The 72,089-nt window shown below is 40.2% G+C and overlaps 2 protein-coding genes across 3 annotated transcripts in view; both read right to left on the reverse strand.

Moving 5' to 3' along the window:
• Positions 1-678: 678 nt before the first annotated feature.
• Positions 679-40,083, reverse strand: LOC131525448 (tenascin). Its single transcript, XM_058753067.1, has 18 exons — positions 40,023-40,083; positions 37,255-37,797; positions 33,814-34,812; positions 30,677-30,792; positions 21,493-21,646; positions 21,113-21,388; positions 17,529-19,832; positions 12,393-12,515; positions 10,469-10,612; positions 9,896-10,015; positions 9,531-9,686; positions 8,245-8,381; positions 7,939-8,071; positions 5,333-5,484; positions 4,818-4,914; positions 4,277-4,438; positions 4,023-4,186; positions 679-2,099 (listed from the first exon to the last, which is right to left on the reverse strand). Exons 2-18 carry the CDS (start codon positions 37,616-37,618, stop codon positions 2,013-2,015), a joined length of 5,688 nt encoding a protein of 1,895 aa, XP_058609050.1. The 5' UTR covers positions 37,619-37,797; positions 40,023-40,083; the 3' UTR covers positions 679-2,012.
• Positions 40,084-66,770: 26,687 nt separating this feature from the next.
• atf6b (activating transcription factor 6 beta) overlaps positions 66,771-72,089 on the reverse strand; it is an 18,003-nt gene continuing 12,684 nt past the window's right edge. Inside the window, exons 13-17 of one of the 2 annotated variants that reach the window (XM_058753074.1) lie at positions 71,628-71,724; positions 69,473-69,540; positions 69,282-69,381; positions 69,102-69,186; positions 66,771-67,897 (exon numbers count right to left, since the gene is read on the reverse strand). In XM_058753074.1, coding sequence (XP_058609057.1) covers positions 67,656-67,897; positions 69,102-69,186; positions 69,282-69,381; positions 69,473-69,540; positions 71,628-71,724 — 592 coding nt within the window. In that variant the 3' untranslated portion in view covers positions 66,771-67,655. Of the gene's footprint in view, positions 67,898-69,101; positions 69,187-69,281; positions 69,382-69,472; positions 69,544-71,627; positions 71,725-72,089 lie in introns of both variants that reach the window. The other variant, XM_058753073.1, reaches the window with a different exon arrangement.

Below are 72,089 nucleotides of genomic sequence, written 5' to 3' on the forward strand. Positions count from 1 at the left end.
TTTAAATGAAATGTTGATAACTAATCGATATTGAATCGGATCGAAATCAAATTGAATTGAAACCATGTAAATAAGAATGAAATCGATTCGCCAAATTGGTCACAAACCCAGCCCTACTGACTACTGCATTTCCTATTACCCATTGCCCGGTCTCATCATGCCTGATTGTTTCCACCTGAGTCTCATTATGAGTCTCCCCGTGTTTTCTCACACTTTATAGCCTGGTTCATTCAGTCATTCATTGTGACGTCTCGAATGTGTTAAGTAGTGATGGCAAAGTGAAGCGTTCTGAACCAGCGAAGCTTTCAACACAGTTGTATCGAAAAAAGATTCATTACTTGAAGCTTCTCTAAATGGTTTATGCTGTGGCCATCTAGTGGTCATAATAATGAATAACAACTTCCAAAGTGTTATGTTCCATTACAGCTGCTGGTTTCACATCTGGTTCTACAACTGATTCTTTAACAATTATTTATATAAAATATAATAAAACAAAGTCATTCATTTGTGTCGGTGTACTGGCACTAAAATAAGTCAAATAAATAAAACATAAATTCATAAATTGAATATATGATCTGTTTATTTTAACTCTGCCTTAGTCCTTAAACTGTTATTTCATGGCCAAAGTTCATTTTGAGCTCAATATATACATTTCGATAAAAAAATAAATAATGCAAACACATAAAAATGTAACATAATGTAAAGGAAACAGCGCTGAGGTTCGCTTCGTTTGAACCAGATACTGAAGCAGTCACATGGTTTTCAGGCGAATGAAGCTTCTGCTCCACCCTGGTGGTTTCCTGCTCCGCCGACTCTGCCTCAGTCCCCAGATCCTCCTCGAGCACATGGACCTGGCCCTACATCCCTCCCCCTGTTCTGCCTCTGCTCCACCCTCCTGGACTGTTGTTTTGATTTTACAGCGTCTGGAAGCCGCTCCTTCGAGGCGGATTCTGTTACGAATCCGTTCCTTGTTGTTCCTCCCGCTCGCCATCAGGAGGTTCTATCACCATACTGCCCATTGCTTCTCGGAGTCCATTTCCCATTACCTCAAACTCATCATGCCTGATTATTACATGCCTGAGTCACATTAACCGTTTACTCACTCTTTATAGCCTGGTTCTTTCAGTCATTCATTGTGAAGTCTTGCATGTGTTAAGTACTGCACTTCTAAGCTGTTATTTCCTGGTTTCCTGTGTCTTGCTTTTTTCTGCCCATTGTTCTGCATTACTCTTTGTATGTGTTTCTTGTTATTGTTTAGACTGCTTTGCTGGTATATGACGTTTGCCTGTGTATGGACTACGATTGTGGATTACCCTCTGAATAAACTGCATTTGGATTCTCATCCATTGTGTCTCGGAGCAGTTCATGACAGATTGTGTGTCTGAGCACTTTTGCAACACTTTTTGCTTGGCAGTATTATTTTATTTTATTGCCTACAAAGTTAGATTGGTAGGCGAGAAACACTCGGAAAAAAAAACTAAAAATTAAAATAATACTTGCGCAAAATGATCATGTTAGCATGTTTTTTTTTTTATATCAAATATATATTTTTATAGAACCACAGAATGTTAAAACACTAACATATACCAACGTACAGCTTTTTTATTTTATGAAATCTCTCTGTAAGACACTGAAATATGGTACATACAAAGCCATATGAATACAAACATCAAACTCTTGATAGTTCAAGCTGATATATGTGACACCTAGTCCACAGCTTCATCATAGAGAAGAAGGCAGTGCATAATATTTCCTCCAGCTGCTGTGGGGCGTCACAATGCACAGACCACAGAGAATCCAAACACTGCACAATACTACATATAGACTACAGATAAAGCCTTTTTGGCCTTGGCATTTCAATTGGAGTACGTGTGTAGATGTAGTTATGTAGCCTGATTGTGTGGTTATACGTGCAGTAATGATACTTGTTTTTCAATGATGGTGTGTTTATGTTTTTGTCCATAACGGGAGGGCATCCCGGCTCTCCTGCACTAATGCATTTATCCTCGTGTTCAGGGCCTGAATGAGGCTGGGCGGAATTTCATCTCAGTGAAAGGAATGGAAAAATCTTTGCCTTTCCACTTGGTCCAGATCACTCCCTGAGAGAAACCAAACACAGACCTTACAACTGGTGCATACCAATGGACTTGATATGTATATAAAAATGTATGTATATACAAATTGAGAAAATTGAGTGTTTAATCTTATCATTATACATTACTGACACTCTCTCCTCCAATTTGATACTGTTAAGTGCTTTGTCACAATCTGTATTGTTAAAAGCGCAATATAAATAAAGGTGACTTGACTTGACTATATATAAGTATTCAGACCCCCTTCACTTTTTTTTCAATTTTGTTATGTTGCAGCCTGATACTACATTTGTTTAAATGCCTTTTTTTTCTCATTAATCTACACTCCGTACCTCATAATGACAAAGTGAAAACAGAATTTTATGTACATTTTATGTAAAGAAAAAACTGAAATATCACATTTACATAGGTATTAAGACCCAGGGGCGCCATAACTGGGGGGAAGATTAGGACAATTTCAAGGGCCGGTGAGGGAGGGGGAGGGGGGGTGATGTTCAGGGGACCCAGAAATTGTAGCGGTGCCCCTGTTCAGACCCTTTGCAACAACACTTAAAATATAGCTCAGGTGCCTCCCATTCTTCTTGATCACTGCTGAGATGTTTCTACACCTTGATTGGAGTCCACCTGTGGTAAATTAAACTGATTGGACATGATTTGGAAAGGCACATACCTCTCTATAAAAGGCCTCACAGCTGACAATGCATATCAGAGCGAAAACTAAGGGCAAAGGAACTGCCTGCAGAGCCCAGAGACGGGATTGTATCGAGGCACAGATCTGGGGGAGGCTACAAAAAATTTCTGCTGCACTGAAGGTTCCCAAGAGCACAGTGGCTTCCATAATTCTCAAATGAAATAATTTTGGCACAACCAGCCCAGCCAGACTGATTTGCAATTGATGGAGAAGGGCCTTGTCCAGACTGGTGACCAAGAACCTGATGGTCACTCTAGTTGTTCATATATGCAGATGGGAGAAACCTACAGAAGGACAAACATCACTGCAACAATCCACCGATCTGGGCTTTATGGCGGTGTGGCCAGACTCAATCCTCTCCTCAGTGAAGACACATGAAAACACACTTGGAATTTGCAATACAGCACCTAAAGGACCCTCAGACTGTGAGAAACAAGATTATCTGGTCTGATGAACCTCAATTCCATGCATCATGTTTGAAGGAAACCAGCTCTGCTCATCACCTACAGAGTACCATCCCAACAGTAAAGTGTGCTGGTATCAGCCTCATGCTGTGGGGCTGTTTTTCAGCGGCAGGGACTGAAGGACTCGTCAGAGTAGAAGAAAAGCTCAGTGCTCCAAAATATAGAGATCGCCTTAATGAAAGTCCAGTCCGGAAGCATTCAGAACCACAGACTGGGCAGAAGGTTCACCTTCCAACAGGACAATGACCCTAAGCACACAGCCAAGGCAACACAGGAGTGGCTTAGGGATAACTCTGTGAATGTCCTAGAGTGGCCCAGCCAGAGCCCTGACTTGAACCCTATCGAACATCTCTGGAGAGACCTGAAAATGGCTGTCCACCGAAGGTCCCCATCCAACCTGACCGAGCTTGAGAGGATTTGCAAAGAACAATGGCAGTGAATCCCCCAATCCAGGTGTGCAAAGCTTGTTGCGTCATACCCAAAAAGACTCGAGGCTGTAATTGCTGCCTCGGTCTGAATACTTATGTAAATTTGATATTTCAGATTTATCTTTTTAATAAATTTACAGATATTCCAAAAATTCTGTTTTCACTTTGTCATTATGAGGTATGGAGTAATGAGAAAAAACATGAATTTAAACAATTGTAGTATCAGGCTGCAAAACAACAAAATTTTAAAAAAGTGAAGGGGGTCTGAATACTTTCTGAATGCACTGGTATATATATATATATATATATAATGGCTGTATGTATTGGGTGAAGTCAGCTTCTTTACCTGGTGGTTGGTGTTCGTGTTATAGAGACCGTTGAGATTGGCCTCGTGGCAGTTCTTATACCACCAACCACCTCTGTAGGACATGGCACAGCGTGTGATGAACGGCTGAGGGTCTCTGTCCCGCGTGGAGAATGGCCGTCCGTTATGGTACGTCAGTGAGTCACCTGTACATGCAGAGTTTTACAGGTGTTCAGCCTCATCCTGCCTACATGCACATAATGGCTGTCATTGCATGGAGTTCATGATGGACTCACCAGCTGTGCCAGAATATCCAGACACTCTGATGGTGTAGTGTTTTTTCGCATTGTCGATGGAGAACGAGGAATAGTGTGCGTGCACAGACTCGTCTCCGGCTCTGAGGTCGACTCTCAGCATCATTGGACTCATCTTAGTGAGGTTATGAAGCTGCTCATTTCCTAAAGCGGGGAGAAGACAGCATGTCATCCTCTAGAGGGCAGCACAAACCTTCCTGATTGTTGTTTCACACTTGACTGTGTAACACAGGGGTCACCAGACTCGGTCTTGGAGGGCCGTGTCCTGCAGAGTTTAGCTCCAACCCTAATCAAACACACCTGAACCAGCTAATCAAGGTCTTTCTTGGTATACGTGTCTGTTGAGGCAAGTTGGAGCTAAACTCTGCAGGACACCGGCCCTCCAGGATTGTTTGTGAAGTTTGGTGACCCCTGGTGTAACAGACGCTGTTTCAGAGAAAAGATGCGCACAAGTGTGGTCCTGTATGATGACATGGGCACTTCACTGAGGAAACTAATTGAGTGTGATAACTGCATTTCTCACCGAGCCAGAATTCCCCATCCAGCGCTCCAAATCCATTGCTGTATTCACGCCAACTCCTGAAGAAGTTCATCTTCCCATCCTTTCTTCGCTGAAAGACCTGGACACACAAACACAGAGATGATGCCACTTCAGCAGGGAATGCTAAACTAATATCTCTTCATGGAATATTGTGAAGTATTATTTAACGTTTAAGCAACATCAATATTATTGTTACTCATACTGATGTTTAGAAATCTGAACAAACTGCTATCAAGCAACTCGTCCCACACCATCATTTGTGCTACATATGAGTGATGCTTCAAATCAAATGTGGTTATTTTTGACGTTAGTGACTGTGTGTGTGGAAAGAGAAGTCTTTCTACGTTAAGTAGTTTTTGTAGAATATGGTTTATGGTGACTAAGCATGTACCATGAAGTCTTCCACCTTTTTTAATCATCTTCATCACTAATTCATCTCCTCCTGACCTGGTGATTGAACCACTAGTAAAGATGTGATGTGACAGATTGATTCATACCGTCCATCCGCCTCCATCGGTCTCCATGTCACAGTAAACCGTCAGCGGTTTTCCCTCGCGGCCCTGTGGAAACACCTCCACGACACCAGACTCCAGCGCTCCGTTCTGCTTCTCCTGAGAGCAGTCGGTGGGAAACGGGAAACGGAGGTTCCCTGAGAGAGAGAGAGAGAGAGAGCAGAGTGACGCGGTGAACCTCATGAAAACATGGACACGCTTCAACTCAAGATAACAAATGTATACATCTTCAGTGGTGGCCAAAATTGTTAGAACACCTGACAGATCTGGAAAATATTGACCTTTTTTTTGCCTCCAAAAATGATTTCATTTCATAATGTTCATAAAACATGCAGATGGTTGCTCTGAGCACAGCAAATATCAGATGAAGTCAGTCGTACTGTTTTTATACACTTTTAACTGTAATATTTGGTATGTCCACCTTTTGCAGCAATTACAGTAGCACATCTCTCTGGCATAGAGTCAATATATTTCCTGAGAACTTCAACACTAATGTTATCCCATGCCTTCTGCAACTCAAGCCAAAGGCTTTACTTTGAATCTACAATAGATCTGTCCAGTTTATTTTCCAACTCGCCCCAAATTTGCTCGATGGGGTTGAGGTCTGGACTTTGAGGTGGCCAGTCCATCATTTTCAATATTCCAGAAGATTCATTCCATCACTGGTAGTTCCGGCAGTGAAATCTGAAATCTCTTAAATATATGCAAAGTGTTCTAACAATTTTGGCCACTACTATATATATATATATATATATATATATATACAGTGTGTGTGTGTGTGTGTGTGTGTGTGTGTGTGTATATATATATATATATATATAATATTTTTATTTTATTTATTTATTAATTTTCTTGTCATGTCAATTTCATAACGTGACATAAGACAATGTTTTTACATTTAAATCAGCATAGATCAAAAGGCAGTGCTAGATAGGCCACTAAAACATGACAAAAACATTTATTATGACTAATCATGTGGATCTTTTTTTTTTCTTTCTGCAAATAGTTATATGCTAAAGAGACAGCACTACTATATAAATGCTTCTACAAAAAATCTAAAAATTGTTCAAAATATGTCCTGTACTGAGAATTTGGGGAGAATATGCGTGAAATTTGTTTAAATGAGAATTAATATAATGTCAAAGTAAAACATAACGGTTCTAAAATAGTTTGTTTTATTTGCTAAATATAGCTCTCATTGGTAACACTTTAGAATGAATAACTACACAGGAACAAGTGACTAATGCATTATTAACATTGTAGTAAATACTATTAACTAACAAGAAACTCTGATTAATGATTTATTAAGTAATAGCGCTCAGTTGAAACTGGTAGCTCACTATTATCTAACCAATAACTACTATTTTTTCATATATATCCTGAGAACTCCTAAGAACTACTGTATACAGGTTCATAATTAATGTGAATTATGCATAATGTATAATTAATTCTAAAATGAAGATCATGGTAACCCACTAGTAATGACTCAAGTATTACCAAATCCTTCTAAATGAACTACTAATTATCTGGGTCAGTATTCTAAAGTGAAGATCATCATAACTTCCTAATATTGACTGATGTCATTGTGAGCTTTTGAGATATGAGTCATTACTATCCAAAACCTTACATATATGTTACTACATCCTTCTGAAGAAACTACTAATTATTTGGATCAGTATGCTAAAGTGAAGATCACAGTAACCCACTAGTAATGATTTAAGTGTTACCAAATCTAGCTAAATTAATTAACCAGGAGCTTACAAAAACCTCAAAAGTTTACAATGATTTCAGTAATTACTAGGGAGTTATCACGATCTTCACTTTAGAATACTGATCCAAATAATTACTAATTCCTTTAGAAGGATGTAGTAACACCTGAATAATATTAATTCTAAATCTGAATGAATAACTATTCAATACTTTACAAAAACCTCAAAAGCTTACAATGACTTCAGTAATTACCAGGGAGTTATCACGATCTTCACTTTCGAATACTGATCCAAATAATTAGTAATTCCTTCTGAAGAATTTGGTAATACTTGAGTCATTACTAGTGGGCTACCATGACCTTTACTTTAGAATGAATTATACATTATGTATTATTCATATTAATTATGAACCTGTATACAGTAGATCTTAGTAGTTCTTGGGGAGGTATGAAAAAATAATAGTTACTGATTAACTAATAGTTAACTACCACAATCGACTAAGCACTATTACTTACTAATTCATTAATCAGAGTTGCTTGTTAGTTACTACCCAGACAGCAAGCAGTGTCGGCCCAGATCCGGCCCATATCTGTCCCGCATGGATTTCACACGGCCAGATGTGGGCTGGATCTGGGCCAAAAATATGTTGCTGTCTGGGTAGTAGTTACTAGAGTGCTAATATTGTGTTAGGCATGTGTTTGTAGTTATTCATTAATGATGGAACAGTATTCTAAAGCGTTACCCTCTCATTGGTTTTTTGATTTTATGGTGAAATGTGACGTTGTTTTTGACAGGTGTTTTACACTAGGGAAGAGTGTTGAATAGCCACTGAGTGTTTGCACACAGACACAGAGGCAGCAGAGGACAGACGGTCATCAGTACCGGTTGTGAAGTCTGTAGAGACGGCGCTCATGTACAGACCGTCCCGCTCGGCCTGCAGGTGCGCTGTGTATGTCGACGATGGGTACAGTCTGCTTAACTTCAACTCCTTGACCGTGGGGTCAAGAATCACTTCCTGTGTAGAGGAAGCACATATTTATAACTATAACAGACGGTCAGTTCACACGGTTACTGCCTAATGTGATTAAAGCGGTGGGTAACAGAGGCTGTTTCATGGGACACTGTCATAACTCACACTGTGCTGCTGATATACTGTAGACATGCGCTCAGCTGATGTTAAAGTCTAACCTGAATGTCCTGGTCATCCGTGTAATAGCTCAGCTTGTAACTGCTGACGGCTGATACAGGTGCTTTCCAAGACAAAACCGCGGTACGAGGCGTAACCTGACTGGCTTTGAGATCGCGAGCACCATCCCCTTTTTTACCTGAAACATACAAAGGAAAACTTCTGCCTTAAACTTCTTGCTATTAAAATAAAGAAACAAAAGATAGCACAAGCATGCTTTTTAATGTGACGAAAGAGACGTGACATGTGGCCAAGTATGGTAACCCATACTCAGAATTAGTGCTCTGCATTTAACCCATCCTATGTACGTACACACGGAGCAGTGGGCAGCCATTTATGTTATGGCGCCCGGGGAGCAGTTGGGGTTCGGTGCCTGGCTCATGGACACCTCAGTCGTGGTCTTGAGGGTGAAGGGAGCGCTGTACATTCACTCCCCCCACCTACAATCCCTGCCGGACCTGAGACTCGAACCTGTGATCTTTGGGTTACGAGTCCAACTCTCTAACCATTAGGCCACGACTCCCCCACCATGTGGTTTACGTGCGATTTACGTGTTACAAGCTGTTCATGCATATATAAGATCCATAAAGTTGCAAAGACTAAAGTCTCAAACCCAAAGAGATATTCTTTATACAGTTAAAACTCATCCATGCCTTCCTAAAATGCCTCATTCAAACACGCCCCTCAAATCTACATCACTGTGTTGGAAGATTTGCATAACACCGCCCAAATATTTACGCAAAGAAAGAAGGCGTAATTTTTATACTCGCTGTAGTATTGTTGTCGTGGAGACACTCTTGTTTCCAAATATGGTAAGGGGCGTAACATTTCTGTCACTTGAGGTGTTCGGCCAATCACGACACACTGGATAGCTGGCCAGTCAGAGCTTCTCAGAACAATGAGCTTTGTAAAAATCGATGCGTTTCAGAAAGGCTGCAACAATAATGTACAGTATGTGGAAAATAATGTGTTTTTTAACCTTAAACCACATAAACACATTGCATTAAGCCAAATACACAAAATAAGGTTATTTTTAGCATCGTTAAATGACCCTTTTAATCAACATTTCACAATGTTGTGAAGTGAGGTTTTCAATTAAAATAAAATCAAAATTTCCATGTTCACAGTTATTGTGAACAACTATACTTGGCCGGAAATTGAGAACTGGCTTCATGCGTCACTGAACTTGATTAACAGTCATGGCTCAGAAAAGTGAGGTTAGTGTTGTTAACCCCTCGGAGCACCAGAGTGGACGACTGCTGAGCAAACGGGAGACGGTGATGCTCACCGCTGGATGTAGTGAAGGCTGTGGTGGCTCTGGAGCTGCTCAGGTCTCCCAGCTGGCTGTGAACACTCACTCTGTACCGTGTGGAGGACTGCAGCGCCTGCAGCTGCTCTTCTGCAGCGTTGCCAGACACTTTGATGCTGATTCCAGGCCCAGGTGCTTATGAGAGGAAAAACACAGGAGTGTCATTTTTCAGGAATATTGGAAAATGTGTTAGTCCTTTCTTTTCGGACAATGTATAAATCACATTGTAGTATCACTGAGCAAATGTCCCATCTTAAATTGCCTGTATAACAACAACACTCAAGAGTATTTGAGATGGACCATTTAAACTCTATTAGGTAGCAACCACTGCAGACCTCACTCACCTGCCTCAGAACTATACACAATGACATAATGGTCGACGGTAGCCAAGGCGGGTCTCCACAGCAGCAGTGCTTTACCGTCTGTGACGTTTATGGCCCTCAGGTCTGTCGGTGGGTCGGGCACTGAGAGACACATGATCCATCAAAATTACTGCACAGTTACTGCCTTAAATGGAACAGCAGACATTCTTTTTAAAGCCTCTGACACTGGCAAACACGTACAGCAGGCCAACCTGTGCTTCCACGCCATTCAAATAAACGAACCGCAATTCTGTTTGGTTCTACAGACACAACAACTTTAATGTCTTGTAACTTTTAATATTAAAGGGGTCATAAAACGCAGTTTCAGGTTTTTTTCTTTCTTTCTTAATGTTCACTCTCTGTAAAAAAACATTCAATCTAAACAGGCGTTTCCTCCAACATAAACTGAAGTAAATGTCCACTGCTGTGATTGGCTAACTTTACACCATAGCCACGCCCTCCTTTACATCAGCCCTGCACAGCTTTTAGCTATCAGACTGGTCTTTAACCACCGGTTCCCTATACCACTCTCTCTAGAAATGATGGATAACTTACAAGTGGTCACAGTGTCCTGGATGGAGTCACTTTCGTCTCGTCCGAGTACAGACATCACACGGACCTCATAGGTGGAGCCAGGAGACACCGGCGAGAGGGCCAGACGGACCGTTTCTGAGTCCACGCTGACAGAGATCGGCTCACCTGCATTACACCAACAACAAACATATACAAGAAAACAGAAGAAGCAAATTTGGCAATTTCAATCAACAGATGAGGGTCTTAAATGCTTGAAAATTTCACTTTCTTTTCAGCAGGGTCAGTAAAAGGAGGTGCTCAACCTTCATTTTTTTTTTTATTAAATGTACAGTTTATTCAGCCAAATCCAAATCATGCAATAATAGGACTGTGTAACACACACTTTTAAGAAGACAAAGACACTATAAACAGACAAAAGATGTAACGGACATAACAAATGAACTTCGTCTAATGAAGGGGTGGCTAGCCCAAAGGGGTGCAGAGCAAAAGCTCAAAGACCAAAACGTCTAAATTTGAACAAGGAAAGAGAGTTTTTAAGAGGAGAAGTCTAACATTTACTCTGCTGATACTGATTGATGATGCATTGCAGATTCAGGCTGTTGATTTAATTCTTTTTTTTTTTGGCCACTATATAAACAGCGCATGTAGAAAGCCCTGCTGAACTGGTGTTGATTGAATGGATAATAGCAGGGGTGGTAACATCAGCATGTGGATTTCATTGTACAGGAGCTTGAACTGGAGCAGACCGACAGCATTTTGCAACGTGGTTCAACTTTTGACAGCTTCGACATGTTTGTCCCTGTGCTGCACAGTCAAGGATACGAGATGAGTGTCTAGTGGAGCCACAATTTCCACATCGCCGCTGAACTTGAGGGAAGTGCATAGTGTATGTCTGCACTTGAAGATACATCTGCCTCTGCCCCGTGAACCTGTGTGCATTCTTGTATCACGTCCCCACTGCTTATACTTCATTCATGTGCAGTGTTTACTTTAGCAGAGCAGGTAGCAGACTTGATTTGAGAGGCCAGAATTACAGCTTTGTCCAAAGTCAGATCATCATCTTCCAATAGCAGCCGCCATAGTATGGCCATTTTCTGCTCTGTTGGAACTGCATCAAGACCCATTGCTAACAGGTCCATTTCAAAGGACATTTGCATTGCTCTCATGGGACTGTAGGCTCATCAGGATGGGGGGAAAAGGAGTGGGCTCAATGGAGAACCCTGTTGAAAAATCCAGCATATGCTGGTTAGGTATATTTTGAAGCATGACTGCTGGTTTGAGCTGGTCCTTAGCTAGTCATGAGCAGGAGCTAGTTGCTCAGGACCAGCACATGACCAGCTTAAACCAGCTCAAACCAGCAGCCATGCTTTAAAACATACCTAACTAGCATATGCTGTTTTTTTTTCAACAGGGAAAGCAACTGCATATGAAAATCATCTGCCAATTGTTCTGTCTGTAAAGTTGACTCATACTTAAGAAGACTCATTCTCCTCCTCTCCATCTCTCACTTACAGCAAACTAACGGAGGGTTAAAGATCTTCTGAAGGAAGACCTTTAAACCAAAGTCATCAGAGAAAGAACGCCATTCCAGAGCAGATTTTCAGATTTTGATTAAAGATACCAAGACAAATATTTTTCTTTCTTTCTTTTTTCTTTCTTTCTGGATTAGCTTGCATGGATTAATTGTTCACCTCAAGACTAGAAATGTGCGCAAACAAAGTAAATAGTGTCACATTTTATGTCATGTGTACTTTAAAGTATCCAGCATTCATTCTGTCTCTAACTAACTAACTAACCATCAGATTGTTAGTCTAATTAGGCAAGCAACAATAAGAAGTAACCCATCTTTGTAGAAAGGACCATTTCCTATTACATTGAGCTGCTAGTTTCATGAAGGATTTATGTGTTTTTTTTGTTTTTTTTCTCTCTCTGAGGCTTACATTACCTTCTTGCACCTGAGTGTACGTGATCTTGAATCCAGACACCCTGCTCTTGGGTTTGGTCCAGGACACCATGAAAGAGCTGTCGGTCACATCGCTGAAGGCGAGATTGGATGGAGGCTCAGGGCCTGGGTACAGAACATGAAACACAGGTCAAGATCAGAAAGAGACAGAAAAGAGAAAGGCAGAAGAAAAAAACAAGCTGACAGATAAACAACAAGACAGAATCAGAAGAAATTTTATGTAAAAATACGTAAGGACAAATACAAAACCAGAATAAAACATTGTTAAGCAGTACTTGTTTACTTGCACTCACAGTTCTCTCGTCTCTGTGACAAACCTTACATACGTGTCTCAGAAATAAGGCTGGCTATTGGTTATTTGAGTGAAAACACAAGTGTATATATGTGCAGTCGAAACATATATACAGTATATAGGCCACCGCCTATACAGATCTCCACAGAAACGTCACTGTTAATGACTGACATGAAATCCTGCACAGGAGCAAGAAAACACAAGCATGATATTATGATTCTGATGCTGCTCTTTTGAACCTGGAGAGGAGAAGAAAAATGCAAAGAAGAGATGAGTGAGGAAGTGAAGACACTGAGGAGGAAACGTGGTGAACGGCTGTTAAGTCATTTCATTAAAAACAGCACATTTTGTCTCGTTGGCCAACATGGTTATTTTACATGAGATTCAACCACTGCTGTTGCTTTGAAATCAAAGGGGCGACCATGGTCTTACCCTGGACTGAGGGTGAGTGATGAGGGGAGACATGAAGGTGGCTGACTGTAATCTTACCCTGGATGAGAGAAGATCAGAGCAGCGTGAGCAGGACTGTCTCATTAATATCTCTTACTGTTTGTACCAGAACTCTATTTTGTTCTTCATTAGCATGTCCTGAATAGTCATCAGAAGGAATATTCCAGGTTAATATTTCCAGAATGGGACACGTAAAACATCTGTAGCATGTTGTCGATTACCACAGAAAATCATTTTGACTGATCCCTCTGTTTGTAAAGAAGAACAAAAACATTTACAGTAATGCAGTGGACGCATAACCCATGGTTTAAAAGCAGAAGCTTGTATTTATGTTACAAAGAAAAGATGAGTTGATTCTGAGTGTGATTTCAGTGCCCAACAGATGACCAGAATAAAACAGTTTACTATAAAATACCATTAGCTCAGAATCATCATGGCATCAGGCTGTTTATATTGATTTTACATAACTAATACAAAGGAATGTAATGAATTTCATTTGATTTTTCTTCATTTTTACACAGAAGGACAGGCTGAAATTATTTTCTGTCATAATCAATAGCATGCCACAGATGCTGCTTTTAACCAAAAATAAATGAACAAAATAAATGTTAGCATTAATCAGTGGTAACTCTCATATCCAAAAAAGATAATTCTCAAAAAAAAATAATAAAAAAGTTATGTTAAATTAATTCAGCTAAATTGATCCAAAAATACACTAAACATGTATTGAGTAGTGGCCGTCATAGTAATTTGCATTTTAATAATCCAAATGTTAATATTAGTTGTGAACAGTTAGTTATTATTACCATGAATGGAGACAATGTTAAGGTGAAACTATTAAACAAACTGTTTGTTTGCTGATATTCAAGACAAATTTGCATGATAGGACTGTGTGGACAGACATACTGGCAGGCACAGTTTTTGCAAAAGAACGGAACATGACATACTGTTCTTCCACAGATGCATAATTTATGATTGGTAGGGGTGTGAGTTTTTGCATTTGAATTGATTCCACTAGCAATTTATCGTAATTTATCCAAAAACTATTTTTGTAAATTCAAAGTGATTTAGTTAGTCTAAAAACAGCTTATATTAAAGGCAATCTGCCAAAATGACAGCTTGTGTAATGTTCTGCTCTATGATGTAATAGTGTGGATAAGCACCGCCCCAGCAGAAGATCAACGCCTGCTTCTACATCACTGCTTGTTTAGCCCCGCCCACCAATTCTATATCGCTGCCTGTTTAGCCCCGCCCACCCATTCGTGCATGTACAAGAGACGAATGCGCAGGTCTACACAGAAACCAAACGATAAAGTTGCTCTGAAGACAAGACACTGTGCAGTGCCAAGCAGTGGAAAAAGTGTTTGCATTCTCTTCCTTCTGAGTGGAAGGAAAGTGTGAATGAATTTTATTTTTAATGAAGATCCAGACCGCGTCAGTAAGAGCTCGGTCCTTTGTTCACTTCATTTTAAATTCATTTACAAACAAGGCAAAATTTCACATGCACGGGATTCTCAGAAAGATTGAAACTAAAAGACGATGCTGTGCCGACTGTACTGGATTCGACAGTAATGTCGCACGAGTGTGAGTAACTGTTTTTACCGGCAGTCATATCACCCTGTAGCTCAAGACTGGTCACTCACTGAGGCTAAGCTGGGTTGAGCCTGGTCAATACCTGCAATACCTGGATGCAGTACCGCCGCTCCCTATACGCAGAGTACGCAGTTTGCTTAGGGCACCAACTTCCACAGGGGGCACCATCCCAGTTGCTCAAAAAACAAAACAAAAAAATGTCTTCGTTCTATATCAATATTAACATATACATAAAAAAAATGGAAACATAATCATCTATATATATAGCAGTAGGCTAAGCACACGTGACGCGCCATTCCCGCACCTCACCTCATGTTTGCGGCTGAAAGTAAATGATCATGATTGATAGACAACTATTCTCGGGAAAAGAAATCAGCAGAGAAAAGAAAAAAAAAGGAAAAAAAAAACCCCCAAGATGAAGCGTGCATCACTTTCAGGTAACTTACATTCATAATCCTGTGAAACTTTTTTGGCTGTTGACGTTAATAACGTGTTTTAATGTCGGTAAATATTTCACCAACAGCGCATCTGCCTTAATATTCTAGTTTCTATGACTTAAAATGCATTTTATAAAAACAATGAGGCAATAATAATTGGTTAATTAATAATAATCATAAGATTTCATTGAATAACACTGTTAAAATACATAATACAAAATAAACAATGTAGGCTATGTTACATTACAAATGCCTGCAAAATGCGCCGAAGGCCTGGTAATTGATGTTGTTACACTTACAGGACGATCAAATCCTTAATATTGAACAAACATTTAATTCAAATAGCCACTTAATCTTTCATTTTTGGCCTTTGCGACAGAAATGCTACAGCCTCTATAATTTCTTCAACAAAAATATGTGGACATTACAACCCTTACAAAAATTAACCATCGTTTTATCGTAGTAAAACTGCTTAATTTTCTTTTGTGTGATTTCTGAATGCTTGAGACTATAAAATCAATCAGACAACTGTATTAATAAAATCATAGCCATAGGTAGGTAATAGGTAATTGTATTTTTTAAATAATACAATTCAATTAGTTTATTTTTTTAATTACTTTTATATTTTATTAAAGTTCTGTTTTGACCCCATATAGCAGGTGTTTTATTTACTTCCATAATATTTGAGTGAGGGGGCACAACAATACATTTCTGCTTAGGGCACCGATTTGGCTAGCAGCGGCCCTGCCTGGATGGGAGACCTCCGAGGAAAACCAGGTGCTGCTGGAAGAGGTGCTAGTGAGGCCAGCAGGGGGTGCTCACCCTGTGGTCTGTGTGGGTCCTAATTCCCCAGACCCCCGGTATAGTGATGGGGACACTATACTGTCAACAAGCACCGTCCTTCGGATGAGACGTTAAACCGAGGTCCTGACTCTCTGTGGTCGTTAAAAATCCTGGGATGTCTTTCGAAAAGAGTAGAGGTGTGACCTCGGCATCCTGACCAAATTTGCCCATTAGCCTCTGACCATCATGGCCTCCTAACAATCCCCATCTGCTGATTGGCTTCATCACTCTGTCTCCTCTCCACCAGTAAGCTGGTTGTTCTGTGTGAGAAAGGCAGAGAGTTGGCTGAACACAGCTCGTTCAAGTGTTTTTGCAATGAAAGGAAGAAGAGAAACCGGTCTGTAGTTCTCTAAAAGAGATGGGTTAAGAGCGGGTTTCTTAAGTAGTGGGGTTATACGAGCCTGTCTGAATGCTGAGGGAAAAACAACAGTGTGAAGGGATGTGTTAATGACGTGAGTGAGTGCAGGTACAACTGCAGGAGAAATGGCTTGAAGGAGATGAACTGAAATTGAATTCAGCTGGACACACTTTACTGTTTATCACAACAAAGGGCCAAGCAAGCGCACGACACTGAAGGTATGTGATACAGCATGTCTCAATACAGTGAGATTACGTGATCGCTATTGCTTTGTCTGTTAAACAGCGTCACGCCGCTCTGCTTCCCTCACATGCTCTGGTTCTCAAAGTGTGGGAGATCAGCAGAAAATAGCTGCAGCAGCGACCAAGTGCATGAATGGTGGTTGGCTTTCTGCCTTTTATAAGATGCCACCGGACACTAATTCCTCTGAAACGTTTTGACTTCACACTATCTTGACTTCGTCACCATCGAAAAGTAGTGCTTCAGCGGACAGCATCATGAACTCGCTGCTTCCGTTCAACAGCAACACAAGCACAGTGTCTACACCAGATGCAGTCATTGTCACGTCCAGAGTAGACAACCTAAAAGTTGTTTCTGTGAAACATGACAGAGCGACAGCTTCAAATCAATTGCCAGATTTTTTTAAAGGTTTAAACGGGGGCATGACCAAAAAGTTTTGAACCACTGACTTAATGAATTGCAAAGCATTCGACAGGATTTTAAATCGATGTATTGAGAAAACTAATCGTTAAACCCATACTTTTAACATAGATGGGGAATAATTAAATTATTTTATGTCATCTACATTTTCTAGCATGCTAGTTTCCTAATTTACTGCTCAGTATGTAAGCCACACATTGTCCACAAAAGAACAAATGCACAAGGTTAACACTGAGAACAAAGGTGTTATACTCACACATTTATTGACATTTACACACTGCCATTGCATGGATTTTAATCAAAGCTTCAAAGAAGCTGACTTTGATTAAAAAGCCCTTGCTAGTCAAGGGTTCACTGTACACTGAAAAGCATGGAAAGCAACAGTGCTGACAAGCTTAGCAGAAGATATCCAGACACATTTCCTTAGAACAACTACTTCATCCATTGATTAAGGTTTAGCAATACTGACTTTTGGTTTTGGGTACCTGTATGTACGATGAGGTTGTGAGTTTTGGAGCGAAACGTTGGTCCCTTCCCAAAGATGGACACAGAGTACCTGGTCTGTGGGGAGAGATTCGCCATTTGGTGTGAGCGGGCTGTTCCAGGGAGAACTGTAGTAAAGCTTGTAATGTTTTCTCCACTCTTGTTCATCTTTGTACTCTGTACATTAGGCATGAGTTCATAGACTCTAATTTTTCCCTTGCTCAAACTACTTTTCTTTGCTGCTATTGTCTTAAGGCCCTTCTCATCATCATCTTTTTCTTTTTCCTCACTCTCCTCGTTCATCTCATCCTTGTCTTTGTTTTCTGGTCCAAGCTCAGATTGAGTGATTATGAAGTGTTTGAACTTTCCTTTCGGTGCACCCCATATTAGAACAAACCCTGTTGATGTCACATTGTTGACCCCCACATGCTCAATGGAGCCATCTCTTTCGCTCAGCACATATTCCTGAGTGCTATTATTATTTTCCGTGGGATGGTCTATGGAAGAAGAACTGTCAGAGTTTCCTTTTCCATACTGACTGATGTTTGGGCTCACTTGAGTATTACCGTCGTGTTTTATTTGGGAATGTCTGTTGGATGATCCATTGGTCCTGTTGAGAATTACATTCGGTCTAATCTTAATACTAGTGCTATTTTCTTTTGGAGGGGTTAAAGCAGTGTTTACTGGTTGGATAGGACCACCTTGGTTGATAGTCCTGTTGTTTCTGATAATGGGTTTTGAAGAAAAAGGCCGTCTTATGGGTCCCTGGTAGGGGTGCTGAGGTAACTCTAGAATTGGCCTCGTACGGTTCTGAAAAGGCCGGCGAGGATAGGAACCCCTAATTGGTGTGCGCCGATATGGCATCAGATCTGATTCTACGACACCTCTGTTTTTTATAGCAGTGTCTTTTTTCAGGGGGAATTTGACTGGCAATGGAGTTGGAGTCTCAGTTTTGGACTTGTGAGCAAGTTCAGGAGTTGAATCTTGGAATTGCCTTGCAGATGGAATTGAATTTAGCACTTCCTTCTCAACATGCGGTTCTTTTTCAAAACGAGAGGCAATTGGACTAGGCCAAGATATATGCTTGTGTTTTTGTGTCTCTAAAGATGAGGAAGAGGAATTTGACTTAAAAAGCGGTCTACCTACTATTGGTGGAGAAGCTAAACTTGGGACTTTTGGTCTAGTTGGCTGTCTGGGGATGGATAATGAAAATGCCCGCATACTGTTTTTTCTAGGCGGCCTTTCTGCTGTTGACCGATTTCTTGCTGTATGTTGATTTACTCTCTTAGGTTGTGCCAAAGATTGTGGTGTAGGGAGGTGATGATTGTGTAGGGATGGAGGAGCAGAAGTGGTGGTGAGGGGCTGGTAAAGTGTTGTCTCAGGCTGTCTCGTTGAAAAGGGAGTGGCATTCATTACATTTGCAGTCTCTTCATCAATTTCCTCCTCTCCTTCTTGCTCTTTCACACTCCTTCTGGCTTCAGATGTCTCAGCTTCAGGCCCTGTAACCCCCATTGCATTGACTGTAGATCCGTCTGTCAGAAGTTTGTGTAAGAGATCATTTCCATTTAAATGGCCAACTATAACGGTCAGGTTTTTGGTCAGTGCATTGCCATCTGACATGTTTCCATGTATCTTTCTGTACCCAACCAAAACCTTTCGAACACATTTTGTCCCATTAATATAGGCTGTTAGGTTTTTTTCTGTACTAATTGTTGGCTCGTCAGTTGATTCAGTGACGTTTGTGAAGGGCAGTGGGGTGGTTGTGTGTTTCTGAAAGGCGGAGCTTGGACTGGCATGTCCTGGTGTCTCGACAGATTCCCTTCTAAAGTTGGTTTCAGCGTTTCCCTCCTGAGATCTGGTCTCTTTCATTGTCAGTGCCAATGGTTTACCACCAGAGACAGAAGAAACTGAGTCTACATGAGGGTTTCTTGATCTCACAGGATACCATGTTCTTAACCTATTTGAAGAAGGCACTTTTACTCCTTTTCCTCCTATTTGGGAAGAATTTAAATGTTTTATCTCTGGACTAAAATGTCCTTTTATGGTTTGTGTACCGGGTTTGGGAAGCATCCCATGTGGTCTTTTTTGCCCAGGTCTAACAAATGTGCCTGTTCTGAGTCTGCTCATATTCCCTGTTCTTTCTGGATTTTCAACCTTTCCTTTTGTCACTTGGCCCCCTTTGCTCAGTCCTTGCTTTCGCAGGAAGAGTGTTGTATTTGTGAATCTTGGTGTCTTTTCTTTGTTGTCGTCTACCTGCACGGTCGGCGTTTCTGTGGTCATCCTGGTCACAGGCACTGAGGCATTCCCTAAAGGCACAAATTAATTTCATAATATGGATTCAACATTAACTTCTCTCTAACAGCTCAGCTGGAGAGGGAAATCCTGTTAATAAAAAGCTGGTGTTAATGCAACAGGTTAAGTCAGTTATCCAAACAGTTTCAGCATTGGGGTGGCCACTATCCTTGTGACATCAGTAGGTTTTGGTCCCTTCTTAGTCCTATAGAAAACTGGAGAGGTTTAAATTTTCTGCAAGAAAGAAGAAAGGTAAAATATTCCTGAAGAAATGGAAAATGTGGCATTGCTGGTTAGAGTGATCATACTGTGTGTGTGAGGAGAGGTGACACAATATTTTATTCTTCACAAAAAAAAAAAAAAAAAAAATCAGAAGAGAAAATGATCCAATCATGCACATTTAAATGAGACTCTTCCCTTTTTAAACAAAACTCTGCCTCGCCACTTATAAAACTCATTCACAATAGCCTGAACATTTCAACAGTGAGGTCACTGTATTGTAAATATGACAGATTGACTGGGCTATGCTCAATCAGCATGAGCCTCACCTAAATTCACATCATCTGGTGGCTATAAATACATTACTTGACTTACTATGATGACATTTCCTTTTACTCTCATTACCTGATGCATCCAGATGTGCTAGTTTTGCTGTATGCTGTAAGCACTTATGCTTACAGTAGCATGCAAAGGTGCCTGGATTCAAATCCTACCAAATATCAGCGTTTTCATTAAAGAGTAAAAAACAGTTTTTGAGTGTGAAATATTCCGAGTCTGATAAAATAAAATGTAAAAAAATTCAGACAGAGTGTCTAGTGAAAATACTACCATAAAGCAGGCATACATTAGACGACATATGTTCAGATCTTTCTTCAGATGAATGCAGATGAAGATTTTTAGAAATATAAATTCTTGTCTCCAGAGGAAACAGCCCTGGTCAGCTCGCTGTGAAGAGTGATGTAAACACATGAAGCTTGCAGAGAAGCACAGAAGACCGTCTCTTCTCTCGTGAGCTTCACAGTGCAATTACATTACCAATTATCAGATGAGCTCCAAAAAACAGACTGCACGATAACTGATGCACACAAATCCATGACTAACGTGACTGTTTGCTATGTGTACGACAGAAGATGTTTTGACACTCCACAGCTGACTATACCTGCTCATGTTAAAGACATTTTGATTTTAACTGTAACAAACTTAAAGCCATGTTCCACATAATTTTGTGAGCTTGAAGAGCTGTTAATAAGAATTTCTGTTCAGTTGCATGCTGTAATTCATCATGAGAACTCACCAGGAGTTGCCTGCACGGTTGCTGGCAGGCTCCGGATGCTATCTTTCTCCGCCACTAATGAGATGTCATACAAGCGGCCTGGCTCCAAGCCGTCGATCTGGGCTGAATCTCTCTCCGACGGCAGGTTCATCTCTGGAAGTCTGCTCGATCCATCTGTCTGATTGGGTGCAACGGAGAGGACGTACCTGTCAATCTCCCCCTGTGCCTGCTCCCATTGGACAATGACTGATGTAGTGGTTGTCTTCACAACTTGCAAGTCTTTTGGGCCAGAGATCACTGTCCAAAAATGAATCCAGGAATTAATCACTTGTTAAAAACTGACTAGAAATCTACAAAACACACGGCTGCTGATCCTTACGATCCTGCTGGCATAGACTCACATGTGGTGAATTCTGCTGTGCTCTCGGTTCCCATAATGCCGTCTTTCTCTCCGGTGATGCTGACCGTGTACTCCTGTCCAGCGGCCAGTCCAATCTGAGTGTAGGTGCTCAGTCTGCCAGTGATTTTGGAGCTTATTTTCTGATCTGTTTCTTTCTGTGGAGAGAATATTGTAAAAATCAGTGCACCCCCACATGACTTCATTTGGATATACCCAAACAAAATGCTAAACGTTAACTGCATTAATATTCATGATTGCTTGTAACGTGAACATGTTGTGATATACTGAGTGTTTATTATATAAAGTGGGTATCTACAATAGACACTAATTTTCATTGTGTTTCTGTTTATTTACTGCTGTGATAAAAAGAGGCCATGAGAGTCACTTAATTTATATTCCGTTTCAACCTGATCATGAGAATTTGTTAGTGCTGCACGAGGTGGCAGTTTTATATGAATTTGTAGAATCTGACTTGTATGAAACCCATTTATAGGTAAAACCATGAACCTCCACCCATAAACTTAACCCTCAAAGAATATGAATGAGATTGTATGAATTCGGATTTGCCAAATTGTAAAATAACGTTACACTTTATTTTGATAGTCCACTTTAGACATTCTACTAACTATAAGTAACGTTGTAGCAATATGTTAACTAACTCTCATTTGAGTATTAGGTTAGGTTGAGGATTAGTATAATAATTTGGCATAACCTAATAGTGAGTAGAATCAAAATAAAGTGTTAGCACAGATATTAATCAAACAGTCTACTAATAATGTAATGACTGCAAGCTGACATGTAGTTGCAAAGTTGCTTATAGTCAGTAGAATGTCTAAAGTGGACTATCAAAATAAAGTTTTATAGTTAAAGCATATATAGTCTATACACTATTGACACTTTGATGATCAGTCAATAAAAGTTCAATATCACCAATATCATCCCTTCATTTAAATCTACACACATGACATTACTAGACTGACTGCAGATTCATTTTATGAATCAAATGTGGTTGGTTCTTACCAGTTCAAAACTTGTTTGCTTGTTAGGCTGTTATGAGTGGTTGCCAGGTCCTTGCTTTACAGTTGTTATGGTGTTGTGAATGGTTGCTAGGGAATTGCTAGGTGGTAGTTTTTTAAAATCAGCTAAATGAACAGTTGTATGGCTTTACTGCTGTTCTTTATCGACACTATCCAAAATGTCTCTGAACTAAATTCTACAGCCAACATTCACAATTGAAACTTCCTATGAAGTGACAAATTCTGACAAATTCTTCCACGATAATGATTCCGCATGTAATTGACACAATCCCATATCAGAACGTAATGGCTGAAAGACAGTAATGAGTTTCCTGGTGGTAATTCCTGACTTCTATTTCAGTAATACATTCATTATCATACAGCCAATATTTTACACATAACAGAAAACTAGAGGGCCATTTATTGCATTGGAAAAGCAACTCTCCAGCACTTTATTAGTCCTAAATTCACTACGCCAATTGGGTGGTGCTCTCTGGTCTTCTCGAGTTTTTGTTTCTTATAATAAATTTAATTGGGCCCAGCTGAGAGCCAATCTTTCTACAACTTATCTAAAGAAAACATCACAACTGTGCTTTTTATTGACATCTTTCTGCATGTTTGAGTTATTTATCAATGAAGAGGACGATTGCATATCTCGTGTTATTGTTGTTGTCCTCCTGCCGTCTCCAACGTGTGTCACAGCAGCTGTTCTGTGATGTCATCTCTCTGGCTGCCGTGTGTTTTTGACCATGTTTATGCCTTTCCTAGCAACAAGCATCCCACATCTGTCTCTCTTTCTCTCTACCGCTCCCTTTCTCTGTAGCTGCTGATGGATTTCTGTCTTTCACTGCATTTCCTCACCCCGTCTCCAATAATCCCACTGAACTGTTGTCATATTCTTCCTCTTTAAATCCTTTGATTCATCTGTTACTCTCTTGTATGCTGTTTCTGCCTACTTTCCTTCTTGTTCTCTCCATCTTTTTTTACACCCACTCATTCATGTTTTGTGTTAAAAAATGTGCCATTGTCATTGTCTCAGTGGCTCCTCTGTGTATTTTCCCATCTAACTGCCATTAATATAATTTTCACTTATTTGTACAGTGCTGAAACATCTGTTCGTTAGAGCATTTCCCTTTGCTTTCTGGCTGGTATGTTATAACACATGAACATGAGACCAGTGACCAAAGTCCAGCAAAAAAATGCAGTTTTATTGTTGTAGGTGTGGCCACTGATCTTTGTTTGGTCAAGGATGTGGAAGTTTCTCACAGTTCTGCTGTGGGAATCAAAGCTCCAAAACAAAGTAACTACACTCTTTTTGTAAAAAAAAAAAACAAACAAACCAAAAATAAACAAAACAGAGAGATATATATATATGGAGAATATAATTTAATAAAAATTGCATAATACATCACCTTAGTGTACATTTGAACTGAAAAATGTACATGAATTTTAGAATTTCTTGCCATTTGCTGTATATGTCACCCTTTTAATGACAGCAGAACTGCAGCCAAAACATTTCCATGATCAGTGGCACTAATTTGGCTATTTGATTAGTGACCTACGCATAATTTGTGACCCTGGACCACAAAACCAGTCTTAAGTCGCTGGGGTATATTTGTAGCAATAGCCAAAAATACATTGCATGGGTCAAAATTATCTTTTTTTTTCATGCCAAAAATCATTAGGATATTAAGTAAAGATCATGTTCAATGAAGATATTTAGTAAATTATTATTTTAGTATATTAAAACTTAATTTTTGTTTAGTAATATGCATTGCTAAGAACTTCATTTGGACAACTTTAAAGGCAATTTTCTCAGTATTTAGATTTTTTTACTCCCTCAGATTCCAGATTTTCAAATAGTTGTATCTCGGCCAAATATTATCCGATCCTAACAAACCATACATCAATGGAAAGATTATTTATTCATCGTTCAGATGATGTATAAATCTCAATTTCGGAAAACTGACCCTTATGACTGGTTTTGTGGTCCAGGGTCACATTTACCTAAACTGTAACGTAAACTGACTAGCCCCCCACCCCCCCAATCTTAATCCCCAAACAGAATATCCCCAGTTTCTTTGTCTTCAGGAAGCCACTTTGTCTGTGTGTGCATGTGAAGATGTTGTTTTTAATAATGCGAGCTTATGCCAGTTCAGAGAGTGTGCATCACTGTGTTCCATTATGGCCAGAGGTTCACACAAGCTCTGAGCTGTGGCTCTGTTGGCTCTCTTCGTGAATGATGAGAGTCAAGTGTCTGCAACTTGTGGTTCAGGCCCTGCGTCTGCTGAGGCAGCATGGCAGCTTTTGGTCATGGGGATTGCTGATGGAACCGGCGGATACGCTTGACAAGGAAGTTCCCTTTCTGCTCATTGCTCTGTGGCTGCTTCCGATCTGACTCTGATCATTTCTATGTGGCAATGGATGAGTTGTTGAAAAAAACAGCATATGCTGGTTAGGTATGTTTTGAAGCATGGCTGCTGGTTTGAGCTGGTTTAATCTGGTCCTTAGCTGGTCATGAGCTGGTTTAAGCTGGTTCTTAGCTGGTCATGTGCTGGCCTTAAGCTGGTCCTAAGCAACTAGGTCCTGCTCAGGACCAGCTTAAACTAGCTCAAACCAGCAGCCATGCTTCAAAACATACCTAACCAGCATATGCTGGATTTTTCAACAGGGTAGGCAAACAGAGGGTTGGTATGAGGTTGACAGGGCTGGTTGCATTGCACTATCCACTAGTTGCTGCTATATAGTGCTCTAGAGATATGTCTTGTGCACCCCCCTCTGTAAAGCTGCTTTATAAATGAAATCAGTTAGAGATGGAAGATTGAGAGTTATCTGGGCAGGTTTTCCAGTTCCCATTTTTTCATTTCATCTCCCCTATAGTTATTAGGGTTTTAAGTTGAGTTAAGCTGAGTTGAGTTGTCCCCTGTTTAAGGGTCGCTTTCAGCAATGGGGACATGGGTGCTAGTTGTAATAGAGTGAGTTTTGTAGAATTTTACTCTGAATTCCTCTATTGGTTTGAGGTACGGCCAAGCATATATATATATATATATATATATATATATATGTTAGAGGAAGAAGCCTGCTGAGTTGCACTGTGGCTGGAGGTGATAGTGTAGATACATACATGGTAGCAAGCATCCTCAGGTTACGAGAAAGGGATGGGTGAGTAGTACGAGCTGGAAGTGGGCATTGTGGATGTGTAGACTCATCTGTGCAACATGCGTCATGCAGGAATGGGTGAGTTGGCGGATTTGGAAATGGGCTTTCTCTGTCGCCCCCTCCAGTACTGTAAACTGGAGTTGAGAATGCTGATGTAGAAGGATCCATCTTTACCTGCTTCCTCAGGATTTGTGAGGAAAGGGTTGTGACAGATTAGGGAAATAGAAAAGCGTAGTGTGTCCTATTTTTGTCACCCTCTACAGAGTATAAAACATACAGCAACTATCAACCAATCAGGGCAACTTAGCAGAGTGGTAGTAGGATGCTTAAGCAAGCCCACTTTCTTAATTGCCCCTCCAGCCTTCACCTGGAGGAAGTAGCCTGACGAGAATATGTTGGCTTGCTTCCCTAAAGGCAGTGTAGACATGCTGGGTGATTATGACGGTTGCATGCTATCATTGCGGCAAACTGCCCTGCTAACACTGAATACGTGGCATGTCGGCACCTCCACGATTTGTCTGTGGTTCCAATGAATGAGACCTATAGTGGTCCCTTAAGGGATCTGCGCTAAGAGCCTTCAGATGACACCCTAGGAAGGTCAATAGAGAGTAGTCTATAAAGAATTCCTCTAGGCATTGGAGGCTGATCTCCAGTGAGGGGGACTCACTGCTTATGTCGCAGTCTCTGCGCTCTGAAGCCCCGCAGACTCCAGCGCCATCCCGAAGAAGCCTAAACACCATCAACAATGGTGGATGTTGCATTGCTATTGATGTTCATGGCTTTAAGAACCTACATCGTCATGCAAACACAGCAAATCCAACGTTTTCGTGTTTAGCAGTTATTTCTAACATGGTGGTCAAAAGTATTTTGATGGTCACAGTAACCCCGCCCCCAGCCCCTGACACAAGCAGTTCTTACTTCTAGCCCAACAATGTTTTGGTGCTACTTACGAACCACTTTTCCTGGTTTTGAGCTGGTGCTTTGGGTGTCGAAAGACAAAGAACCGATTTGAAACTAGGCTCTGGCTCCGAACCAGCACTCAAACCGCGTTGGTGGAAAAGGGGTATGTCTCCAGACCCACTCCCTCCTCATGGCTCTGGGCCTAAATCCTTTCCTCTGTTCATTGTCTGGTGTTGTCCTCACATGGATGTATTGTGTGAGTCTGTTCAGTGCTATATAGAGACATATGTCTCTTCCATGGTTGGTTTTCTTGTTTTTGCCTGTGTTTACCTTGCTCCTTGCCTGGATTAGTTTTGTTGTTTTTGTTTCATAAATTATCTACCTGCACCTTACTGGGCTTACTTCTACTAGGCATGCACCATTATTAAAATTCTACCAAATACTAATAAGTTAATATGTATTTCAATGTTATGGTCAATAGCCAATAAATGGGCATTATTCAATTCTATACTATTTTGCCAAAATAAATAAAAAAATAAAACACTAAATTTAGAGTATTAAAAATGCATATTAATTTAACAGTGTTATTAAATTATTAGTGTATTTAACGATTAACTTACATTGGGCAATATATAATCTAAGGATAATCTAAATGTACAAATACAGGAAGTGAGCCTGGGCAATTGAATGCATGGATTAATACATTATTAGCTGATATATAGTCAATAGTGACACTGATTAATGTCTATTATTGGCCGATAAGAAATATGGTACCAATATACTAAACATGCTATAACAAACTCCAAAAATAAACATGGCATACTCCAGCTGGTCCAAAATGCAACAGCTAGAGTTTTCATTTTAACAGGGAAGTATGACCTTTTTAGCCCGGTTCTGTCAAAACACTGCACTGGCTCCGTATTAAACATGGTGTACATTTTAAAATCTTGCTGATTACTTATAAAGCCTGGAATGGGACTGTTGGAACCAAAGACCCATCTCTTTAACCTGGCGTACACATAACACACTAACACATTTCGGTAACACTTTAGAATATTGTTTCTTACTTACTGCATAATTAATAAGAAGAACTAACAGGTAATTATTCATTAACACTTAACTCACTACTGTTAACTACTAAGGAAGATGTGTTAACTAATCACTATGTAATACAATTTTATGATTGTGTTAAGTAACAGTTAGCTAATCAATAACTAATGTATTCTGTTATACCTCCTGAACTACTAGTTGAACTAGTTGGTGGTTTGTTTATTTATTTACTGAAACATTGGGATGAAGCTGTTGGGTCATATTTGTTTTTATGTGTTTTTTGTGTTGGTAGTTTTTGTGTTGTGTTAACGCCTAACACCCGTAACAGCATATTGCGGTCTCCAGTTCTCTGAGCCCAGCTCCAGCACGAGATCCAGCACCGGTGCCGAGGAAACAGGAGACCGGTTGATTACACTTGAATTTCTTTTAAATTGTTTAACTTTTGATTATAAAATGTTTGATAAATTAGTTTAAATGTGGGCAGTATTCATGTAATACCCCCCCCCCCCCCAAGTAATTACTTGATTACTTTTATAGGTTTTTTTTAAAGTGTAAGTTTGATTTGAGTCAAAATGATGTAGTAATTATTTACTAATAGGTTCACTTTAGAATACTGTTTCAGGTTCTAAGTAATTCCTGCGGAATTATCTGATAATTCTTTATTAATTACTAATGGGTTCCCAATATTTTCACTTTAGAATAGGCCTACTGTTTTAGGTTCGAAATAAGTCCTGCAGAATTATTTGATAATTCTTAATTAATTACTAATGGGTTCCATTATATTTTCACTTTAGAATACTGTTTCAGGTTCTAAGTAATTCTTGCGGAAATATTTCTTTATTAATTACCAATGGGTTACCTGTATTTTCACTTTCCATCAGTCCTTGCCTTACATGCAGGAATTGAATTAATGGTAATGTGGTATATGCTGAGGAGGCACACATACAGTACTGTATATAAAATATAAAAACTAAGGTAAGTTATTGCAAGGCACTGGAGTGGTGGTGAGGTTCCTATCGGAAGCTGATTTCTTACAAAACACACTCACAAAACAATTCACTACACAGGCAAAACCTCTATCAAATTTATTGCATTTATTAATATTGCATTTTCATACTACTACTACTGCTAATAACATTTATATGAAAGGTCACAACTCAGTGTAATTGTGTATGACTGTTCATTACTAGTTACTTCATAGTTATTTTTCTTGAACCTTAACTAGTAGATAATTAATAGTAGCTCTTCAGGAGGTATGACAGAATACATTAGTTATTGATTAGCTAACTGTTACTTAACACAATCATAAAATTGTATTACATACTGATTAGTTAACACATCTTCCTTAGTAGTTAACAGTAGTGAGTTAAGTGTTAATGAATAATTACCTGTTAGTTCTTCAGTAGCTCTTCTTATTAGTTATGTAGTAAGTAAGAAACAGTATTGTAAAGTGTTACCCATATTTCTAATATTCAAATCCGTTACTAATTAGGTCAACCAGAAGCAGGAACACTTCCCACAACACCCGATGTACTAGCTACATCATAAGAAGTATGGCATCTACGCTAATATTAGTCTGTCTGTCTCACCCTAATACCATCATTATCGTAGTCAGCTGAATCCAGCTTGTATCAAGACCAGATTTTGGTCTGCACCCAGGAATGACCACAACACCCCCACAGTGAAGGCCATGGCCATTATATGAGTCCTGGAGACAGATTCTCAGCGAAGACCTTGACAAGCAGACAAGCCCTCAGCACAGATTCCTTGCTATGCCAGGACCTGCTGGGACCGAAACATGATTTTAACAAGAAGGCCGTTCAGCAAGCTGATCGTTTGATAAAACTGAACTTTGAACCTCTGTCGAAATAAGATGACTTGACTTTACATGATTATTAGACTTCTCCTCTTGTGCTCTTTTTGAGCTTTTAATCTTTGTAGGAAGCCGTCTGAGAGCTGCAGATTAGACTGAAGTGCTTCAAATATGGTTGCATGTGAAAATAAGAGTTTCAGCATGTTGGGATATTTCAGAGATTACAGCATCATCACATTTCATTCCTGAAGCATCTGATGAGCCTGCTGCAGTCTCTCATTGATAGAGCTTACCTCACCCACCCCACAGCAGATTGATAGCATATGTTTCTTAATGAACAATTGCTGACAGAAACAGGCCATCAAACTGAGCTGAAACATCACTGTAGTGCAGCAGCTGGTTGCAACAAACCTCTCAGCTAAGAAAATCTGTATGGTAATTCCATTATAATTACCTCAGTCAGCTCTCCTACAGTTGCTTCCCTTTTCCTGGTCCAGAAATTAAACGTCCAATAACGGTCAGAACTACCGACTCCACAGTCATGGTGACATGTACTGTATGTCTTCTGTGGCTCCCTAACAAAACTGGACTTTATATAGTCACTCGTAGCTATGGGTGTTGTGTATGGTTTCAGTAACGTTGAGATGGTTGCTGAGGTAGAGATGGGCACTAAACATTCAGAGGGCTGTAAATCAAAACAAGGCTTCTATCCAAAGCAAATAGCTCATTTTTCCACTGCCAGATTGGGCTCATTTTATGTCTGTGTAAAAATTAATTTGTTTTTCCTTTGGAAAACACACTCGGCCGGATTTAAGTTTGGGCTGCTGCGGGTTTTGTTAAATGCGTTTCTGTATTTGATATCAGAAGAGGGGAAAAGTGGGTGATTCTCATTTACGGTTTATTTATTTTGGATGTACTGTATACATGATTAATTAAATAATTAATTTAAATAATGCTACATTTAAAATAATCTATCATTTCACATTTCGTTATTTAAAGTTTATTGCCATTGTACATTTTCTTTGTGAAATGTGATTCTTATTGAAAGGGAGAAATCCTGTTTCATTTCATCACTGAAGTGTTTGAAGGGTGGAAGTGACCTCAGATTTTCCATGTTGAACATCTACTATCATTCACCCATTTGTCCTTTTGAGGAGATGACAATGAAATTGGTGCTTATTATGTTATCATGCAGTGTATTGTAATGAGTTTGTATATGTAATGTCGTGTGGTAGTGCTGTACTTGCCCTGCTGGTGAAGGTGATGTGGTAGGTGTCGTACTGCACGGCAGGTGGAGTCCAGAACAGCGTGACAGATGACTCGGTGATGTCCCTGGTGTTGAGACGCGAAACGCCCGCCAGTGCTGGACAGAAGACGAAACAGATTCAAACCCACCTGTTTCTACTTGAAACAATAACTGCAGTGCTGTATGTCTGATTACTGCTGACCCGCTGCTGTATTCACTCACCAAGAGCACTCATAAAGACACAGTGAACACTCAGGGCAATACAAAATATAATGCTGGATTGTTACCATATGTGTAGATTATTTAAACACCTTCAAATGGAATATAAAGACGCTCTTTAAAATGTCTGTGTCTATAAAGCTGTTATACCATCTGCTCCTTACCAGTGGAAAAAGCAGACATACGCAGAAGTGGTAAAAATCTGATATGGATTTGTTACTTTGCATGAATAGGTTCCAAAATAAAGCTTGAAACTCCTAAAGGGTCATGAAAGACTAAAACATATTTTTGAGATGTTATCATAGATGTATGTGTTGAAGGAAGTTGAAAATAATTGTAAATATACAGTAGCTGCAAGCGGCAGTTATCTGTGCCAAGCACCCTAAGTGCAAAAATCAGCCAATTGTAATGTGATTTAATTTCTTATCATTTTTGACCAATAGGTGGCGCTGTTATCAAATTGATGTGGTCAATTTGAGGTGACAATGGCACACAAAAAGTTTGGTGTCAATATGCCACACAGTTTCAGAGATACAGCCTTAGATGCTGTTTGGCATCATGCCATCAACATGAAATCAACAACTTTTAGCCAGCATGGTTTGGAGATGATTCAAATTGAATTTGGTGAAAAATAGATCAACGGCTAAGATAAGTTCAAAAAAGTAGGTTTTCAAAACTTTTCAAAATGGCGGATAGCAAGTTCAGCCAAAAAATAAACTATTTTGGGTAACACTTTAGAATACTGTTCCGTCGTTAATGAATAACTACACAGGAACAAATGGCTAATGCACTATTAACATTGTAGTAACTACTAACTAACAAGAAACTCTGATTAACAATTTATTAAGTAATAGCGCTAAGTTGAAACTGGTAGTTCACTATTAGCTAACCAATAACTACTACTTTTTTTTTCATATATCCTGAGAACTCCTAAGAACTACTTTATACAGGTTCATAATTAATGTGAATTATGCATAATGAATAATTAATTCTAAAGTGAAGATCACTGAAGGTAACCCACTAGTAATTATTTAAGTGTTATCAAATCTAGCAAAATGAATTACTAACCAGTACCTTACAAAAACCTCAAAAGTTTACAATGACTTCAGTAATTACCAGGGAGTTACCACGATTTTCACTTTAGAATACTGATCCAAATAATTAGTAATTCCTTCTGAAGAATTTGGTAATACAAGAGTCATTACTAGTGTGTTACCATGACCTTTACTTTAGAATGAATTATACATTATGCATTATTCATATTAATTATCAACCTGTACACAGTAGTTCTTAGTAGTTCTTGGGGAGGTATGAAAAAAATAATAGTTACTGATTAGCTAATAGTGAACTACCACATTCGACTAAGCACTATTACTTACTAATTCATAAATCAGAGTTGCTTGTTAGTTACTAGTAGTTACTAGAGTGCTAATATTGCATTACTCATGTGTTCTTGTGTAGTTATGCATTAATGATGGAACAGTATTCTAAAGTGTTACCCTATTTTGTCTTGAAAGTCTTGAAACTTTTTGAGTACCCTCAAGGTATTGTGCCACATACCGAGTTTCAATGATGTAACATTTTTCACGAAAATTCAAAACAACAGACACCCATAATGGTCCATATTAAAGTTTCCCTCAATATGCTGCACCAAATTCAGACTCATTAGCCACTATAGGTAAATAACTAGAAAAACAAAGTGCAGTAAACCATGCTAATGATTACAATTAATAAATAAAAATAATATGACAGAAAGTATAATTTGCAATAATCACACAAGTCTGGTTCAAGTTCTCAATACAGCCTCACGTACTCATGAATTAATTAGTGTGTTATTTAAGAACAGCTTGACTAATCAGCTGGAACTCCATACAACTTTGATGGTATGGTCTGAAAATGGCCTAATTCGCTTGTTTGTTTGTTTGTCTTTGGACTCTTCATAAGACAAAGAATCAGAGGAATTAGCATAGGCCTAAACAAATTTGGACAGAAGTTTTGAGTTTGAGAGTCCAAATCTGCTGTGCTTAATGTTCAAACTGTCCTCTGCCTGTATGCTTTCCTATGTGCGTTTCTATGGGGCATGCGACGATTACAAAGGTTATTACAATTACATGGGACAAGAGTTTGGTGCTTGATCCCCAATTATTAATTGAAATAATAGGGGCTTTTGCACCACAAAGTTCTATGCCCTCAGTTCTGGGAACTAGCCAGCAGGATCATTCCAAGAAAACCAATTTCTCCCTCGGCACGTTTTCCTGTTTACATTCGCACTGACAGCAGGAACTCTGAAGCAGCCGACAGCGATGTCTTTATTCGCATTATTTACAAAAGCCAATAACCGGTGAATGGAGGACACCGTTATCGGAGCTGCTTTTGTTGTGTCGTGGGTTTCATGACGGAGACGGAATAGTCACTGGTAGTTCCTGTAGAACTGTTTTAGACCATACTCTGAAGTAGAAGCTAATTTAGTTCCCCCAAACTGAGTTCTTGGAACGAAAACCATTCTTAGTGACCATGACTTGTGATTGAACACTTCCCATTGCTGTTAATATATATATTTTTAATTATAAATAAATAAAAGCTGTAAAACAAGCAACTTGTAATTACATAATTACAGCAGAAGAAATACAGGAAACATTGTGCTGTTGGATTGTGGGGGTCCTAACATCAGAAAGGTCGAGAACCTTTGCTAGAGTTGAGTTAGCAGTGTCTCATAATTATTCATGAGACTGTGTGGACGTATCCTATGAGAAGAGAGTGTCATAATTACTATGACACCACGAGACACGGTACTTCAAATGCTAAAGTGCTTCAGTGAGTTGATATCATGTTGAGACTGTGCAGACTTTTTAAACACATTTTATTGCAGTACTCACTAATACAGTAATCATATGCATCAATATCATATGCATCACTCACCAGTGTCACAGTTTTCTCCTGTGAACCCAGACTGACACTCGCTGCAGTCGGGCCCCGTGAAACCACGCCGGCACACGCAGCGGCCCCTCACACAGCGGCCCTTGTTACTGCAGTTGTTGGGGCAGGTTTTGGTGGAGCAGTCCTGACCAGAGAAACCCACGTCACAGACACACTTCCCGTTTACACATCTGCCTTTGTTATTGCAGTCATTGGGACAAGTTTCGGCCGAGCAGTCCGGTCCAGTAAAACCGCTATCACACACACAGCGGCCATCGACACATCTGCCGTGGTTACTGCAGTCTCCAGGACAAGATCTGGATGAGCAGTCAGGGCCCGTAAAGCCGCTCTCACAGACACACTTGCCATTTACACACTGTCCACGATTGTTGCAGTTCTCTGGACATGTTTTGACAGAGCAGTCCGGTCCAGAGAAGCCAGGATTGCACACGCACTGTCCGTTCACACATCGGCCCCTGTCATTACAGTTCCCCGGGCAGGACGTCTCAGAGCAGTCCTGACCAGCGAATCCTGAATCGCACACGCATTTTCCATTCACACAGCGGCCCCTTTTATTGCAATTAGCCGGACACCCACGTGTCCCGCAGTTAGGCCCGGTAAACCCTGCATCACACACACACTGGCCGTTCACGCAACGGCCCCGCTTGTTACAGTTATCCGGACAGCCCCGTGTCCCGCAGTTAGGCCCGGTAAAGCCGGCATCACACACACACCTGCCATTCACGCAACGTCCCCTGTCGTTGCAGTTATCAGGACATGTGCTGGAAGAGCAGTCTGGGCCGGTAAAACCTGGGTCACACACACACTGGCCATTCACACATCGGCCCCGGCTGCTGCAGTCATCAGGGCAGTCGGGCACGCTGCAGTCAGGCCCACTGAATCCTAGGAAACACACACATTTGCCATCTACACAGCGACCCTGGTCACTGCAGTCATCCGGACACTCGTCAGTCGTGGGACGAACGGTGGTACAGACCGCACCTGTGGAGGAATAAGAACACATCAGACGGGACTCAACAGTGTGTCAGAGAGAAAAAAAAAAGCTAAAGCTAAACTTTCTCTTTAGTCTAAAAACAGCTTATATTGAAGCCAGTCTGCCAAAACAACAGCTTGTGGAATGTACTCTATGATGTAATAGTGTGGATAAGCACCGCCTCCACAGAAGATTAATGCCTGCTTCTACATTACTGCCTGTTTATCCCCACCCACTGATTCTACACTGCTGCCTGTTTAGCCCACCCACCGATTCTACATTACTGCCTGTTTATCCCCACCCACTGATTCTACATTACTGCCTCTTTAGCCCCACACACTGATTTACATCACTGCCTGTTTAGCCCCACCCACCGATTTACATCACTGCCTGTTTAGCCCCCTGTTTTAGCCACACCCACCGATTCTACATCACTGTCTGTTTAACCCCGCCCACCGATTCTACATCGCTGCCTCTTTAGCCCCACACACTGATTTACATCACTGCCTGTTTAGCCCCACCCACCGATTTAAATCACTGCCTGTTTAGCCCCCTGTTTTAGCCACACCCACCGATTCTACATCACTGTCTGTTTAACCCCGCCCACCGATTCTACATCGCTGCCTGTTTAGCCCCACCAACCGATTATACATCACTGTCTGTTTAGCCCCGCCCACCTATTCTATGTCGCTGCCTGTTTAGCCCTGCCTACTGATTTGCATATTTTTTAGGTAAATGACAAGAGCGGTAAACACAGGTCTACGCAGAAGCAATACGATAAACTTTATCTGATGAACTTGATGTTTAATGAAGATCCAGACCAAGTCGGTAAGAACTTGGTCCTTTGTTTACTTAATTTTACCACGGATTCGTTTACAAACAAGGCACAATTCGATGCAGGATTTTCAGAGAGATTGAAACTAAAAGACGATGCTGTGAGATCTGGATCTGATTGGATCTGACAGTAATGTCATAACACAAGTGTGATTAACTGTTTTTATTACGTGATCACTTTTGCATTGTCTGTTAAACAGATCGTTTGATATGAGTATTAATGCGTTTTTGATCTAAATCACAGCGTCCAACTTTGAGGAATGTAGGCTATCAATCATACACAACTATTAGCCAATCACAGCAGTGGGCGTTTACTTCTGAGTCTACAATCCTCAACACCTATTCAAACAGAGCCTTCTGATGAGGGGGCAAAAACTTATTCTAAATTATGTTTTTTGATGTAAAAACTTGATAACATTATAAGTGGACCTCAGAAAACAGTTAAAAACAAAACAAAAAAAAAAAACAAAAACAAAGCCAGTTGATGATGCCTTTAAAGTCTGTCATTGTCATTATTCAGATAAAGTGGTTGTTCAGTGTGCTGAAATATCACCTGTTTCAAGGTTTCTGAGCTTTCGATATGTTTTTCAGTCAATGCTGTTAAACTGGAATATAGTTTACAAGTCATATGCACTAATTTTATGGAACTTCAGCCCTGTTTTTTTTTTTTAGAAAAAAACAAACAAAAAACTACATTTATATGTTGTACACACATATATATATATATATATATATATATATATATATATATATTCTGTTTATATTTTGCTGTTCACTTTGTTTATATTTATAACTAATCATAGAAGTGATGGTCATACTGTATGTGAAACAGTATCTTGCGTATGTTGTGTTTACTAGAGCAGCTGATTCACACTGTTCACACATTCCATTGAGTTTATTATGCATACATGACTAATAATTATCCATTAAATTATCCATTGACATTGATATTAGCATAACATTTTTACTAGAAAACGAGACAAATATATTGGTTAAAAACAAGACTGCAGTGTGAAATGTGAAATGAGATTCAGCAAATGTTGCTTTCCCTTAGAGGATTTTACACAAACAGCTGCCTTGTTCACATAAACTATGATGACATATTTTCTCATGGGTTACTGAATGGATCTTTTCCTATTATTCTATTCTATTCAATTCTACTCTATTCTATTAGATTCAATTATTATTATTAGTAGTAGTAGTGAAGTAGTAATGTATCAAAGATACATCCTGAATATAAGCAGGACTGTGCATGAGGAACTGAATGCACTGGATTGCTTATGGAATTTTGATTATCCGGAACAAATACTAAAGTATTCAAATAAATAGGGATAAATAGGGATGCTCTGAATTCCCTGAGAATTTAATTATTTTTAGATAAATTTGGAATCCTATTCTGAAGCAAACCAATAATAATAATAATAATAATAATTTTAGTTTTGATTTGATTAGAACTGAATATTTCCTATAAGGAAATCCTTAAGGATTGGTCAGGAGAGAGATTCCAGACATCCTGTACACACATGCTTCAGGATATTTTAGACTACCGCTCTAGATTTGAAAAGCTCGTGAAAGCTCGTCTGGTTGGAGGGCGGCTGGAACTGGATGAGCTTTACCTTTGCTCTGTTGGGAGGTGCAGCATCCTTCTGGACCTCCACATTTCTCCCTCAGATCAGACACCTCCTTCTCCAGTCTTTCAATGCGATCACGCAGGGCTGCGAAGTCCAGCTCGCACTGACCACAAGCTGAACCTGACCCTGGCACCAGACGGATCCGATGGGTCAAGACCAGAGGAGAATTGGGATCCAAGTCTAGCTCTCTGTCTTTGGCCCCATCTTGTGCACATGTGTCTGAAATAACAAGTTTAATAGGCTGGGGTTTGATGTCTCTTGAGAAGCGCTGAGCTCCTGTCTGCAGATGTTGGCTGGAGAGGGCAGGACTTGGCAGAAGCAGAAGCAGGAAAGGCAACACTAACGCCATGTTTACAGGGAGGAACACCCCCAAACCAATGGATGATGATTGGTTCTGTAAATGAGAACGTATTTTATTCTAGCAGGCAAAACATTTAAACTCAGTTTTTGCAGATACACTGTTGGCTCTCAGATCTGGAGTGATGATAAGCGTTGCAGTGTCCTCTCCTCTTTAAGCGTTTATCCCTCCTGTTTCAAACAAATATGAATTTCAGTCAAGTTTTGTCATGCATAATTCAATATTAGACATTCACCATACAGAGGATAGATCAACATAAAACAGCATTTGCAAGCCATTTTACATCCAAGTTTCAGGGTGCAACAGAAGGTTTGAAGAGATGTCTGAAAAAGTAAGAGGCACTGTTGAAAGTAGCTTCAAAGCTAATTTCATTTTGATGAAAGATTGAAAACTTTTTTGATGAATGACACAGAATGAGAGTAAACAGGGTCAGCTCTGATTTGGTGTTGACTTTAAATAACGTTGTCAGTCGTGTCCACAAGCTGCGACACAGAGGCTCCAGTGTCTGTCTGCCAGATCAAACCAGAGAAATCAAATTTCACGACCTGAGCAAACATCCTTCCATGCTAAGATGTAATAAAATTCATGTAAATGTCTGAAAATACTGCCAGTTAGTTCTGGTCAGCAGTGGCTGGTGAGAACAGACAGCAGTTCTGCTCCGAGCTACTTTAGTTTCTGATGTCATGTTTTTTGGACATTATTTCATTATTTGGTGTTTTGGACATGATACTAGCACTAGCAGTTTTTTTTGTTTGTTACACCATTCCAGCATCTATATTCATATTCATGGCGAGAACCAGTTAATCCATACACAAGTCTGTTATACACACAACTCTCTCCAGATAGCCCAGCCTCAAATTCAAGCCACTGGTTGATTTCGGTGCTATTTTCCCATAAAAATCAGCAGAACAATAGTTCTAGTGCTTAAATGCCAGAATGTGATGCATGAAATAACTAGGCAGTGTTTCCTGAGACTTAGTTGCATATTCGTCATTTGAGCCATGTTGGTTCAATATAACATCAACTGATGTCATTAAAAAAAAAAAAATATATATATATATATATATATATATATATATACATATTTTTTTTTTTTATTGTTAAAAAGCTATTTTGCTCAAGAGCATAATTTGTTTAAGTCCACATGTCATACAGTACTAACAAGAAACTGCTTCTGATTGATGAGGGGTTAATCAAAAAGACTACAGCTAAAATTACATCAGCTTTAAATGAGATTTTATTGAACTCAGAACTCCATCGAGAGAGAGATAAATGTGCAGCGGCAGTTCACTTGTTCCCATACAAGTCACTGTTTCCAAACCAGCCGAGTAGAATTTTTCATAAGCATAAACCTTTATAAAGTTAATTTGTGTTGTTACTGTTAACTAAAACTATTACATTTAAAAATAAATAAATAAAGATACATTTTGTAGATGCTTTTATTCGAAGTGAAATTGCATACAAGGTACATTTTATGAGTTCATCATAAAATGCCTATAGTCGCAATAAAATAAAATAAAAATATTAGATTAAAAAACTTAATACAATTGAAATAAAAGAGGTTTAAGTTGAAGTAAACTAAGTAACAAAAACTGAAATAAAAATAGATAGTAATAAAGATAAATTGAAATGAAAAATTTTCATCATTCAGCATTCCTCGCCTATAGACAGGTTTTCCTGCCACAGTCGCCTTTGTCTGTTTTACTGAATGTTTTATGGTTCAATTTCTGTAAAGCTGCTTTGGAACAATATGCATCATGAAATACACATAAAACTGACTTGAGTATTTCAGCTGCTGTACCCCTCAGCCCGCTCCTGAAGATTTTTCCTTCCCATCTCATCATTTCTCTTCATTAACAAATGTCATGATCAGTTTACCATCACACAAATGAGCCCTGTCTAAACTCACAGAATCTCTTCTGTGTCAGTCTTTTCAGAAGTTCATAATAACAGGCAGGCCAGACAGACAGACGAGCGTAATATTCTGCACATTCTGATAATAAAAACGTTACAGCCAGAGATCACGTGACCACCATTCCCTGACAAGATGAAAACTTGAAAAGATGCAAGCTTTTTTGAGATTGTAAGCAGAACCTCTTCAGTCCAAACTTCAGAAGAGCAGCGCACATGATTACTGTGACAGTGAACAGATCTTTAGAAAACTTCCTTTCTTTTTTCTTTCTTTTAATCAGAGTTTGTTTGGTGAAAGAGTTCTGCTCTTAGTAGCCTAACTCTGAATATGTGCAACTGTTTTTCTTTGTTGTTGTTGCAATGGACAGACATGCAACTCTCTTATAAAACATTTTGAAAAAGTCAAAGATGCTGAAGCTTCTGAAGTTTGTGATTTAAGGCCTCAAGCGCTCATGAAGTGATGACAGAGAGGTGTCAGTCTTACCTGCGGAGCCGCTGATGCTGGATGCTGCTTCTCTCTCCTCCTGTCAGTGGGTCGCTGCTCTGAACGCTCCTGATTGACTGGGAAGAAAGAGCGAGGGGGCAGAAGAGAGAGAGCGAGGGAGGAGAGCAGTAAAATTTCCTCATTCTTGAAGAATTTTTCCTCTCTCTCTCTCTCTCCTCACTTCCCCCTCAGCTTCTCTCTGATGTAATTCTATGTGCTTTACAGGTCCCCGCTGGGCGGATCGTTTCGATGGAAAACATCTGATTTTTTATATATTTTGAATGACCAGCTTGAATGTTTTATGTCTTTGAACTCATCTCTGGATATTTCTCCGTTGCACTGCCTTTTTTAAAAGTGATTTGCACATTTAATTTACCAGGCATCTTCATTGAGGCGCAGATGAACACACGCTCCTGATTACGTCTCAGTTTGCTTTAGGACAGAAACATCTTTCAATATTTAGATGTTACTCTTAAATCACAGCTGTGTGAACAAAATAACAAATGGCAAATTAATAAATAATGATCATAAATATCTTGCCGCACCACATCAGAATGGCAGTCCTGCAGAACTATTCATTTAAATCATGACTTTATTGAATCATTACAGATAAATCACTGAGAGCACACGAGGGGGTTTCAGTCACTTATTACACTGTGCTATTATCAAACATTTACACTGATGATGTAAGAAAGTGTCTTACAGTGAATTCTCACATTTATCAGTCGAGAAACACATCTTGACTATTGCTACAAAAATGATATACTGTCAAAGCAGTATATGAGTCTACAGTTCAAATGTCTGCTCTTTCTCTTCCTCATTTTGACCTAATTATATCATCAGCATGTGTCACACAGTCGCATTCTCACTGCCCTCTGTTTATGCAGCTTTCCTTCAAGCCTCTTTCTATTCTTCACTCAGTTTCTTTCCTCGAGAGACAGGCATCATTAGCGGTGTACCCAGGCTCAATCCCACAGAAACTCCACGGCAGCGTTTCTAATACGACGATACTCATTTCCACCTACAGACAGACAGAAAAGGTCAGTTTTCAATGATGGCCTTGAGACGCTCAGCGTCAGAGACAGACAGACGTACTTTCCCCAAACCCTGTGTGATCCGATCAAGCCATCGGCGGGTGACGTCTGTTTGAGTGCTCTTACCAAAGGAAATAACTCCCCGTTTATCTTCTGCACAGTGCTTGTACACAAGCCATAACTGTCTACTTTCATATGTTACACCTGCACAGGACAGAAATGATCACAAACAAACTTGACTCATTTATCAAAGACCTGGAAATAAATCTGATTCTGCATGTTGGATTTTATTTGTCTCAACTAAACACACCTTTTATGATTACAGTAAACTGCAGGCCTGTGTGCTCAAGATCACTTTTTTCTGTGGATTTGCAGTATTTTGGAGCGGTTAACTCTCTGTAGACTTCATGAAGCTTGAGAACCGTCCTGGAATAGTTCGTGTGGAAACAGAGCTAAGTGTCGCTGATGTTTTACAGTTTCAGCTCTGCAGGGTCTGCAGAAAAGACCGTTTTTCAATTAATACATCATTATCACGCAAATGGTGTCCGCTAAACATTTGGTCAGCTTGCCTCGTTAGCGCAGCTTTAACTAGCAGTCGATGCCCTGGTTCTCATATTCCGTGCAGGTGTTGTTGAGCGACCAACAAACCCTGTTTGGTATCAGAGCTGGAGAAAGTCAGATGAGGAGGTGGGGGTATTTCACAGAGAGAGCCAGTGCTCTGATGACTGTACCTTATGTGTGAGTTTTCAGAGCTGAAGCAAATCCGTCGTTTCACAGACGCTGACCAACAGAGAGGATGCCACAAATGTTTGGGCATTTGCAGCTTTCATAATTTTTATGATTTTCTGTTAGAATAAATGATGTTTCATTAACAAAGTTCGGGAGGAGCACGTCAGATACTTAGCCTAATTAGACACAAGTGGTTCGCCATCAAGCTAATGAACACACGGGTATAAGTACAGACATACCTCCTTTCATTTGACGGCTAATCAGCATCCCTCCACCACCCCTTCTCCACCATTATCACTAAAGTTCCCAACACACTAGGGGTGGGGGTACTCTGGGTTCGGGGCAATTCCCGAGCTCGGAGCCCTTCCACAGGACAGCACGCCAACAACGTATTACCATACTCGCCAAATACGCATTACGTTACTCGTGCTAAATATATGTAAGTGTGAACTCGTGAAATGCTGGCTGGGGTTTATCCATCAGGATTGAGCTGAATGTGAGTTTGCAGTGGATTGTGGGGGATCTACTACAAGGAACTGATGATCAGATATGTTTTTGTTTTGCAGAGACTGTAAACTGCATATGAAGAGACCGAGTGTAAATACAGTATGATAGCAGACTCAAACAATGAATAAATCACTACGTTTTTTTTATATTAACCAACAACTAAACACTTCCAACAGCTCGTAATTGTTCAAATGAACAAAAATCCCCCATGGCCTTGGTGATGCCAACCAAAAAAAATTGTTTGTTTTCATTTTACACATGCATTATTTCTGACATTTGAGTGTTTGCACGGGATGAGACTGCTTTGAACAAAAGTTATGAACACCATTCCACTGGTCACACTGAACGGTCACTGAATACTGTGCCCTGCATGGGTTTCTATGAATATAAACAGTCAAGCATTAATCACAGTTCAGGTGTAATGTGCTCTAATATGTCCAGCTCCAGCGGATCGTATCACAGTGTTTCTCCTCGCAAGTGCAATATTTATTGAACACAGAAGGTAATTAGAAGTTGCAAGAAAACTAAAGAAACAAAACAACCAATCCTTATTATAACCACTACAGACCCCAGGGTTCCCCAATCATATGGAATGACAATTACTCTGCATGAAATGTGTACTCAATCACAACACAAACTAAATATCACTACAAGTGCAAAAAACACACAAAAACAAAATCTCACAATGAATTCAAACCACTTCATCACAATGTGACATTTAAAATCATCTCTTAAGACCCATCATCAAGCACAAAATATTTTCAATAAAAGTAAACGGCAATAAAACCTCATCTGTAAAACAAAGAAAATACAATTCATGATTGCCTTGGAATTAGCACAATAAAACATAACACAAATTACAATAGAAAAGCTTAAAAAAATAATTTCACATAGTCCAATAATTCAATTAAAGATCAGCAACTGTGTTACTGAGTAAATCTACTCAATTCTCTGAGGCACCCATAAGTATATCTCCAGTGACCACACAAACAAACAAACAAACAAACAAACACACACACACGTTAAAACTACACACACAAACTATAACCATAAGAGTCACAACCCTTACCTCCATAAATTCACTTCCATACTACTCACAAGGCAACTAGTCGCTTCATCTATCACACAGCTTCTCCTGCTTAGCACGTGGTACCACGGAGAGGAAGGCCAAAAAGTTTGATTTTCTCTTTATAGTATCTGGACTCCTGGGGTTTGTACTTCAACTCATTTGTAGTCCTAAGCAAGCCTAATATAGCCACTACAATTCCTACCTCTACCCCATTACAAGTAGTTGTTCACATAGTATGAGAGATAAATTGCAGAAGGCTCAAAATAAATTAGTTTGTTTTAAATAAATTGGTTAGAATACTGCTACTGATTATCCTCAGTTTCATTTAAATAGTGAATGTTTTAAAGGTTAAGGCCTGACTTTTTTATGACTTTTTTTATACAAATTTAATCATTTGGTTTCAAGTTATTTGGTAAATTATTTTGGTAACACTTCATTTTGATAGTCCACTGTAGACATTCTACTAACAGTAAGTAACTTTTCAACTACATGTCAACTAGCAGTCACTAGATTATTAGTAGACTGTGTGCTTAATATCTTCTAACACTTTATTTTGATGGGTCCACAACATACAACATACTGACTATGAGAAACTTTGCAAGTATATGTCAACTTATTCTACTAACCCTAAACCTACCCTAACAGTCTACTCTGAGAGTTAGTAGACATGTAGTTGCAAATTAATGAGAATTAGTTGACATGCAGTTGCAAAGTTACTTACAGTTAGTATAATGTCTAAAGTGGACTATCAAAATAAAGTGTAACCATTATTTTGATATAGTTAGAGAACAGCATACCTATGACTCTATGGGTAGGAATTATAATATTTGCCCATTTAAAAGTTTGGTGTGCATGGAATAATTTACCACTGTTAAAGGATTAACATAAACAAATAAATAAATAAAATTGAAATGGGATTGTAAAGTGTAAACTCCATACATGAGTACATTTACATTACATTACATTTAGTCATTTAGCAGATGATTTTATCCAAAGCGACTTACAAATGAGGGCAATGGAAGCAATCAAAATCAACAAAAGAGCAATGATATGCAAGTGCTATTAGAAGTCTCAGTTAGCTTAACACAGTACACATAGCAAGGTGTTTGTTTATTTTTTGAGTACTGAGCATGTAATTAATGCATACAGTAATTTCAGGTTTTCTATAGTACACATTTAGGTTTAGGATTTGGTTTAGTGTTTAGTGAAATTACTGTATGCATGCTTGTAGCTGTTACTATAGTAAATGCATGTAAAGTCCGGGACACACCAAGCTGATGGTCAGCCGTCGGAGATAGCATCTGTCGGGCTAGTTTAGTTTGGTTCCACTCATCGGCTCACGTCGGCGGCAATCTGCCTGTTTCAACATGTTGAATCGGCGTTGGGGCCGTCAACGAGAGTGAAAACTCTGGTCGGATGTTCAGTTTAGCAAATGAGTCAGTGTTCGAGAATTAAAGCGAAAGTGATGAATAGAAAGTAGATGAAGGTGGCACAGACAAAAGGCTGTTTTAATGTTATGTGATCTTACCCAAGCATTAAAATATGTGAATGTTTTCATAACAGCATGAGCCATGAAGAAAGTTATCAGCGTTACTGATATTCAAAATGGTAAGCAAGCGCTGCTTTGTTCACGTTTTGTATATCTGTGTTTATCCTTTTGAATGGCGAATATATACTATTGATAGCTGCTGATATAGACAGTTAATTGCTCTCTCGCAGGCACAGAACGCACATGTTAGTTTGCAGTCAGCTGTCAAGTGCAGCTTTTTGGTCCAACGCTGCTGATGCGAGGCGACAACACCGCCCTTAACGTGTAAAAATAACACATTAAAATAAAGTTCTACCACACATCTAAAATCATGAAAAAAAGAGGTCTGTATGGAAAAAAGCAAATCTTGCCCCTTTACCTAACTTTAGCCCAGCTGCCATTTGGTTTTCCAAAATGGATGAAATATATCCGATCATGTAATTATTATTATTATTATTGTTGTTATTATTATTATTATTATGAACTGAATTGGAATGGCAGGAATCAGAATTGAAGTGTTTTGAATAATTAATGTAATGAAATTCAGTAAGTTGTTACACTAAAGCAAGATATATGAATAACCATCTTAAAACAAACATTTCTGCAAAGCAACCCAAATTCCCCTCACCATCTTTGGGATTGTGCCACTGAACTTCTGTAAATCGCTGCTCCTCCTAAAAGCAAGGTATACCCACTATCAGTCCCTGAGACTCAAGCTATGGAGAATTCTGTTAAGGATGCATGAGCTTCAGGCTTCATATGCCCTTCCACATCCCCTGTTAAAGCAGGATTCTTCTTGGGACAGAATAAAGATGGCGGCCTCATACCCTGCATTGATGACCCTGGCCTCAATTCAGTTACAGTCAAGTACAGATACCCACTGCCATTAGTCCCTTCTACCCTGGAACAACTGTGTGAGGCTTGGATTCTCAACAAATTAGACCTCAGAAGAGCGTACATCCTCCTGCGAATCAGAGAGGGATATCCTTTTACACCAGTAGAGGACACTGTAAATACCAGGTCATGCCATGTGGTCTTGCCAATGCACCAGCTGTATTCCTGTAAGTCCTTCATAAATGAAATCGTCCGTGTCCTCCCAAACCAAGGCACAGCACATTCAGCATGTGAAACCTGTACTCGCTTGGCTACAAGACAACCATTTGTATGTTAAGGCAGAGAAACATGAGTTTCATACCACCATGACCAGCTCCCTAGGATACAACATCAGCCACCAAGGGGTAGAGATGGATCTGCCAGAAAACATGGCAGTAAGAGAATGGCCACAACCATCAAAGAATAAACAAAGGTTCCTGGGCTTTGCAAACATGTATAGATAGTTTCAGAATCAGCACAAACAGCACTCAAAAATGCTCAAAGTTCACCACAGCTCCCACTCTCAAAGAGCCTGACTCTAATCTCCCATTTGTTACAGAAGTGGCTGCTCCTGACTGTGGAATAGAAGCTGTTCTATCACAGAACCACGGCATACCAGGCACAATCTATTCACACACTTTCTTTTTCCAGAATATTAACTCCTGAAGAGCAGAACTATGATGTGGGCAACAAGGAGCTTCTCTCCATCAATGTGGCATTAGAGGAGTGGAGACACTGGCTGGAGGGGGCAGCTCACCCATTCCAGGTAACAATAACGAATCACAATTTGGAGTATATTAAGAGTGCCATACATCTGAACCCTTGGCAAGCACGATGGCCATTATTCATGTCATTATTCTATGTCAGTTCATAGTCACATATCGACTCGGCAGTAAGAACAGCAAAGCAGATGCCCTCTCCAATAGCTATAACCCTTCACATGCTCCTACCCACCAAGACTCAATTGTACCATCATCAGTCATTACAGCACCCAACCGACACAAAATCATGGAGCGTGAACAACAAAAACTGATCCAACCCCAGCAGCATGCCCTCCTACTAAACAATACGTACCACGTTTGATCAGACACCACCCAGTGGTTTCATATGTTTCTCAGCAGCAGACACTCAAGTATCCAATGCGCCATCACGCTAGTTCAGAAGTCATTACAATGGCCAAGTTTAACTCAGGATGTTACTAACTTTGTCAAGTCTTGGACCATTTGTGCACAGTCAATAAAATAAATAAATAAATAAATAAAATAAAGCCCAGAGAACTCCCTGCTGGACTAATTGAAACAACTTTCCATTCTTCAGAGGCACTGGTCCCATCTGTCTGTGGATTTTGTCACTGATTTCCCTAATTCTAACAGTTTCACAACTATTCTGTATATAATAGACAGTTTCCAAGTAATTTGATATGATTTGTAATATTGTTTTGACTATAAAACAATATTGTAATAACATGTCAATAACAGTCATGGCTCCCCTTATAGTTGCAATAGGTGATTGTCTTCAGAAACATTTTTTGTTATGCTGTTACAAGTCAAACGTGACAAGGAGGCAGCTTCCCACAATACAAAGTCAATGGTGGGCGTGGCCTAAATGTGCTCTGTCTCTATATGCGTTCAGGGGGCATGGCTTTGAACAGTGATTTGCAGGGAGGGTGGGACGTTTGCTTTTCCAAGATGTCCTACTGCACTTTTAAAGTTCGCTCTACGGCCATGGAAACTGCTAATGCCTTGTTTCATCACATTTTCAGAGTTTACGGGATACCAGAGGACATTGTGTCAGACCGGGTTCCCACTTTACTTCATTGATATGGTAGTAGGCTTTAGGCAAACAGCAAAATATTAATGTCAGTCTCACCTCAAGCTGTCATCCACAGGCTAATGGAGAGCTGGAGAGGCACAATCAGGAGATCGGTCGCTACCTAAATAATCAGGAAAAATGGATTGACTTTCTTCAATGGGCTGAATATGCCCATAATTCCCTTACTCATTCCTTCACTGGACTCACTCCCTTCCAATGTGTTCTGGGCTACCAACTATCCATGTTCCCTTGTTCAGGTGAACCCTCAACGGTCCAAGAGTGGATGACTGGATCAGGAGGAGTGACAGGGTGTGGGACAGCACTCAAGTCAGACATCAACGTACCATCTGGGCCCAACAAATTCAAGCCGACCACAGAAGGACTACCAGCCAGGCCAGAGTGTCTGGTTATCTACAAGGAACCTCGCCTGCAGCTACACTGCAGGAAACTCAGCCCCAGGAACATAGGTTTATTTAGTATCCCAAGGCAAATTAATCCTGTGACCTGATCCACAGGTTCCACCAAGTGCATCACAATCGTTATGACCAAAGGGACTTCTCAGGACAAGAACACCGGGAGATGTTCGTAAAGCCACAGCCAGAGACTTACTCATCCAACCATCAGAGGGAGCCCGCTCCAGAACATTGGCCCTGTTTACACCTGGTATTAAGATGCGTTTTGGTGGATTGGATCACAAGTAGACGAGGGAGACACATTCCCATTCACACCTAGTTTTTTAATGAGTCTCTTCTGTCCACTTTCGACCAATTCTGTCCTGATTTATTTTGAGTAAAGGGTCTGTGGGCCAGTGTATGTGAGCTTTTTCTGATCTTTCAATCTAATATTGTGAAATAACAATGCTGGGTTTTTTTGTTTGTTTGTTTTCCCCCAAGCTATTTTTAAAATGTTTACTGCATGGATAAAAAACTGTGGTACATATATATATTATAGTAGCTATAAAATTATAGTACAAAATTATATATACAATCATAAAATAATACACAAATTATAATGATTCTCTCTGGGGTTCAGGTCTGGTGAGTTTGCTGGCCAGTCAAGCACACCAACACCACGGTCATTTAACCAACTTTTGGCGCTTTTGGCAGTGTGGGCAGGTGCCAAATCCTGCTGGAAAATGAAATCAGCATCTTTAAAAAACTGGTCAGCAGAAGGAAGCATGAAGTTCTCAAAAATTTCTTGGTAAACGGGTGCAGTGACTTTGGTTTTCAAAAAACACAACGGACCAACACCAGCAGATGACATTGCACCCCAAATCATCACAGACTGTGGAAACTTAACACTGGACTTCAAGCAACTTGGGCTATGAGCTTCTCCACCCTTCCTCCAGACTCTAGCACCTTGGTTTCCAAATGAAATACAAAACTTGCTCTCATCTGAAAAGAGGACTTTGGACCACTGGGCAACAGTCCAGCTCTTCTTCTCCTTAGCCCAGGTAAGACGCCTCTGACGTTGTCTGTGGTTCAGGAGTGGCTTAACAAGAGGAATATGACAACTGTAGCCAAATTCCTCGACACGTCTGTGTGTGGTGGCTCTTGATGCCTTGACCCCAGCCTCAGTCCATTCCTTGTGAAGTTCACCCAAATTCTTGAATGGATTTTGCTTGACAATCCTCATAAGGCTGCGGTTCTCTCGGTTGGTTGTGCATCTTTTCTTCCACACTTTTCCTTCCTCAACTTTCTGTTAACATGCTTGGATACAGCACTCTGTGAACAGCCAGCTTCTTTGGCAATGAATGTTTGTGGCTTACCCTCCTTGTGAAGGGTGTCAATGATTGTCTTCTGGACAACTGTCAGATCAGCAGTCTTCCCCATGATTGTGTAGCCTAGTGAACCAAACTGAGAGACCATTTTGAAGGCTCAGGAAACCTTTGCAGGTGTTTTGAGTTGATTAGCTGATTGGCCACATGAGCGTCCACACTATGAGTACAATCTGGTCAAATGTGTTTTCAACTAGCTCTGAAAGTGGTTGAAAGAGGACAAGCTCAAAAAGTTTTAGACTGTTCACACCTGTATTTAGCATTGTCCACTTGTGATCAGCTCAAAAAGTGAAGTGACGTGTGGCAACCCATACTCGGAATTTGTGCTCTGCATTTAACTCATCCAAGTGCGCGCACACACAGTAGTGAAAACACACCCGCTACAGGCAGCCAATGTTGCGGCGCTCAGGGAGCAGTTGTGGGTTCAGTGCCTTGCTCAAGGGTCTCAACTCAGTCGTGGTATTGAGGGTGGAGAGAGTGCTGGATATTCACTCCCCCCACTGCCAATTTCTGCCAGACCTAAGACTTGAATGCACAACCTTCGGGTTACAAGTCCAACTCCCTATCCATTAGGCCATGACTGCCCCGTAGAAACACCAGCTGTAAACGGGGCCATTGACATCACTCCATTCTTTCTACAGATACTTCTTGTTTGAAGGTTTAATTTTCTTTTTTTCCTATTGTGAGTACCTGATGGACTGTTATTCGTCCACTGCCCATTTTACTGTCCATGTTTGTGCCTACGGTTTTGAATTTGTTCCTTAAACTCTTCTTCAAATTGGATTCTAACCTGACTTTGAGTTGATCACAACAATTCTGTATCATGTTTGCTAGCTCAGTTCAAATTCAGAAAGTGAATTGGAATTTAAAAGGCTTACTCAGTTCATGAACAACCCCGTACAACCCTTGTTTTTCTGAGAGGACTGAACAAAGTAATTGAAAGATTTTCAAGGTGGGAAAGGATACAACCTGTTCTGTTTATCCAACAAACAGAGGCTGGCGTAAAGCAGTTACATTAAATGAATGTTTGTAGGGAAAATTCTGCTTTGTCCATTTTCAGAAAGCAAAGCACAGACTGGAAGAACATCAAGAAACAATTGAGACTACTGGCTATCACTCCTCAGGGAGACAGAGAGAGAGGGATAAAGAGAGATCAGCAGAAAGACAGAGAGAGAGAGAGAGAGAGAGAGAGAACAGAAGGAGAACAGACAGAACAGAGATGAAGTGTACAAAGGCAGACAGGCCTACTTTACAAGACAAGGGATGATTTTTCTTCTTTAGTGTTTCTTTTGCACACCATATGGTGGTGCTCATCTCATAAACCCGTGGAAAACGGGAGGCCTGGCCTGAAAAGAAAAACATGACCTCTGAACGGAGAGGACAGCGGATGTTCACATATCACTCAATGTCTCAATACTAAAAACAAAAGCTACGAAGCAACTTATCCTGGATCATTTAATGTGTCAGTCACTGGATCAATCATTTCATTTGAAACTATATCAATAACCCAAGACAGCTCTTTTAAAACATGTGGTTACACTTTATTGTGGTTACACATTTTAAAGTGATGTTGTTACAGTTTAATTAAATATTCAAGTACTACATAATATTTATGAACAGTGTGACAAAGTGACCTGTCCCTGTCGGTTAGCGCAGCACATACACACCGCATCTTACCTCACTCGTCCTCTGTAATCCCCTGCTGAGGCGATGCGGGTGCAAACGCACGCCATTAGCATACTGCTTTCACATACATGCAAACATATCTACTCCATCTCCATCCCTGACAGTGATCCATGCTGCGCATAACCACACACACACACATACAGTATATATTTTGAAGTTGTCCTTCGTTTTCTTTTGGCTTTGTTTTGTGTTGTAAATACTTACCTGTGTTCAGTGTTTGTTTGTGTCTGTGTAGTTGGTCTTTCACGTTGCTTTCCTACACATCGGCCGGCCAATCCGAGTGCCACCCAGCGGCTTGGCTATAAAAACATGAAAACATGTAAACATGGAGTGGATGTTATATTTGTATGTATATTCATGTGTTATTGTAAATATGTATATACATACCCTTTTATACTTACCTCTTTATTTGGTCAGTCTGGTTTAATCCGAGGGGGCAGGGCTTGAGCCATAAAAGAGAGCCCCAAACCAGTATGCATTTGTCAGTTTACCTGGCGAGTGAGCGCGCAACTGTGGTGCCGTGAGCAATGAACCCTTACGCCTGACCATGGACCTGCAAAGACACGTTGTCTCACAAACAGCATGTACTTATTATGGGGTTAGGGTTGGGATTAGGGGTTGGTTTAGGGTTAGTTGCATGTAAATATTAATCATCTATACAGGCTTCCTAAGTCTGATCTTTAATTTCAGCAAAAGCAACAGCTTCTACAATGAGTCAGCATATGCAAATTAACTGAAAATCCAATGGAAAAAAAAATTGGACTGTACCATTGTAAATTTGAAACTAAAAAGCTGATCATATAATGTGACTCAGTAGATTGACAGTACTATATATGTATTAGGGGTGTCAACGTTAATGCTCTAACGCATGCGATTAATCCAAAAATTTAAATGCGAAAATTTTTTTTTAACACAAATTAATCGTTTAGACCCCTACTTCTTCCCGTCATCGCAGCGCGGAAGGTCATCTATCACTGTGTGATGAGGGTGCAGCGAACTAGTGTTGCCAGGGTAGCGGCACAAGTGGGCTATTTTGAAAATACAGTCGCGGGAAAAATTACAGAGCCGTGGGTTGCGGTTTTTTGGGCTACTTTTATAATGTACCGCTGCCGCCCAAAGTGTATATAGACAAATAAAAATAGATACTTTTACTAATGTGTATTATACTTGGTATGTATACCTGGCAACTTAAGAACGAAGAGGTGGTTGTAACATCACAAACAACGTTAGTTTCAGCAGAGCATACATGTTAAGGTTTTACACAGCAGAAATAAACATGACAACAGCCACTATAGATTATATAAGATAATAAACACACGATTACGATAGGATATTTGTATGTGTTTTTCTTGAGATGTATGTGTACATCTGAAATGCTAATTTGTGCAGCGATATAAAAGGCTATAAATAGCATATTTCAACAACAGTAAATGATCAAATTCCACATGTGATCGTAAAAGGAAGTTATTACAAACACTCGATGGTGGTTTGAAGTGAGTTCTGAGTAAAAGTGTACTATTAATCTCATAAATTGTCTTATGAAGCATGATGCTAATGTTATCTTTAATGCACCTGCAGAACAGGTCCAATTTTTCTTCATACATAGCCGTGGGAACATATTTTATCTGGGGGTGCTGAGGGGTGGGGCTTGATGTGGCAGGGCGGGGCCACAGTGGGGGATTTCTGACAAAATCCTATAAACTCTTATAGATTAACATACAAATGAAGATGTAGCCTATATTCGAACCAATATATATATTTGTGCTTTTGTGATTTTAGTTCAAGAATTTTTTCTTTAATATTTCTATTATTTAAGGGGATTTTATTAAATATTAACATCGCTGATATGCAAAAGTTTTGGTCAATGCACTTTACCGAATTCTCTCATCAGAAACAACAAAGTGCAGATGTAGCCTACCTACATTCGATGTAAGAGATTAATTCATCATACACTGCAGACAACATCACTGATTATAGTTTATAGTTTCTTTTAGAGTGCTTACACTCACGCTTCAGTAATATTCTTTGACAATGTAAATGTTCTTTGTTCTCTGTATAATTTGTTCGTTGTTTTGAATAAAATACAACCACACTAGGCTATATATTTCTGGTCAGTTTAATAAATAATCACAAAAATTAAGTATCTTGGGGATGATCGAGGGGCAAAAGGAAAATCTCAGACCCGGCCCTGCGGCGGGGGGTGCTGCAGCACCCTCAACACCCCTAGTTCCCGCGGCCATGTCTTCATAATGCATTTTGTCATAATACTTCACGTAAGGTCGCAAGAAAATGTTTTGTTGTATTTATTTAGAAATACTTTTGGTAATAATTGGGTAAATGTATACTGGGATTGAAGCGATGTGGCTTGGTAAATGTTTTATTGCCAGTTTAAAGGCTGATAATGGCTGAATAAAAACAAAAGAATAATGATAAAAGAATAATAAGGATTATGTCTCATACCTGGCGGAAGTGTGAAAGGTTAACGCGATTACATTTTTTAATCGATTGACAGCACTAATATACAGTGGGGTAAAAAAGTATTTAGTCAGCCACCAATTGTGCAAGTTCTCCCACTTAAAAAGATGAGAGAGGCCTGTAATTTTCATCATAGGTATACCTCAACTATGAGAGACAAAATGAGAAAAAAATCCAGAAAATCACATTGTAGGATTTTTAAAGAATTAATTGGTAAATTCCTCGGTAAAATAAGTATTTGGTCACCTACAAACAAGCAAGATTTCTGGCTCTCACAGACCTGTAACTTCTTCTTTAAGAGGCTCCTCTGTCCTCCACTCGTTACCTGTATTAATGGCATCTGTTTGAACTCGTTATCAGTATAAAAGACACCTGTCCACAACCTCAAACAGTCCAACTCCAAACTCCACCATGGCTAAGACCAAAGAGCTGTCAAAGGACACCAGAAACAAAATTGTAGACCTGCACCAGGCTGGGAAGACTGAATCTGCAATAGGTAAGCAGCTTGGTGTGAAGAAATCAACTGTGGGAGCAATTATTAGAAAATGGAAGACATACAAGACCACTGATAATCTCCTCGATCTGGGGCTCCACGAAGATCTCACCCGTGGGGTCAAAATGATCACAAGAACTGTGAGCAAAAATCCCAGAACCACACGGGGACCTAGTGAATGACCTGCAGAGAGCTGGGACCAAAGTAACAAAGGCCTCAAATCTGCAGTGCCAGACGTGTCCCCTGCTTAAGTACATGTCCGGGCCCGTCTGAAGTTTGCTAGAGAGCATTTGGATGATCCAGAAGAGGATTGGGAGAATCAGATGAAACCAAAATAGAACTTTTGGTAAAAACTCAACTTGTCGTGTTTGGAGGAGAAAGAATGCTGAGTTGCATCCAAAGAACACCATACCTACTGTGAAGCATGGGGTGGAAACATCATGCTTTGGGGCTGTTTTTCTGCAAAGGGACCAGGACGACTGATCCGTAAACGAAAGAATGAATGGGGCCATGTATCGTGAGATTTTGAGTGAAAACCTCCTTCCATCAGCAAGGGCATTGAAGATGAAACGTGGCTGGGTCTTTCAGCATGACAATGATCCCAAACACACCGCCTGGCAACGAAGGAGTGGCTTCAGAAGAAGCATTTCAAGGTCCTGGAGTGGCCTAGCCAGTCTCCAGATCTCAACCCCATCGAAAATCTTTGGAGTCCGTGTTGCCCAGCGACAGCCCCAAAACATTACTGCTCTAGAGGAGATCTGCATGGAGGAATGGGCCAAAATACCAGCAACAGTGTGTGAAAACCTTGTGAAGACTTACAGAAAATGTTTGACCTCTGTCATTGCCAACAAAGGGTATATAACAAAGTATTGAGATGAAATTTTGTTATTGACCAAATACTTATTTTCCACCATAATTTGCAAATAAATTCTTTAAAAATCCTACAATGTGATTTTCTGGATTTTTTTTCCTCATTTTGTCTCTCATAGTTGAGGTATACCTATGATGAAAATTACAGGCCTCTCTCATCTTTTTAAGTGGGAGAACTTGCACAATTGGTGGCTGACTAAATACTTTTTTGCCCCACTGTATATATATATATATATATATATATATATACTATATATACTACCAAGTCACGGGAAAACAGAAACGGTTTTCTGAGAATAAACCGTGCTGGTATGGGCTGAGGGGATATTCCCTCTCTTCAGTGTGTCTGGTAATGCTGCTGTACAGTCAGATATGAGCACAGACAAATATTCAGAACCTAAAATGCCACCATTGTGTCTGAGAAATGCGTCAAAGCTGACCATTCAGGAAAATAACACACAGTCAGAAAAATCCCAGCTACGCTGACAGAGGGAGTGAGAGAATGGACCTCCACAGACACACAGACCTCACAAGTGTGACGTTTATCATTCTTTGCGTTCTTTGTATGGAGGTGAAGTTAAATATGGAAGTGGATAATGTGACTTTATTGCAAAATAAACCCTGGTGGAGTGATCAAGAAATCAGAAGCTGACTGTATATGCTATCAAGTTCATAACATTTGTATTACCAAAAATACATGGACAACATTGATTTGAGTGCCACGATTTTACGAATCTGGGACAACAAACACAGTTTAGCATCATTTTATTAAAGATTAAACTACCCATATATTTTCCCACTGGCCTGTCAGAATCAAGTATTCTAGACAATAATTCAATAACTATTATAAATAATGAAATTATTAAAGGTAGGTAAGCACAGTGTGTTGATCTGATTTCAGAAATGGTTTCATGGGAACTTCTGTACATGAAGCAATGAGAGTCCGAGTCAAACAGAGTGTGTTGTTCAAGGCAGTTTTTTCCTTTTCTCCTGTAGAGTGTCCTGAGATCTCTGTTGTTCTGAGAGAGGACTGACCTTATTCTGAGATTTCTCACAGTATCAGAGATTGCATTCATTCACATCACAAGTCAATCAGGCTGTTTTAGGTTTTTTATTACGGGGTTCATGTGACTTTTTAAATCTAGCCCATATCAGACTAATATGCAACAAGCAACACTCTTGAACTGTTCAATTAGTGCATTTTTCCTTTTTGTGTTGACACTTACTATTGTGATATTTAGGTTGAACATATGGAAGGGATTGTTCTTTATAAAATAGGCAATAGGCATTAGTTACGTGGTGTTTTTCTACCAATGCCAAATTGTAATAATTTTCATAGTAAACCATCATGCCAAACAGAGTCAAAAACTTTTTTTAAATCAACAAAACATGTAAATATTTTTCCGTTTACCCTTTAGATTTTTGTTCATTAGAGTGTGGAAAGAATAGATGTGGTCAGTTGTGCTTTGTTTTGGTAAAAAGCTCATTTGTGATTAACTGTATTTAGGATGTTGTGTTTTGTAAGGACTATGACTATGCGGCTATTTATTATATTGCAAAAAAGCCTTGCTAGGTTACTGCCCACACAAATGCCACAACAATTACTGTGATCGAATCTATTCTCCTTTTTATCTATGAGGCAAAAAATGAGAATCCAGCAGAAAGACAGGGTGCAATGTATTTGTCAGAACATGGCTGATTCCTCTACTGGATCTCTAGCAGCACGCCTGTCGTTACACTCGATGATTGAATGGCACAGTTGTGTTTTGCTCTGTGTTGTGTGTTTAACCTCTCTCTGATGCGGGTGTCTGCCTGTCTCAGATTAGCAATGCATATTTGACAGCAGCTGTAAAATCCATCACTGCTCAACATCTGGCCCTGCAGGGAAACCCTTTTATAGGGGACACATGACTGCACACCGAGCCCGGTCCGTCCCAGCGAAACACAGCTGTCAGGTTAACCACTTCCAGGTGAGTGTGTTCCTCTGCGCTTCTGTCTGAGGACTGAAACCATCTCACACGTCCTCCGTTCACACTTTACCTCAGCTCTACTGCCCAATAAAGGCACATGGGTAAATGAATGCTAATGATTCACAAACACACTGATTCAGCTCACTGAAGAGGCGACAGTAAGGAAGGCGTTTGTTGTCTCATAAGTTGTAAGAAAATGCAGGACAGAACTCTGTTCCAGTTATAATCCCTATAAAATGACGGTTTTCCCTGTGGACTGTACAGCATTTGCCTCACTTCTGGATCACAGTCCACCAAAAATCATAGAGTTCACATAAATCTCCATTTCAGTCTTATGGGACGCTCTGTAAACACACTGTTGCTTGTCAGACCTAGCAACAGTAACCAAGGGGGCAGAGCTCACAGTCAGGGGTCGAGTGAGTCCTCAAAGCTTTGACGAGGCACACAGTATGGACAATATCTCAATGTCACTGCATTAGATGAGATACAGTGAGTTTTACTGTAACTCCTGATCTGATCTCACTGTAGATCAGCACATTAACAGTGAACATGATCCGATAATGCTTCACAACCACACAGTGTGATAATAAAATGTTATTATTTTCTTATCAATTAATTATTATTAATATATTATTTTATTATTAATTTATTATTAACATTTCATATATACAGTTAGGTCCATATATATATATATGGACACTGACACAATTTTCATAATTTTGGCTCTGTATGCCACCAGAACAGAATTAAAATGAAACAATCAAGATGAAATTCAAGGGGTTGAGCAAAAGTATAAAATAAAATATAATTAATAAAAAATAAAAATAATATAATTATTTTCTATGTTTCTGAGCTCACCAGCGCTCTTGTTTTCTCTGAATGTACCAAACTGTTGATTTGGCTCCTAATGTTCCTGCTATCTCTCTGATGGATTTTTGTTTTTGAAGCCTAACAATCATCTGTTTCTCTTGTATGAAGAGATCCTTTGACCTCATGATGTGGTTCACAGCAACAGCTTCCAAATACAAATGACACACTTAGAATCAACTCCAGACCTTTTACCTGTTTAATTGATGTAGAAATAACGAAGGAATAACCCACATCTGTCCATGAAACAGCTTTTGAGTCAACTGTTCAATTACTTATGGTCCCTTGAAAAAAGTGGGAGGTACATATTAAAGAGCCGTAATTCCTTAAACTTTCCTCCAATTTTGATCAGAATACCCTCAAATTAAAGCTTGGAGTGTGCACTTTAAGCCCATATTTGTTATATAACCATAACTTGAATATGTTTTGGTCAGAAGCATATATATATATATATGCAACATGTGCCAAATATCTTTAAAATTTTGTGAAGAGAATTGTTTTATAAATGTTTACAACAAAAGAACCTGCGGTTTTACACCAAAAGAAAAGCTCTATGGTTTAACTTTTGAAAGCAAAAACCCCCAAAAAACAACATAAATATTAAAATTGTAATTGTACTGTTGTTATACTACTACTACAACTACTAATAGTTATTATATAAATTAAGAATTATGAAATACTTTATAGTTTAACTTTATAAGCATTACAGTTTTTTTCTTTAATGATTTGTTTAATTTGTGTAATTTAATTAAATAACTAGAAGAAGAAGAAGAAGAATACCAAACATATGTTTTCCCCCCAAATTTGTTCTGCCTTTGTTTTTTGTTTTGTTTTTTGCACATAGTTTCATGGCCAGTTAAAATATTGGCATCACTTTATTTTTCAGTCCTGTTCTGCATACAAGTATAACTGGGTAATAACTAGTTAATAACCCTGAACCTAACCCTAAACCTAACCTTAACCCATGTAGGTACCTTATATTACCCAGTACTTTTTTGGAAAAATACACTGTAAGTATTATTTATGGCTGGTAAATTCACTGAAGTCGGCAGCCATTGGCAGGTTTGGCAAAATGTCAGTTTCCGGCCCTGTCTACATGTATTTGAGTAGATGTATCTTATTATTCAAACCCAAACAAGCTTTAAAGCTGGAATATAAATAGAAATATAAATGAAATATAACAGCTGAGCATCACAGCATGCATACTCATTTATTCAGAGGAGACTGTGGGAAATGTTTGAGTATGCACCGGAATTCCTCAGAGGCTCATTTGACCTCTATTACCTCTTACCCTTCTGCCCTTTGACCTGGACTTCTCTATTTGTAGTAATGCGATGACCATATGAGAGCCAGTTTGTAGTCTGAGAACATGTGGATTGGTCTGTATGCATCTCATATGAGGCTAAGGATTTAGCTGAAGAGTTTCTCAGGCCACCGGAGCACAGCGCAGGGACTGGACTGCAGCAGGCCGAGCACTCGGAGGTCACAGGGTGAGACACGGAGCTGTGCTGGATAACGCTTTGCAGCAGCTCATCCGACTGAAGTTCAGCTCTCCCGCTCTGAAGAGGTGAGGAAAGATCAACTCTCTCCCCGGGAAGCTCACGTGATCTGGACAAGCCACTCAGGTCCTGTTTTCATCGGCCCAGCGAGTACGTCAGATCTGGGATCAGTTTTCCATCTGTGGCGGGGCAGAGATCAAGGCTTGGGTAAAAAGGCCTGCTCACGGATCAGTGTTTGAGAGCAGGCCAGGGTCTAACCCATAATGTGTTCTGCAGTCCACATTAATGAGCATCAGAGGAGAACGTAACGTTTGGCTGCTCAGGACGGGTTTCCCTACACAACCAGACACTGATGCTTACACAACACTGGCATAAGAGCGAAACCCATCGCTTCATCAGTACACTGCATCTGATGGTTGCACCGGTTTGTACAGAAAGAGCTGCTCTACCAGCCAGACCAGTTCCAGCATGAACCAGTCTGGAGATCCCTGACTGTTCCCAGAAAGGATGACACCCACAATCCATTTCTACCAAACACTAGGTATCAAAATCATACGGGGAACATGCAGTTCCATTTGCAGTTGTTTTTCCTTTATTATTGGTCTCCGCTGGTCCTGTACTGGTCTTCTGTCACACGCTCAGGTTGTTTTGCTCTGTCTCTGTGACCTCTGAGTGTCTATTGGGCTTCGCTCACACATTTCCCCTGTCCTTCTGTCTCTCTTTTCCATCACACAAAAATCACGGTCACTAAAGTCAGAATCTGTGGACGTGATGTTGTTTCTGACAGGTTTGCAGCCGCCCAAAGGCTCTCAGATGAAGTATGTCCCTGCTGTGACTCAGCGACCTGCAGCAGTGAAGATGCAAGCACTTTGTGTTGCTGAGCCATATGTCAAACACTCCTTGGAGGTGTTCAGATCATCTTATCGAGTGCACAGGAACGCAATAACTACTCTCCGGCTGTTTCGTAATTATAAGAGCGCAAAGTGCAGACTTGTGTTCTCGTGGATGCCGGTCTTTTAAGAATGAACTCTGGAGGACGCAAGAACATAGAGCATACATTACCTTTTTATTTATTTATTTTCTATTTATTTGACTTTTTGTTTTATTTTATTAGTATTTGTGTAAATAAGTATGCATGTTTAATGTTAACATATGCTTGGTCAACGTTACGATTCATTTTAATATGCCAATAAAAAGCATGCAGGTTTTCTTAAGGTCTTTAACATTTAACATTCTTTAACATGGACTTTACCTTCGACAGGTGATGAAGATGTTTAACAAGAATACAAGGTTGCATTAGAAGACATACTGAGAAACGGCATCTGAACCTGACCTTAGCACAGACAAACTCTGCTCGTGTTATTTTCAGAAAAACTAGCTAAGCTACTTGTCTTAAACTTTATTTCGATAGTCCCATCTAGTGAAAATTAGAAACACTAAAATGTTTGAAATATATTTATTTCATGCTAAGTATACTACAAATACATTTTTATTTTTATGTTCTTGATAAAATACCTGCAATTGTACTTTTAGTATATTTAACTAAGTCTGCTAAATTGGAACTAATTTTGTACTTAATGCACTTTAATTGTGCTGAAGTAGTGCTGAAGTCCAGCTAGAGATATACTGAAGTATGTTTGATTGTGCTAAACTGGAACTACTGCAAGTGTGCTTCAGGTACACTTCAAATATCTCACATTTAAAGGCTGATATTATTCAAAGATCATACAATCCTCATCAAGAGTGACATTAAAACACATTTAGGCTTAATATTAAAATATTATGCATTGTGCACAAGTAGTACTCCAAACAAAGTTTAATTATAATTTTAATATCAGTAATTATATTAGTTGATTTGAATAAATGTATTTTACTTTTTTACTAGGGCACTTTAGACATTCAACTGACTATAAGCAATTTTGCAACTACTGGACATGTCAAATGATTCTACCAACCGCCAGCTAACAGCAGTCCACTAACAGTGTTCTTGTTGCTCTCTCGGAGGAAGGCACGTGCCGAAACACAGGACTTGGGGCGTTTTTCCATTTCTTGGATGTAGCCATCTGATAATAAAGGCTTTTTCATTTACAAGAGTGCCATGGTCATTCTGAAGTTTTCTTTGATGAGCAGTCCACTAATACTCTAATGAGTATTGAAAAGTTACTTATAGTCAGTAGAATGTCTAAAGTGGACTATTGAAATAAAGTGTGACTGCTCATTTTTTTTTTACAGAAATGGAAGGGAGGAGAAAAACATGAGTGTTTTGTCCAGTCCTGCCATGGTTACATGCGCTGCCATCACCTTTAGGAGGACAGACGGTTTGAGTGCATCTGGAAGGACATCGCTAACACAGAGAGGAGACCATGTATCGGTGGAAGAAGGCCAGATCTTTTGAAACGGTCAGATGTGAGAGCAACGGTGCTTCATTCACCACACACACATCAGCTCCACAGAAACAACACTCACGGTGACATCACTGAAACACTTCACTGCCGATAATGATGATGATAAAGTATACGACTTTCCATTAACGTGTTTCCCACACGCGTGATTAGAGGCCTCCTGGGTTTAATAGCAGAATGAGCTGCTCGTTTGCGGTTTTTAATCAGGACATGATTAGACTGCTGATGGCCATTCAGCTCTCTCAGTTATCTCACAAAACCACAATCCACTCATTTGGCTTTATTTACTTCAGAATGGGAACAAAACTGGCCGAAATGTTTGTTTAAAAATGCAGAAACACTGAGCTGCAGTGTTTCCACAGGCTGAGCGCACATGTGGAGATGTTTAGTGTCCGTTTTAACGGGCTTCTGTCTCAAACTGCTCTAATTGAAGAGGAAGAGCGCGAGGGAGGCAGTCGTTAACAGACATTACAGCTCACACTGCACTTCTTACTCACGTAATTCCTTCTGTTTATGACACACACACACACACACACGTCTGGTTTGCTATCCTTGTGGGGACTCTCCATAGGCGTAATGGTTTTTATACTGTACTTACTGTATGTGCTATTGCTCTACACCAACCCTACACCTAAACCTACCCCTTACAGACACACACACACACACACCAACCCTACACCTAAACCTACCCCTTACAGACACACACACACACACACCAACCCTACACCTAAACCTACCCCTTACAGACACACACACACACACACACACAACCCTACACCTAAACCTACCCCTTACAGACACACACACACACACACACACACACACACACACACACACACACACACACACACACACACACACACACACACACACCTAAACCTACCCCTTACACACACACACACACACACACACACACACACACACACACACACACACACACACACACACACACACACCAACCTACACCTAAACCTACCCCTTACACACACACACACACACACACACACACACACACACACACACACACACCAACCTACACCTAAACCTACCCCTTACAGACACACACACACACCAACCCTACACTAAACCTACCCCTTACAGACACACACACACACACACACACACACCAACCCTACACCTAAACCTACCCCTTACAGACACACACACACACACACACACACACACCAACCCTACACCTAAACCTACCCCTTACAGGAGACTTTCTGCTATTCCAGATTTTCAATACACTCCATTCTGTGTGATTTATTAACTCAATTTAGGTCCCCACCGTGACACGAGTCCCCATGAGTCTGTGTGTATTCAGGTTTAAGTCCCCACCTGAATAGAAAAACACACACACTCACACACACACACACACACACACACACACACACACACACACACACACACACTCGCACTCGCACTCGCACACGCACACGCACTCGCACTCGCACTCGCACACGCACACGCACACGCACGCACACGCACTATCAGCTGCAGGCCTTTCACACTCTTAGACATGCTGCATTCTTCAGCTGTAAACACACACATGAACCGACTCATACACACTCCACGCATGCATTCACTGCAGTAAATCACACACATGTGCACAGACATCATGCATGCACACAGCACGCTACATAGATTAGACATACTCTTCCACACATCGCTCACATGGGTGGACTTTCAACACACCTACACGCGTGTGCCAGTTCAACACATGCTCAATACAGCTACCCCTGAGAAAAACAAGAGCACTTCAGTGTATTGAATGTGTGCTTGTAGTGTACTTCAAATCTTTGTGTATTGTTTTTTGTGGTTTACGGGGACAAAATGTGTATAATAACATGGGTATGACAGAGGTATTACAGTTTGAAGGTGGTTTATGAGGACAATTTATGTCCCCGTAAATCAAAAGGCTTAAAAAACATACTAAATGGTGTTTTTTTAAAATCTAAAAATGCCTGTAGTCTCCTGTAAGGGGTAGGTTTAGGTGTAGGGTTGGTGTAGGACAATAGCACATACAGTAAGTACAGTATAAAAACCATTACGCCTATGGAGAGTCCCCGTAAACCACTAAAACAAACGTTTGTGTTTTCTCAGTAGAAATGTTTCTCAGTATTTGGCAGTACATTTTAACCATATTTCAGCATGGTTTATGTAATAATAGAAGTAATTAGGAAATTACACATAAAGATGCACTTAAGTTCTACTGAAGTGTGCCAGAGAGCACTTTAAACAGTGACGCAGAGGAGACGGATTGTTGAATAAAGTCATTATTTTTGTTTTCTTTTGCGCACAAAGTATTCTCGTAGCTTCGTAAAATTACGGATGAACCCCTGATGTCACATGGACTATTTTACCGATGTCCTCGCTGTGTTTCTGGACCTGGATCGTGTGAGGACACTAGCTGTCTACGGAGGGTCAGAGAGCGCTCGGATTCCATCAAAAATATCTTACGGGTTTGGAACAACATGAGGTGAGTAATTAATGACAGAATTTTCATTTTTTTGGGTGAACTATACCTTTAATATAAGCAAACTTCTTTTGCCCTTCCTCACCAACGGCCATGACACACACACACACACACACACACTGCTAGCGATGGCCGGCTGTCAGCATCAGCTAATAACAACAGCATGCTAGTGTGGCAGAACAGAGCCAGGAAATCAGTCACACCTGAACAGATCATCAGCACCCAATTTCCTCACAATCTACAAACCAAGCTCTGCAGCTGCTGGAGGAGTGTTTTCTGTCTCACTCTCTCCCACGTCAGATCCAAGGACAACTATAAGGTCTTAAATTGTGCTCATTAAATATTTATGTTTATCTATGTTTATTGTCAGTGGTGTAGAGGTATGAAGCACAGCTCACGCTAAATTAACTTTCAAAGCGAGCAGCTGTGTGTGGGTCAGAAGTGCACGAGCGGCCCACTAACCTCCAGACTGTTCTGGAGCTCCACTAGAGCCTCATGTGTGCAGACGTTATACCACCAAACACACACACACACACACACACACACACACACGAGTCACAACACACTATATGACCACAGAAAAACTCCTCACAAACACAGACTCCCAGACGTGAAAATCCTGTCCTCATTTACTCACACTCACATCACTCCAAACCCATATGACTTTCATTCATCCTCAACACAAATGAAGGTAATATTCTCATCATTTCTGTCCATCTGCTGAAAGTCCACACAACCAAAATTTGCAAGCTTCAAAAATACTTTGTGAAAGTAATCCATACAAATCTTACAGTTCAGACCGAGTTTTCTGAAGAGGTGCAGATGCTTTAAATGATGAGCACATTTCATTCACATATAAACACTGATGAACACACAAACAGAAGCTCCACACACACACACACACACACACACACACACACACACACAGTGGTGGTTTTAATAAGACTTTGCTGTTCTAGGTGGCTGATTTTGTTGGTGCCTCGACTTTAAAGCTCTTTATAAAGATACACGCTGTCACACATTGCTGGGTTCCTTCTGCTCATATAAAGCAGCTCAACACATTAACATCCACACCGTCCTGAAGACCATGATCCAAGTCCTCAACTCCCACAGAAGATTTGTCCTTCTCTCTCTATATGGAATCAGACATCTATATGTCTTGCATGATAGAAAAATGAATAAAAGGGACTGAAAAGCCCAGTCTGACGGGACGAGAAGCCCCACGGAGGAGCAGAGCCAGCAGAGTAATGAGATCTTCCATACGCGAGTCGTGACATCAGCCCTCATCACGTGAAATGATCTCATGAGGCTTTTAATCTGTCACAACCGATCGGCTCAGAGTCTGCAGGAGCTTCATCTGAAGTAACAGCTCATCACTTCGTTCCAAGTGTCAAATGTTTGCAGTGGTTTCTGCTGAAGGTCAGCTCATTGAGACGTCCTGTGTCCTGAATCGTGGAACAGTAAGGGCTAAAGGTCACAGGTTTGAATCCTGCAAGCAACCCTCCTACCAGAGTCCTGTGCCTGTAATAAAAAGGCCAATGGAAATGGTTTTGAGGGCAAAGCACATGCTCGGTGAATATTCTCTTATTATATATATTAACAGTTTAAAATCAATGAATTGAAAATGAGTCTAACGGGTGATGTTTTCCATCTGCAAACTGTGCCAAAGTTATTACACAAAATGACATCTGCAGCAGAGTACTGTGACAATTTAACTTCATACGTCACAATCACTCATTTTCATGTGAAGTATATTTATACAGTAGTAGATATTATGTTTCTAATGGTTCTTAAACAGGTTACCTGGCCATGTGATATTTCCACACATCACAGTCTCTCTCTCACTCACACGTTGGTTTTTAATTAAGCGTAATGGTTTTTACATACACCAACCCCTCACCTACCCCCCTCTGCATTTTTAGACACACACACACACACACACACACACACACACACACACACACACACACACACACACACACACACACACACACACACACACACACACACACACACACACACACACACACACACACACACACACACACACACACACACACACACACACACACACACACACACACACACACACACACACACACACACACACACACACACACGGAGTGATGGACTAATACTCAAACCTGGCTAGTGTGTAAAATAGAAATACTCCGCTAGTACGATCTCTAGCGCCCTCTCGCTGCAGGAAGTCTAATCACATTTTTCTACTTGTTTTTAAAGGTAATTTGCATGTGCAAACCTGGTAGACTACAAGAAAAAACAAACAACATTGAAAAACTGTCAGACAGTAAAGAGAGAAACTCTTCTCGGACTGCACAGTGTCATACAGATGTGTGAAATATCCTATCAATCCTGAACCGTTTTCATATTTCTGGTTATAGGACGGGAAAAAGAAGAACAGCCGAAGAGCCAAAGAAAAGGAAGACAAACGAGATTCACAGCTTTCTGTGCAGATTCTGAGATTATCTGTGAGAAATGTGTAAAGTTCAGATTATAAACCGACTGCAGCTTCAGTGCGGTGTGTGAACCAGTAAAGCAGAGAACGTTTGATTTATCAGAAAAGAAAAGCATTAAACTGAATCACGTGTCTGTTTCATGCATTCTGGTGCTTAACTCTGTTCTCTTGCGTTCGTTCCCGTGATGTCACTGAACACAATCACTTACACTGTTTATCAAATTTATTTTCTCCTCTACAAATAAAGACAGTAGTTCAAAATTCTCATACAGACAAGGAGAAAACGAGAAGAGTTTTCCTGATGAAAGCTCATTTAAATAAAGTAAAAAAGCAGGTTTACATTTCATACAACATCTCTCCATCACAGATAACAGAAGCATGCTAGAGCAGGGCATCATGGGACGGTTTCAGACACATCATCATCATCACAGATGGTCTGAGCTAGATTTGACCAAAGCCATGAAGATCAGAGGCGACAACAAAACATAATTCAATGAGAAGAAAACCACTTCCGTGAAAGCCTCTGCAAAGAAAATGTCCCTCCGGCCACAAGAGAACTGAACAGAGATATCAGCGAATATCACAAACCATTCACTAATCAACCGTTCTGGGTGGAAGAAATTATTTACAACAGTCCCTTGAGTCAGATGAAGCGTGAGCGGCGACGTCTGTCCTGTGTGCCGTTAGTGGTTCGGGACAAAAGCAGCAACACATTCAAGACTCGATGCCTGCAAACGAAAACATTAACGGCAGAAGATTCTGTGACAGCCTAAAATCTCGTATTATTTATATCAAAAACAATCTCCGCCATCAGGTTCAGTGTCTAAAAAGAGAAATGTAATGAGAAAAGCCCAGCAGAGCACAGTATATATACATGCAGAAATGCGTGACTGTGATGGACGAGAATACATACAAAATCATTAATTATATTCAAATCAACATTTATATCACACACATCCAATAGAAGCACATCGTTTTTAAATAATCTCAATAAAAATCTGTAAAAAAAAAAAATTTAAGTAATAAAAGAAAGAAAAACAAAACAAAACAAGCATGTATAAAAAGAGAGCAGATGATAGAGGAGCAGGTCTCAGTCCGATCCGCTCTGGCTGATGAAGTAACCCGCGCTCCTCCGTCTCTGCAGCGGCTGCGGCCGGCTGCGCAGGGAGCTGTGGTTACCGTGGTGATGGTGAGGGGGCGGGGCAGGGGGCGGGTCTCTGAGGGAGGGCGGGACTACAGAGGACTTGATTGGGATGATCCGGGTGTCCATCACCTCACAGTCCACCTGCATCATCATCTCATAGCCGCCCTGAGACGAGTTATACACCGAATCTACACACACACACACACACACACACACACACACATTTACTCACAACACTCAACTAGAGCTGCATCATGATTTCTGCATCTCTTGATTTCTTAAGTCTAACCATCGTCCCACTGCTTATTTATCCTGGAAACGTTTCATTATCTTGCAATGGTAATGATTTCAGATGTCAAGAGTTTAAATCCCTCAATCAGAACTTTTTCCTTAAATCAATGCATTTTCTGCCCAGTGGTGTAACTGATCTCTCCAACCTGGCAACCGTGCGCATGTGATTTCTCTGCATTGTGGAAAACACCGGCAAACATGTGAATGTGTTTAAGCGATCTCTGCTGAGAGATTCTGCTCTAATAACAGCGTTACACAGCCAGTCTGTTTGCCTTCACACAGACGTGTGTGCTGTTTACCACACGCCAAAAATTAAATGACACACACAGGAAACAGAGGCAAGCATCTACGGGACGCAGGCGTACACAATAATGATCTTTTACATTGCAATCCTTTCATTTTTAATATTTGGCATGTTTGTGTGCTGCTGCACGTGTGTGATAAGCAGAGTGTGCACGCGATGCGCACCCACTTATAGGTGCATATTACTAACATGCCCTTTAAATGACAAAAAAAATACTGCGCCACTGACTTCAGACCAGGTTTCAGTTGGTTAATGGTGCAATCGTTCTCAGTTGCCTCAAAATAGCAACGCACCTGAACACACCTGGTTTTCAGACCAGCTCGCCCATGAGCGAACAAATGCATTTGCTACAGTTGAGGTCAAAAGTTTACTTCTCCCTTTCAGGATCTGAAAAATGTAAAAAAAAAAAAAACAATAACTATGTATTAAGAGCCGGGGGGTGGAAACTTTTGAACAGAATGGACATATGTACATTTTTCTTATTTTGCCTAAATATCATATTTTTTTCATTTAGTACTGCCCTTCAAGAAGCTACAGAAGATGCATGATTTGACCTCGGCTGTATTTAAACAACATGGCGCAGGATGTGAAAATGATAACCGCGTCGGGCTGAAACTAGCAAAGGAAACACTTGCGGCGCGCCTTGCGCCGGGTGTAAGATATAGCCCCAAGCGTTTAACCACTATCGTGTAGCCTTACACTGAACCTGCATGAGACATGTTTCAGAACACCTTCATGTGTTTGACAGAATACATAAATGATACTCATCTTTGGGTGACGCGACCGATTAAACTCACCGTTGATGGCCATGGCAGGCATGACCAGAGACATCTTGGGCCGAGTGGTTTTATTGTGGCTGATGGCTGGTAACAGCAGGTGATCCTGCAGGAGTCGGGATGAGAGTGAGTGAGTGAGTGAGTGAGAGAGAGAGAGAGACAGACGAGTGTGTTCTTTCTGTGCTTATCCTGCTCTCTTACCCGTCTGAATGACACCACATAGAAAGTGTCCTCGCGCCGGTCAATAGCGTCCAGAAAGTCGCTGTAGCTGATCTCTGGCCCGGGCAGCACCTGCAGCTGACTGCCAGGACAAACCAGGAACGCGTTTCATGAACATTTTAATGAAATAAAACATTTCCAGCACTTGCTTTACTCCGAGAATCTGTGGTTACCTTTCGATGGAGCGATGAGCCTGAATTGGGAGGTACCTGGAGAAGTTTGTCTTTCTGTGCTGAGCTTTCTGCTGATGAGAGGCAAAGAACACGGATAAACTAGTGCTGACAAACTATTCATCACATCCAAAATAAAAGCTTTTGTTTACATAATGAGTGCATACTGTTATATATAAACAAATCTTATATATATATATATACAGTGAGGAAAGTAAGTATTTGAACACCCTGCTATTTTGCAAGTTCTCCCACTTAGAAATCATGGAGGGGTCTGAAATTGTCATCGTAGGTGCATGTCCACTGTGAGAGACATAATCTAAAAAAAAATCCAGAAATCACAATGTATGATTTTTTAACTATTTATTTGTATGATACAGCTGCAAATAAGTATTTGAACACCTGAGAAAATCAATGTTAATATTTGGTACAGTAGCCTTTGTTTGCAATTACAGAGGTCAAACGTTTCCTGTAGTTTTTCACCAGGTTTGCACACACTGCAGGAGGGATTTTGGCCCACTCCTCCACACAGATCTTCTCTAGATCAGTCAGGTTTCTGGCCTGTCGCTGAGAAACACGGAGTTTGAGCTCCTCCAAAGATTCTCTATTGGGTTTAGGTCTGGAGACTGGCTAGGCCACGCCAGAACCTTGATATGCTTCTTACAGAGCCACTCCTTGGTTATCCTGGCTGTGTGCTTGGTCATTGTCATGTTGGAAGACCCAGCCTCGACCCATCTTCAATGCTCTAACTGAGGGAAGGAGGTTGTTCCCCAAAATCTCATGAAACATGGCCCCGGTCATCCTCTCCTTAATACAGTGCAGTCGCCCTGTCCCATGTGCAGAAAAACACCCCAAAGCATGATGCTACCACCCCATGCTTCACAGTAGGGATGGTGTTCTTGGGATGGTACTCATCATTCTTCTTCCTCCAAACACGTTTAGTGGAATTATGACCAAAAGTTCTATTTTGGTCTCATCTGACCACATGACTTTCTCCCATGACTCCTCTGGATCATCCAAATGGTCATTGGCAAACTTAAGTCGGGCTGGACATGTGCTGGTTTAAGCAGGGGAACCTTCCGTGCCATGCATGATTTCAAACCATGACGTCTTAGTGTATTACCAACAGTAACCTTGGAAGCGGTGGTCCCAGCTCTTTTCAGGTCATTGACCAGCTCCTCCCGTGTAGTTCTGGGCTGATTTCTCACCTTTCTTAGGATCATTGAGACCCCACGAGGTGAGATCTTGCATGGAGCCCCAGTCCGAGGAGATTGACAGTCATGTTTAGCTTCTTCCATTTTCTAATGATTGCTCCAACAGTGGACCTTTTTCACCAAGCTGCTTGGCAATTTCCCGTAGCCCTTTCCAGCCTTGTGGAGGTGTACAATTTTGTCTCTAGTGTCTTTGGACAGCTCTTTGGTCTTAGCCATGTTAGTAGTTGGATTCTTACTGATTGTATGGGGTGGACAGGTGTCTTTATGCAGCTAACGACCTCAAACAGGTGCATCTAATTTAGGATAATAAATGGAGTGGAGGTGGACATTTTAAAGGCAGACTAACAGGTCTTTGAGGGTCAGAATTCTAGCTGATAGACAGGTGTTCAAATACTTATTTGCAGCTGTATCATACAAATAAATAGTTAAAAATCATACATTGTGATTTCTGGATTTTTTTTTTTTTGATTATGTCTCTCACAGTGGACATGCACCTCGATGACAATTTCAGACCCTCCATGATTTCTAAGTGGGAGAACTTGCAAAATAGCAGGGTGTTCAAATACTTATTTTCCTCACTGTATATATATATATATATATATATATATATATAATATAAATGCATGTGTGTGTATTTATATACACCGTACACAAACATATTATGTAAACAAAAACTTTTATTTTTAATGTGATTAATCACGATTAATAGTTTAAACAAAGCAAATCCTGTGTGAATTACACTAATGTGTCAACGTAGGGCAGCTCATCTCTGTTTTACTGCAAACGTGGAGCCATGCAACAAACGCTGCTCTACTCACTGAACAACAGTCACAGGGAACTGCACTGGATTGTGATGCTTTGAGAGGAATGGTGTGCATGCACTGCACTGAGTCTGTATGATATGAGAAAGCTTGCTGAGTCACAGAGCAGCTGTGGTTTCACACCTGAGCTATTTTAGTCTTCTTCACAACCTTCGCCTTTCCATCAGACTTCCTGTTGATCTGATGCCGATGAACCCATCCACGCAGCTCATCCGCCAACCTGATGCAGAAACAGAGAGAGTAAAGCGCTCTGAACCAATCGAGTCGTCTTAGGTGTGAAAGGTACAGCGGTATCAAATGTACTGTCCCTTAAAAAGAAAGAAAGAAAAAATACGAAAAAGGGAAATCAAAAAGAAAGAATTCGACATATTACTTTAATAGTTATTAACTGCTGATCAAAAGTCTGGACACACCTGCTCATTCTTTGGTATCACTATTTTAGAACAGTAAATTTAATAAAAAAATTATTTAATTTAATATGTGACCCTGCAGCACAAAAGCAATCATAAGCAGCACAGATATATTTATAGCCAACAATACATTGTATGGGACAAAATTATACATTTGTCTTTTATGCCAAAAATC

The sequence above is a fragment of the Onychostoma macrolepis genome, chromosome 19 (assembly GCF_012432095.1).
Source record: "Onychostoma macrolepis isolate SWU-2019 chromosome 19, ASM1243209v1, whole genome shotgun sequence".
Taxonomy (NCBI): Eukaryota; Metazoa; Chordata; class Actinopteri; order Cypriniformes; family Cyprinidae; genus Onychostoma; species Onychostoma macrolepis.

What these genes read in the sequence shown, in the direction of transcription:
- LOC131525448 (XM_058753067.1), bottom strand. Translation starts at nt 37,618, where the DNA reads ATGGCGTTAGTGTTGCCTTTCCTGCTTCTGCTTCTGCCAAGTCCTGCC. An exon ending in CACCTCCCAACAGAGCAAAG is followed by an intron (nt 34,813 to 37,254) that starts GTAAAGCTCATC and finishes ATTCCTCCACAG; the next exon opens with GTGCGGTCTGTACCACCGTT. An exon ending in ACACGAACACCAACCACCAG is followed by an intron (nt 2,100 to 4,022) that starts GTAAAGAAGCTG and finishes GGTTTCTCTCAG; the next exon opens with GGAGTGATCTGGACCAAGTG.